Source organism: Bos mutus, chromosome X (assembly GCF_027580195.1).
Source record: "Bos mutus isolate GX-2022 chromosome X, NWIPB_WYAK_1.1, whole genome shotgun sequence".
In the NCBI taxonomy this organism is placed as follows: Eukaryota; Metazoa; Chordata; class Mammalia; order Artiodactyla; family Bovidae; genus Bos; species Bos mutus.
Window position 1 is genome coordinate 93,890,617 of NC_091646.1, and position 60,948 is coordinate 93,951,564.

At 40.4% G+C, this 60,948-nt stretch overlaps 1 protein-coding gene across 1 annotated transcript; it reads right to left on the bottom strand.

Moving 5' to 3' along the window:
• Window positions 1-25,490: 25,490 nt before the first annotated feature.
• On the bottom strand, window positions 25,491-59,505 carry CYBB (cytochrome b-245 beta chain). Its single transcript, XM_005889418.3, has 13 exons — window positions 59,348-59,505; window positions 57,091-57,186; window positions 55,609-55,719; window positions 48,560-48,644; window positions 47,622-47,767; window positions 44,999-45,189; window positions 40,968-41,097; window positions 38,476-38,568; window positions 35,552-35,805; window positions 34,112-34,274; window positions 32,030-32,176; window positions 29,416-29,540; window positions 25,491-27,993 (listed from the first exon to the last, which is right to left on the bottom strand). The coding sequence occupies exons 1-13, from the start codon at window positions 59,390-59,392 to the stop codon at window positions 27,867-27,869; spliced, it is 1,713 nt and encodes a 570-aa protein (XP_005889480.1). The 5' UTR covers window positions 59,393-59,505; the 3' UTR covers window positions 25,491-27,866.
• Window positions 59,506-60,948: the final 1,443 nt, after the last annotated feature.

The window sequence follows — 60,948 nt, forward strand, 5'->3', positions numbered from 1 at the left end:
AAGAGTAGTAGTTAAGTTTGGTGGGAGACAAACCAATCAGATTGAAATCCTAACTGCCTTGTTTCTTAGGAAAGCAATTTTACTGGGAAAATTGCTTGATATCTTTATGTCTCAATTTCCTCCTCTGAAAAGCAGGAATAATTGTGAGGATTCAATGAAATGAAGCACATAGCACCTGTAGCACATAGAAGCAAGAAGATGGAGCCTGCCCCAGCCTGGGTCCACATAGGATAATGTTAACAGAGTCGCCAGTCATCCCCAGCCAACATGCAATGGTCATGTAGTATAGCAAGAGGTAAACTTTCATTGCTTTAAGCTGTTGAGATATGGGTGTTGTTTGTTACTGCAGCAGAGTCTAATACTAACTACTGACATAGAAATTGAGATAGAAAGTAGGGCATAGCATAAGCAAGCCTAAAATAAATGAGTTTGACATAGCAATCTGTTGGTGGGTAGTGAAGCAGCAGATACTGAAGACTGAAAAAAGTGAAGATCTCTGTGAGGCAACAGACAAAGTGTTAACATGTTGTTCGCAGTCCCTTGGGAAGAAAATCCTGTATCTATTAAACCTGTACATCTAGGAGGGAAAGTTGGAAAACAATGCTGGCAATGAGATCCTGGCTGCTACCTGAGAATTGACTGGCTTGCAGGTAGAAATGACAGTAACTCCTGGGTATCAACCAACATACCTGGACTTTGAGCTTAATACTGTGACAGGAAGGAAGAACCCTGGGGTTGTCAGCCTTAGGCAAAGGTTGAGTGTATTTTGTACACAAAAAGGACCATGAAATAGTTGTGTTCTTCACAAGTGCCCAGTATGACTTGTAGGCATATGGCAGGATGGCACTTTCCAGCCCACCCAATATTAGGTATAATGTTGTTTGTTGTATTGTTTAGTCACTCAGTGGTGTCTGGCTCTTTGTGACACTGTGTACTATAGCCCCCCAGTCTCCTCTGTCCATGGGATTCTCCAGGTAAGAATACTGGAGTGGGTTGCCATTCCCTTCTCCAGGGGGTCTTCCTGGCCCGGGGATCAAACTTGGGTCTCCTGCACTGGCAGTGGATTCTTTACCATCTGAGCCACAAGGGAAGCCCTCATAATATCAATATTATTAGGTACAAAATCAAGAAGTAAAGAAGTGAAGCCAAAGAAGTAAACACAGTCCCTTTTAAGTCATGTTACAAAGTCAGGGCTCTAAAGCCTTGAAAAGTTTTCAAAAGAGGAAAGATGTAAGATGGGCTGACCATTTCCCACCAAAACTTAGAATAGGCTGTTTTATAAACAAAATCTAAGCATGAATCTGATCATGTGAAATCTGATCAAAATATCCAAAAAATAACACAACACAGCATAACACAACATGGAATAAAAGTGAGAACAGCCTTTCACCAACCCCACGCCCCTCTTACTTCCTCAGATTAACATAGCAAGATTTTGGTGCACATAATTTCAAACCTGTTTATACATGCCTAACTCTTTTGTGATTTGTCTACGAGCATACCTCAGAGACCTTTCAGTTCTAGACCACCTCAATAAAGTGAATATCTCAATAAAGGTAGTCACACACATTTTGGGTTTCCCAGTGCATATAGGCAGAGAAGGCAATGGCACCCCAGTGCAGTACTCTTGCCTGGAAAATCCCATGGATGGAGGAGCCTGGTGGGCTGCAGTCCCTGGTGTCGCTAAGAGTCAGACATGACTGAGCTACTTCACTTTCACTTTTCACTTTCATGCACTGGAGAAGGAAATGGCAACCCACTCCAGTGTTCTTGCCTGGAGAATCCCAGGGACAGCAGAGGCTGGTAGGCTGCTGTCTATGGGGTTGCACAGAGTCGGACACGACTGAACTGACTTAGCGGCAGCAGCAGTGCATATAGGAGTTTTCTTTACATTATGTGATAGTCTAATACATGTACAAATAGCATTATCTCTAAGAAAACAACGTACATACCTTCATTAAAAATAATGCTGTTGGAAAAATGGTGCCGATAGACTTGCTCCACACAGGGTTGCCACAAACCTTCAATATGTAAAAAAATACAGTATCTGTAAAGCACAATAGAAGAAAATACAATAAAATGATGTATGCTTATAATAATTCTGAAATCAGAAAACCAATAAACATTTACATTATTATGACATTATGATATTGTGATAATAGAGATCATTCAGTTAAGTTCAGTCATTCAGTCATGTCCGACTTTTTGTGACCCCATGGACTGCAGCACGCCAGGCTTCCCTGTCCATCATCAACTCCCAGAGCTTACTCAAACTCATGTCCATTGAGTTGGTGACACCATCTAACCATCTTATCCTGTCGTCCCCTTATCCTCCTGCCTTCAATCTTTCCCAGCAACAGGGTCTTTTCAAATGAGTCAATTCTTCATAGCAAGTGGCCAAAGTATTGGAGTTTCAACTTCAACATCAGTCCTTCCAATGAATATTCAGGACTAATTTCCTTTATCTCTAATATTCTTGAAGAGATCTCTAGTCTTTCCCATTCTGTTGTTTTTCTCTATTTCTTTGCGTTGATTGCTGAGGAAGGCGTTTTCTTCTTGCTATTCTTTGGAACTCTGCATTCATATGCTTATATCTTTCCTTTTCTCCTTTGCTTTTCACTTCTCTTCTTTTCAAAGCTATTTGTAAGGCCTCCTCAGACAGCCATTTTGCTTTTTTGCATATCTTTTCCATGGGATGGTCTTGATCACTGCCTCCTGTACAATGTCACGAAACTCCTTCCATAGTTCATCAGGGACTCTATCTATCAGATCTAGTCCCTTAAATCTATTTCTCACTTCCACTGTATAACAGAGCAGAAGATATTAAGAAGAGGCGGCAAGAATACACAGAACAACTGTACAAAAAAGATCTTCATGACCAAGATAATCATGATGGTGTGATCACTCACCTAGAGCCAGACATCCTGGAATGTGAAGTCAAGTGGGCCTTAGAAAGTATAACTACAAACAAAGCTAGTGGAGGTGATGGAATTCCAGTTGAGCTATTTCAAATCCTGAAAGATGATGTTGTGAAAGAGCTGCACTCAATATGCCAGCAAATTTGGAAAACTCAGCAGTGGCCACAGGACTGGAAAAGGTCAGTTTTCATTCCAATCCCAAAGAAAGGCAAGACCAAAGAATGCTCAAACTACCGCACAATTGCCCTCATCTCACACGCTAGTAAAGTAATGCTCAAAATTCTCCAAGCCAGGCTTGAGCAATATGTGAACCGTGAACTTCCAGATGTTCAAGCTGGTTTTAGAAAAGGCAGAGGAACCAGAGATCAAATTGCCAACATCCGCTGGATCATGAAAAAAGCAAGAGAGTTCCAGAAAAACATCTATTTCTGCTTTATTGACTATGCCAAAGCCTTTGACTGTGTGGATCAAAACAAACTGTGGAAAATTCTGAAAGAGATGGGAATACCAGACCATCTGACCTGCCTCTTGAGAAACCTCTATGCGGCTCAGGAAGCAACAGTTAGAACTGGACATGGAACAACAGACTGGTTCCAAATAGGAAAAGGAGTACGTCAAGGCTGTATATTGTCACCCTGCTTATTTAACTTATATGCAGAGTACATCATGAGAAACGCTGGGCTCGAAGAAGCACAAGCTGGAATCAAGATTGCCGGAAGAAATATCAATAACCTCAGATATGCAGATGACACCACCCTTATGGCAGAAAGTGAAGAGGAACTCAAAAGCCTCTTGATGAAAGTGAAAGAGGAGAGTGAAAAAGTTGGCTTAAAGCTCAACATTCAGAAAACGAAGATCAGGGCATCTGGTCCCATCGCTTCATGGGAAAAAAATGGGGAAACAGTGGAAACAGTGTCAGACTTTATTTTTCTGGGCTCCAAAATCACTGCAGATGGTGACTACAGACATGAAATTAAAAGACACTCACTCCTTGGAAGAAAAGGTATGACCAACCTAGATAGCATATTCAAAAGCAGAGACATTACTTTGCCAACAAAGGTTCGTCTAGTCAAAGCTATGGTTTTTCCAGTGGTCATGTATGGATGTGAGAGTTGGACTGTGAAGAAAGCTGAGCGCCGAAGAATTGATGCTTTTGAATTGTGGTGTTGGAGAAGACTCTTGAGAGTCCCTTGGACTGCAAGGAGATCCAACCAGTGCATTCTGAAGGAGATCAGCCCTGGGATTTCTTTGGAGGGAATGATGCTAAAGCTGAAACTCCAGTACTTTGGCCACCTCATGCGAAGAGTTGACTCATTGGAAAAGACTGATGCTGGGAAGGATTGGGGGCAGGAGGAGAAGGGGACGACAGAGGATGAGATGGCTGGATGGCATCACTGACTCGATAGATGTGAGTCTGAGTGAACTCTGGGAGTTGGTGATGGACAGGGAGGCCTGGTGTGCTGCGATTCATGGGGTCACAAAGAGTCAGACACGACTGAGTGACTGAACTGAACTGAACTGAATTTCCTTTAGGATGGACTGGTTGGATCTCCTTGCAGTCTAAGGTACTCTCAAGAGTCTCCTCCAACACCACAGTTCAAAAACACGAGTTCTGCACTCAGCTTTCTTTATAGTCTAACTCTCACATCCGTACATGACTACTGGAAAAACCAAACCTTTGACTAGATGGACCTTTGTTGGCAAAGTAATGTCTCTGCTTTTTTTAAAATTTTATTTATTTTAATTGGAGGCTAATTACTTTACAATATTGTATTGGTTTTGCCATACATCAACATGAAACTGCCACGGGTGTACACGTGTTCCCCATCCTGAACCCCCCTCCCACCTCCCTCCCCGTACCATCCCTCTGGGTCATCCCAGTGTACCAGCCCTTGCTGTCTAGGTTGGTCATAGCCTTTCTTCCAAGGAGCAAGCATCTTTTAATTTCATGGCTGCAGTCATCATCTGCAGTGATTTTGGAGCCCAAGAAAATAAACTCTCTCACTGTTTCCATTGTTTCCCCATCTATTTACCATGAAGTAATGTGACCAGATGTCATGATCTTAGTCTTCTGAATGTTGAGTTTTAAGCCAACTTTTTCACTCTCCTCTTTCACTTTCATCAAGAGGCTGTTTAGTTATTTTTATTTTTTTTATTTTTAAACTTTACATAATTGTATTAGTTTTGCCAAATATCAAAATGAATCCATCACAGGTATACATGTTTAGTTCTTCTTTGCATTCTGCCATAAGTGTGGTGTCATCTGCATCTCTGAGGTTATTGATATTTCTCCCAGCAATCTTGATTTCAGCTTGTGCTTCATCCAGTCCAGCATTTCTCATGATGTACTCTGCATATAAGTTAAATAAGCAGAGTGACAATATACAGCCTTGACGTACTCCTTTCCAAATTTGGAACCAGTCTCTTGTTCCATGTCCAGTTCTAAGAGTTGCTTCTTGATCTGCATACAGATTTCTAAAGAGGCAGGTCAGGTAGACTGGTATTCCCATCTCTTTAAGAATTTTCCATAGTTTGTTGTGATCCACACAGTCAAAAGCTTTGGTGTAGTCAATAAAGCAGAAATAGATGTTTTTCAGGATCTCTCTTGCTTTTTCGATGATCCAACAGATGTTGGCAATTTGATCTCTGGTTCCTCAGCCTTTTCTAAATCCAGCATGAACATCTGGAAATTCACGGTTCATGTACTATTGAAGCCTGGCTTGGAGAATTTTGAGCAGTACTTTGCTAGCGTGTGAGATGAGTGCAATTGTGCAGTAGTTTGAGCATTCTTTGGCATTGCCTTTCTTTGGGATTGGAATGAAAACTGACCTTTCCCAGTCCTGTGGCCACTGCTGAGTTTTCCAAATTTGCTGGCATATTGAGTGCAGCACTTTTATAGCATCATCTTTTAGGATTTGAAATGGCTCAACTGGAATTCCATCACTTCCACTAGCTTTGTTCATAGTGATGCTTCCTAAGGCCCACTTGACTTCGCATTCCATGATGTCTGGCTCTAGGTGAGTGATCACACCATCGTGGTTATCTGGGTCATGAAGATCTTTTTTGTACAGCTCTGTGTATTCTTGCCACCTCTTCTGTTAGGTCCATACCATTTCTGTCCTTTATTGAGCCCATCTTTGAATGAAATGTTCCCTTGGTATCTCTAATTTTCTTGAAGAGATCTCTAGTCTTTCCCATTCTGTTGTTTTCCTCTATTTCTTTGCATTGATTGCTGAAGAAGGCTTTCTTATCTCTCCTTGATATTCTTTGGAACCCTGCATTCAAATGGGTATATCTTTCCTTTTCTCCCTTGCCTTTTGCTTCTCTTCTTCTCACAGCTATTTGTAAGGTCTCCTCAGACAACCATTTTGCCTTTTTGCATTTCTTTTTCTTAAGGATGGTCTTGATCCCTGTCTCCTGTACAATGTCATGAACCTCCATCCTAGTTCTTCAGGCACTCTATCAGATCTAATTCCTTGAATCTATTTTTCACTTCTATTGTATAATCATAAGGAATTTAATTTAGGTCATACCTAAATGGTCTGGTGGTTTTCCCTACTTTCTTCAATTTAAGTCTGAATTTGGCAATAAGGAATTCATGGTCTGAGCCACAGTCGGCACCCAGTCTTGTTTTTGCTGACTGTATAGAGCTTCTCCATCTTTGGCTGCAAAGAATATAATCAATTTGATTTCGGTGTTGACCATCTGGTGATGGCCATGTGTAGAGTCTTCTCTTGTGTTGTTGGAAGAGGGTGTTTGTTATGACCAGTGCGTTCTCTTGGCAAAACTCTATTAGCCTTTGGCCTGCTTCAGTCTGTACTCCAAGGCCAAATTTGCCTGTTACTCCAGGTATTTCTTGACTTTCTACTTTTGCATTCCAGTCCCCTATAATGAAAAGGACGTCTTTTTGGGGTGTTCAGTCTTCATAGAACCATTCAACTTCATCTTCTTCAGTATTACTGATAGGGGCATAGACTTGTATTACCATGATATTGAATGGTTTGCCTTGGAAACAAACAGAGATCATTCTGTTGTTTTTGAGATTGCATCCAGGTACTGCATTTTGGACTCTCTTGTTGACTATGATGGCTGCTCCATTTCTTCTAAGGGATTCTTTCCCACAGTAGTAGATATAATGGTCATGTGAGTTAAATTCACCCATTCCAGTCCATTTTAGTTTGCTGATTCCTAAAATGTCAATGTTCACTCTTGCCATCTCCTGTTTGACCACTTCCAATTTGTCTTAATTAATGGACCTAACATTCCAGGTTCATTATTTATTATTATTAATTTTGAGCTGAGTTGTGCTAGTATATTTTTCCTTTTCTATGGCTCTAATGTCATGTCCTTGCTACTAAAAAGAAGATATTCCTAGAGTGATGTCTGAATTGATTCTTTTTTTATCCAAGCTCCCATCAAATGTTTTTCCCATATGCTCAAGAAACCCAACTGCCCATCACTTTATGTATTCCATCCCATTCATTTATTTCCTGTAGCTTTGATCGAAATACCTGCTCAGCCTGAAATAGTCCACAGTCATAATCCTGCAATATTCTTTCTCTGCTCTCTTGGGTTAGAACCACTGCTTTCTAGATCCTATTTCCTCGTTTGTTTTATACTACTTCCTCATTTTTCAAAAAATACAGCCTCAAGTGACTTCTCAAGAAAGAGTAATGGGAGGCTAATTTTAGTGTACCTAAAAAAATGAAAATGTCTTAAAGTCCTAATTGCCCCATGTCCCCCTTAACACCAAAAGTTCAAAATTTTAGCTGCGTTGGTCCATATGAGGTAGTATTGCCTTGTGATGTTAATTTGCATCTTCCTGATAACTAACGAAGTTGAGAATTTTTCATGGCTATTGGCTATGTAGATATATTTTGTTGAGAAGTGACTGTTGAAGTGTTTTGTCCATTTTGAATATCTTTGTCTCTATTATAGATCTGTACAAGTTCTTTATATACTTAAAAAATGAGTCCTTTATGGATATATGTATTTCAATTATCTTCTCCCCATCTGTGACTTTTCACTTTAATATTTTTCAATGAACAAAATTTTCTAATTTTATAAAGTCTGATTTTTAATTTTTTTCTTTTATGGTTAATGCTAATTATATGCTGTTTATAAAACCTTTGCCTACCCCTATATCATAAAGATAATCTACATTTTATTCTACATGTTTTGTTAGTAACATTTTGCATTTAGGTCACTTAAGTCTATACTAATCTCTAATTTTCTGGTAAGATAGAAGTCAAGGTTTATATTATTTCATATGGATATGTAATTGCTTTAGCATCATTTATCCTGGAGAAGGAAATGGCAACCCAGTCCAGTATTCTTGCCTGGAAAATCCCATGGATGGAGGAACCTGGTAGGCTACAGTCCGTGGGGTTGCAAAGAGTCGGACGTGACTGAGCGACTTCACTTCACTTCACTTAGCATCATTTATAGAAAAGACCAACCTCTCCCTTAAGTGAAATAGTACATTTGGTTTACATGAATATATATTAACTTGATTTATATATATTTATGATTTATATACATTTATGTTAACTTGACTATATAAACTTGAAAAATATATAGCCTATTTTATAAAATATACCACACTGTCTTAATTATTATACATTCATAGTATGCTAGTAGGACTATATATTTTCTATTTCTTGTTTTTTAGCCACACCTCATGGCATGTGAGCTCTTAGTTCCTTGACCAGGGATCGAATCTGTGTCCACTGCCATGGAAGCATGGAGTCTTAGCCAACTGGATTGCTAGGAAAGTCCAGGACTATAAATTATAAATTGGGACAACCACTTTGGAAAAGTCTGGAAGTGTCTATTAGTCTAAACATACACTACTCAGGGACTTCCCTGGCAGTCCAGTGGTTAAGAGTGCTCATTTCCAATGCAGGGGACTCAGGTTGGTTCCCTGGTCGAGGAACAAGATCCCACATGCCACGAGCCAGGGCCAAAAAAAAAATAAATAAATAAATAAAAATCTGTAAAAACAAAACAAAACACCATACACTACTCTATGATCTAGGAATCTGACTCCTACATATATGCATATGTCTACCAAAATATATACAAAAATATTTAGAGCAGCTTTACTCACGATAACTGAAAATTGGAAATAAACCTGAAACAAACCAGATATTAATGGAAGAATGGGTAAATGAATTTTAGTGGCATCACACAACTGAAGGTAACACCACCATAAAAAAGGACAAACTTCTGCTGCACACAACATGAATGATTCACAGGAAGACTTTGAACAGAAGGCACAAAACTGCATATACTACAGGATTCTATGAATATGAAATTCAGAGCTTGCAAAAAACAAGTATATATTAGCAGTCAGAACAGTGATTATCTCTAAGGGTCAGGGTATTGACTGTCGAGGGGCAAGAGGGAAATCAGGTTTCTAGAAATGTTCTGGATCTCAATCTGCGTGGTGTTACATGGTGCCTACTTATGTAAAAAAGTGGCTCAAGTTGTACACTTAAGATTAGTGTCCATTATACACTTAGCTTTACATACATTATATAATCAAAAAGTGATTTGAAAAAGAAAAAAAATGGAAGTCATAAAATGTCTTTATTCTGCCTTACAATTGAGTGTTTAGCTGGGTTATAGAGAGATCAAACCAGTCAATCTTTTTTTTTTTTTTTTTAATTTATCTATTTTAGAGGCTGATTACAATATTGTAGTGGTTTTTGTCATACATTGACATGAATCCACCATGGATTTACATGTGTTCCCCATCCTGAACCCCCCTCCCACCTCCCTCCCCATCCCATCCCTCTGGGTCATCCCAGTGCACCAGCCCTGAGCACCCTGTCTCATGCATTGAACCTGGACTGGCGATCTGTTTCACATATGATAATATACAAGTTTCAGTGCTATTCTCTCAGATCTTCCCACCCTCTCCTTCTCCCACAGAGTCCAGAAGACTGTTCTATACATCTGTGTCTCTTTTGCTGTCTTGCATACAGGGTTATCGTTACCATCTTTCTAAATTCCATATATATGTGTTAGTATACTGTATTGGCTTTTTTCTTTCTGGCTTACTTCACTCTGTATAAGAGGCTCCAGTTTCATCCACCTCATTAGAAATGATTCAGATGCATTCTTTTTAATGGCTGAGTAATATTCCATTGTGTATATGTACCACAGCTTTCTTATCCATTCATCTGCTGATGGACATCTAGGTTGCTTCCATGTCCTGGCTATTATAAACAGTGCTGTGATGAACATTGGGGTACACGTGTCTATTTCAATTCTTCAAACCAGTCAATCTTAAAGGAAATCAACCTTGAATACTCACTGGAAGGATTGATGCTGAAGCTGAAGCTCCAGTATTTTGGTCGTCTGATGCAAACAGTCGACTCATTGGAAAAGTCCCTGATGCTGGGAAAGATTGAGGGCAGAAGGAGAAGAGGACATCAGAGGATAAGATGGCTGGACAGCATCACCAATGCAATGGATAGGAACCTGGGCAAACTCTGGGAGACGGTGAGGGACAGGGAGGCCTGGCATCCTGCAGTCCATGGGGATGCAGAGTTGGACATGACTGGGCGCCTGAACACCAACTGGCTTATAGAACATGAACTGTGTGCTTCCTCCTTGATTCTCTCAAATGTCTCCTTTCTTTCCCTCATGTCAGAGCCCCATCTGTGTGGGGTGGCTCCTTTCTCCCCAGACTTCAATGAAATGTCCCAACACAAAGCATGACATCTTGTTTCTCTCGTGTCACTGAGGCTGGACCATACAGTGCAAAAGCATGGGTTAGAGGCTGGGGGGATGGAAGGAGGGTGATGAAAAGGAAAGTCTTTCTCCTCTCACTATTTCACTTCTGGTTGCCAAATGTATGGATGGATTTTGCCCCACACTGACCAATTCTCTAACACCAACTGGGTGTCCTACAACTCAATTCAGTTTTGGTACCCTCTATTAATATCTGGAGTTATCAACAGATTTCACAAATTAAAGGTTCAGTCCCATCTGAAATAAATGAAAAGCATACTTTGTTTAACTTGACCCAGCTTCCCTGGTGGCTCAGATGGCAGAGCACACCTCTTGCACTTTAATCTTTGCTTTAAACTCTGCTTTCAAGGGAACCTAGTCTGAGACCAAATAGAACTCAAAGTTGAATATAACTTGTAGCAAAACTATGAGGAGGTATGGAAGTTCAGGATCTTCAAGTCTGTAGTGTTGGTAGAAACTGATTCTTTCTACATTATGGGTTAGCTGTGTTTTGACTTGTTTGATTGTGCTTTGTGTAGGCTGTTTCCATCTTGCTTTAACCTGATATTTTGAAATTTTGTAACACTGTGTCTAGATGTGGGGATTGGCTTTCAATGTACTGGTTATTCAGTGGGATCCTATCAGCATGATAACTTGTGTTATTTAGCTCAGAAAAATGATCTTCTCTCTTTGATGCTTTTCTCCCACCTGCTATCTCTGCACTCTTTCTGGAATTCTCATTAGTTGGATGATGTTCTACTCTTTTTAGTCACAGTTGTCACTATTCTCTTCCTTTATACCTGGTATTTCCATGTCCCTAAACCCTCTGGCAGTCCTGAATATTCATTGGAAGGACTGATGCTGAAGCTGCAATACTTTGGCCACCTGATGTGAAGAACTGACTCATTGAAAAGACCCTGATGCTGGGAAAGATTGAAGGCAGGAGGAGAAGGGGATGACAGAGGATGAGGTGGTTGGATGGCATCACCGACTCAATGGACATGAGTTTGAGCAAGCTCTGGGAATTGGTGATGGACAGGGAGGCCTGGCATGCTGCAGTACATGGGGTTGCAAAGAGTTGGACACAACTGAGTGACTGAACAGAATTGAAACCCTCTGGCATCCTTCAGGACAGGTAGGCATCTTCCTGAGCTTTGGCCTCCTATTCACAGAATTCTGGTTTTGGTTTTCTTCATCCCAGTTCATGAATTACCACTTCCTTGCCAATTACCCAGCTTCTAGGAATATACTGAAATCTTTTATCCCTTGATGGCCCTCTTTTATTCTTTTTGCACCGGTTATACTATTATTATTTTTAAATGTGCTTTATAAGTCTTGGGAGAAAGAGGAAGAAAATTGCTTAGGATCAGTTCATCTCGAACTGGAAGTGTCTAAATTTTTATTATGTAGTTGAATCTGTCTTTTCCATGTGACTTGTGAGTTTCGTGTTTTTTTTCCCCTAAGTGCTAGGCATGCTTTGGGTTCATTTTCCCAGTTTAATCTTCACTTAGAGAAGAGCTTACCCACTCCAGTGTTCTTGCCTGGAGAATCCCAGGGATGGGGGAGCCTGGTGGGCTGCCATCTCTAGGGTCCCACAGAGTCGGACACGACTGAAGCGACTTAGCAGTAGCAGCAGCAGCAGCAGCAGCAGAGAAGAGCTTACCATTCTCTGCCATCTGAAAGCAATCAACACCACCTGCAGCAGAACTTTATCCAGCAGGTCAAAACTTCCTCATTTCTGAAAATAACTAATTTTGTTTTTAAATACCAGTAAAAGAAAATGAAAAGTAAAAAAAAAAATTGTTAGTGTATTCTGTATTTTTTCATTTTCAGCAGAAGATTTAAGGCATTATTTTCAGAAGAATAAAACTATTTTTCTTCTTTTAATGTTTTACATATCATGTAACTTTGTTTTCCCGTCCCCACTTTGAAAGCAATCTGATTCTGTATTTTTATCTTTAATTATAAACAAAGTTTACTTTTTAAAGGAAAATCTATACAAGTTTTCCTTGTCTTTCTCCAAGAAATGTGGACATTCCTATAATGGACAGGGATACACTAACTATACAAAACCCACATTAGACATAACTTGGATATAGCAATAATGCAAAACTTAAGCCATCTAGGAACACCCTCAATGAATCATTTTCAACGTCTGAACTTTCCAGATAAGTGAAAATCTACCCTTTAATCAGAGACAAAAATCTTAACCATTGTGCATGTGCTGGCTATCATGACTTAACTCTTTTTTTTTTTTTTTTTCTTGTTTTGAATGGAGTAGAGCTTCCTTGGTGGCTCAGATAGTAAAGAATCTGCCTGCAACACAGGAGACCTGGGTTCAATCCTTGGTTTAGGAAGATCCCCTGACAAAGGGAATGGCAGCCCACTCCAGTATTCTTGCCTGCAGAATCCCATGGATAGAGGAGCCTGGTGGGCTACAGTCCATGGGGTCGCAAAGAGTCAGACATGACTGAGCAACTAACACTTTTCAGTAAAAACATCACTGCCATCACACAGGATATTGTGTCAAATTGTAGGTTCTAATTAATATTCTCCACCCTTTAGGTTCTGGCCAGTACAATGACCAGAGGAAAACGCTCGGTGTATATATCATGTGTTGAATATGAATGAATGAATGAAGAAATACAGTACAAAAAAAGGAAATACAATACAATGATGTCTTTATGTTTTGTTGCAGTATATGGACCTCTTTTCCCCTACGTTACATGACTCCAGATTGCTATGCTTCTGAGTTTTTGACTCTGCTGTAGCATGTCTTTCTTTGCCCTTTCTTTAGGTTCTCCGATGTCACTTGATACCATTCTCTCCTGTAGTTTTTTTGTCATTAAGTCGTGTTCGACTATTTGCAACCCCATGAACTGCAGCACGCCAGGCTCCTCTATCCTTCACTATCTCCCAGAGTTTACTCAAATTCTTGTCCACTCAGTCAGTGATGATATCTAACCATCTCATCCTCTGCCGCCCTCTTCTTCTAACTTGCCACTTCTCATCAACTATGGATTTGGGACCAAGATCACTAAGCTTGTTATGGCAAGTATGAAAACGCTCTGAGTGAATTTCAGATTGGCTTGGGCAGAGTTAAACGTACTGTTTGTGGATTTTAGTTCTATTTTGGCGGCTCATACACTTCCTCCTGCCCTCATCCCCAGTTTTTACTTCTGTTTCAGATAGACTGTCTGATAGCTTATTGCTGCATAGACAGGACAAGATGCTATCTATTGGGTTAGAAATGTCTAAAATAAACTACTTGTATTTTCTACATGGCAACACCTTCGGGATCCATAATCCCAGGGATTTTCCAAGCAAGTATAACTCCACATCAGTCATGATAATTCAGAGGATATTGTGTTTTTATTCAGTAAAGCCAACATGTTCTTTATGGTAATCCCCAGAAAAAATTTCTCATGCAGTGTCAACAAGTATATTATCACCTTCAACTCTCATCCTAGACCTGTCTAGTCAGCAGCTTTGTCATGTAACAAATTATTCTAAAGTTAGAGGCTTAAAACAAGAACTTTTTACTACTTTCTATGCATTTAGAGGTCATTTGGGTGGTTCTGTTGATTTAAGCTGGGCTCACTTATACATTCACAGTCAGTAGTGGGTTGCCTAAGAAGTTTTGTTAGTCTTGGGCTCTTGTATGTCTGGTATCTTGGCTGGCATTACTAGGCTGGATCTGCTCTGTTCTCCACACTTGACCTTTGAGCAAGCTAGCCTGGGCATACTGCCATGGAAAAGGCAGAGGGCAAAAGAGAACAGAGAAGCAGGCCAGGTTTCTTGAGGCCTAGACTCTGGAACTCCCACATCAATTTCACTGCATTCCACTGGTCAGTGCCAAGTCATAAGGATAGCCGAGGTTTAAGGGGTGAGTGAATAGATTCCTGCTCTTGCTGGAAAATACCGTGAAGCCACATTGCAGAGGACATGGATACAGAGAGTAGTGGAAACTCAGGGCCAAATGGCGATCATTGAAAACATTTACTTTTTTTTTTTTTAAAAGCAAGGAAAAAAATCACTCCATTTTATTGTAATATTCCCTATTTTATTTCACTCCTTCTAATTAATGCCGGTATCATCTAGTGATGTTTTGTTTTTTCCCCTCTTTCCATCTCCACATTCTTTGATATACGATATCTTAAAGAGGAAGACTTCTTAAAATGCATTTTTCTACCGAGCACATGGAAAGTAAAATTTGCTGAATGGTTTCTACAAAGGAAAAAGGTGCAAAAACTCATATTCTTAAAAGGAGGTTGACAGTATAATTACATTGTGAGTTGGATGTGGTCAAACCCGCTGTTGCCTTTGGTTTGTCAAGTAACAGGCACAGTGGCCCTAGAAGAACGGAACACCAAGTAATAAGTGCACCAGGAAGCTGACAACAGAGATACTTGGCTTTACTATTTTAACCATGGGTGGGTGCTGCTGAGCCCCCAGCCGAAAAACAGGATCATCAGAGAGGTCAGCTAAACTTCATTAGCTACATATGGAAGAATTACTATGTGAATTGTATGCTCCGGTGATTTTCAGCCAATACAGGCACATTAACTATTCCTGGGAGATGTTTAGAAGCATGATTCTTTTTTCTTATCAATAAATGCAAGGAGATCTGAAATTTCCTCTGGAATCTCAGGAAAGATAAAGGTGGTTCATTCCTTCTGCCCTGAATTTCCCTCCATCTGATGTGAAAGAGGGATGTTTCACTTTTTCTATGTGAGTGGGAGAGCCAGTGATTTTTATTGTTACTTAATTGGGAATTGCATGACTGGAAAGAGGAAGCAGTGTTTAGCAAGCAAGTGATCTAATATAATGGTAAACTTGGTGATTACTTAATATTCTCATGTAATTCTAAAACTTAAGATTTTTGAGCCTCATTTTTTAAAATATAAATCAGATTTTAGTAGTATTCTCTGAAAGATGAAGTTTCAGAATGTAATATTTTGGACCATTTCCCAAAGTCAGACAGTTAATAGTTCTCAGAGTAAGATCAAGAAAATAAACTCAGAGAGGCCACTATTCATGTATTATAATCTTTATTGGTACCTCCTTTTGTCCACAAACTAGTATATATCAGGACTGAATTTCCTCTTCTACTTTATAAAGTATCCCAATTCCTTGAAGATTGCAAATCTGTTGGTATTAATTATTATTAACTGGAATATCCAATTCCTGAGGCTATTTTATTTCCCAACAATCACCACAGGATAATAAAGACTACAGTTTTTAAAGAATCTCAGGCTACCTGGTTGATCTTTTGCCTAGTATTTAGAAAACTCTACAAGTCATATTTTTGCCAAGAGAATGCACTGGTCATAGCAAACAGCCTCTTCCAACAACACAAGAGAAGACTCTACACATGGACATCACCAGATGGTCAATACTGAAATCAGATTGATTATATTCTTTGCAGCCGAAGATGGAGAAGTCAGCAAAAACAGACCGGGAGCTGACTGTGGCTCAGCTCATGAACTCCTTATTGCCAAATTCAGACTTAAATTGAAAAAAGTAGGGAAAACCACTAGACCATTCAGGTATGACCTAAATCAAATCCTTTATGATTATACAGTAGAATTGACAAATAGATTCAAGGGATTAGTGATAAAGTGCCTGAAGAACTATGGATGGAGGTTCGTAACACTGTACAGGAGGCAGTGATCAAAACATTTCTCAAGAAAAAGAAATGCAAAAAGGCAAAAAGGTTGTCTGAGGAGGCCTTTACAAAGAGCTGTGAAAAGAAGAGAAGTGAAAAGCAAAGTAGAAAAGGAAAGATATACTCATTTGAATGCAGAGTTCTAAAGAATAGCAAGGAGAGATAAGGAAGCCTTCCTCAGTGACCAATGCAAAGAAATAGAGGAAAACAATAGAATGGCAAAGACTAGAGATCTCTTCAAGAAAATTAGAGATACCAAGGGAACATTTCATGCAAAGATGAGCACAATAAAGGACAGAAATAGTATGGACCTAACAGAAGGAGAAGATATTAGGAAGAGGTGGAAACATTATGCCAAGTGAAAGAAGTTAATCACCAATGACTACATATTGAATTATTCCATTTATAAGAAAAGCCCAGAATAAGCAAATTCAATCCATAGAGACAGAAAGTAAATTGATGGTTGTCTAAGACTGGGGAGATTAGGGGGAAATGGGGAGTGACTGTTAATGGTACATGGCTTCTTTAAAGGGTGATGAAGTGTTTTAAAATTGATTATGGTGACAGTTCCACAACTCAGTGAATAGACTAAAAACCACTACAGTCTACACTTTAAATGGGTTAATTGTATGGTCTGTGAGTTATAGCTCAATAGACCTGTTATTAAGATAAACAGACCAGGAGAAACTGTAACATACTGATCTTGTCCTTTAGAGTTTTGATATTCAGGATTCTTTTGCATGATTATTATTTTAAAAAAATATTGCACTGATACTAAAAAAATATATATATAAAAAGAAGAGGTGGCAAGAATATACAGAAGAACCATACAAAAAAGAGCTTAATGACCTGGATAAACATGATGGTGTGATCACTCACCTAGAGCCAGACATCCTGGAGTGTGAAGTCAAGTGGGCCTTAGGAAGAATCACTACGAACAAAGCTAGTGGATGTGATGGAATTTCAGCTGAGCTATTTCAAATCCTGAAAGATGATGCTGTGAAAGTGCTGCACTCAATATGCCAGCAAATTTGGAAAACTCAGCAGTGGCCACGGGACTGGAAAAGGTCAGTTTTCATTCCAATTCCAAAGACAGGCAATGCCAAAGGATGTTCAAACTACTTCACAATTGCACTCATTTCACATGCTAGCAAGGTCATACTCAAAATTCTTCAAGCTAGGCTTCAATAGTATGTGAACCGAGAACTTCCAGACGTACAAGCTGGATTTAGAAAAGGCCAAGGAGCCAGAGATCGAACTGCCAACATCTGTTGGATTATAGAAAAAGCAAGAGCATTCCAGAGAAACATCTACTTCTGCTTCATTGACTATGCTAAACCCTTTGACTGTGTAGATCACAACAAACTGGAAAATTCTTAAATAGATGGGAATACCAGACCACCCGACCTGCCTCCTGAGAAACCTGTATGCAGGTCAAGAAGCAACAGTTAGAACCTGGCATGTAACAACGGACTGTTTCCAAATTGGGAAAGGAGAATGTCAAGGCTCTCACCCTGCTTATTCAACTTATATTCAGAATATGTAATGCAAAAGGCCAGGCTGGATGAAGCACAAGCTGGAATCAAGATTGCCAGGAGAAATATCAATAACCCCAGATATCACCCTTATGGCAGAAAGCAAAGAGGAACTAAAGAGCCTCTTGATGGTGAAAGAGGAAAGTGGAAAAGCTGGATTAAAACTCAAAACTGGCTTCTTCCTCATGCAATTTTATTTCATAACACACACACAACAATATTGACAATAACTGGCCTTTTCTGTCAGAAATCCTTTATGAATAAAATAAATATTAAAAACATGGATTTCATAAATATTATTGAATCACTTTGAAGCCTTTTCTCCAAGCAAAATAATTCCATTTCTTAATAGGTCCATTCTAAAGTGAAAATTAGGTTATGGGATAAATAGTGACGTAGGAGGCTTCCCTGGTATTGTTTGCTTGTTGTTTCAGTCGCTAAATCACGTACCAATCTTTGCGATCCTGTGGATTGTAGTCCACTGGGCTCCTTTGTCCATGGGATTTCCCAGGCCAGAATACTGGAGTAAGTTGCCATTTCCTTCTCCTCGAGATCTTCCCGATCCAAGGATCAAACCCGCCTCTCTTGTGTCTCCTTGGTGGTAAAGAATCTGCTTATCCATGCAGGAGATGTGGGTTTGATCCCTGATCAGGGAAGATCCCACATACTGCAGAGCAACTAAGCCCGTTTGCTACAACTACCGAAGCCCTAGCACCCTAGGGCCCTGCTCCACAACGAGAGAAGCCACCACAATAAGAAGCCCTCGAACTGGAAAGAAAAGCAACCCCTGCTTGCTGCAACTAGAGAAGGTCCACACAATGCAAGGAAAACCCAACCAAAAATTAGTGTATAGTGACATAGGAGAACCCAGCTTTCTAATCTCCCTACAAAGATTAATGACTGGACACTCTTCCTGAACAAAAACAGCTCTGGGAGACATCTGGAGTCCACTTAGGAACTGTTAGCAACACTGTGGAACAACAACAACAAAAACACCTGGGAGTCATCACACAAAAAGAGAAGAAAAAACAAATTCATTTTGCCCACATCATTCCCTGCCACCGCCCCCTTCCCAAGCAGGCATTGTTCAGGGCCAAGAAAGAACCTCCCAGTTAGAAAGAGTTGCCCTCACCAGGAACTCACCCCTTCCCTAAGAGTGGGGTGAATGACAGCTTCCTTGGGTTCTTGCGATACTGCAGGAAGGTTCTGCTTCAGTTTCATCCCCACCCCACTGGCCAAATTGAGAGGTTAATACAGTCGGCTATGAACCAGAAAGAAAGGCAGAGGCTAGCTGCTAACTATTAGCAGACATGCAGTGGGAGAGAGTGTGGTTCATGGAGACCCACTCTGCAGAAAAACTCTGCACGTTTCTCCACTGATGAAGGCAATGCCAGCATACCTGCGTGGACGCCCTGCTAATGTCTCCAGTCTTTGCCCCATAGGTAGTCTGTTCAGTGATGCTTAACACCTGAGTCTTGCCCCGCCCCCTACCCTAGCACTGCCACCCCACCCCCACCAGAAGCTGGTCACACCTGCAGGCACTGAGGTCTCAGTGGCTGGGCAAGTGTAAGATACCAGCTGCCCGAGTCCCTCCCCACCCTCACCAGTGCCCTGGAGTCAGGCTCACAGCCAGGCTAGCGCCCACCCCTCAGTGACCCCACTGCCGGGCCTGCCCTGGAAGTGAGCCCCTGCAGCTGTGCACCTGCATACCACTGGCCTGACGCCAGTCATTGGCCTCTGACTGCAGCCTGCAAGCTGGAGTGTGCTCAGCCATGGGTGAGTGCACCAACAACCAAGGCTCCCACAGCAGTTTGTGAACTGGGGCCCGGCCATGTTCTGTCACTGGCCAGCACAACCCTGCCCACCTGTACCTAGCACCTCCAGCTTTGCTCCATGCTCCTAGCCTGAACCCATCACCAGTCTACACCGCAGTGTATACCCTGCAGGGAAGTGTCTGCAGCTGCAAGAGAACGTGTCAACAGCCAGATCCCCAGCAGCTACTAAAGGGCACATGATTAGCCTGGCCCTCGCTACCAGCCCTGGTTCCTATCACTACGAGTGTGTCTGCAAGGAGCCTCTGCCACTGCATGGGAACTGCAGCTGGCTGCCACAACCAAGTGTGTGTATGCCACCAGCTCTGGTCATCCCCACTGCCTACACTAGCTAGCAGAGCTGGAGGTACTGTTTAGCAGCCACTACGGAACCCCTCTCCCCCATGCAGTACTCACCAAGGTCCACACAGTTTTCTGTACTGTGGAGTCCAGTGGCCTGAGCTGAAGAGACATCGTGTTTCCCCAGACTGGGCGCTGCAACATACCCCCATGCTCGGGACCCTGGACCAGGTGACACAGAGTAACCATATGATCCAGTATGTCCCTCTTTCAGGTAAAAGGCTTCCTTCCCTAAACTCAGTTCATGAAGTCTGGAAGAAGCGACTGCTTTTTCAAATATGCTGACACCTATTTGAGGCTGCAGGAATGATGAAGAATCAGGAAACATGCTTCCACCAAAGGGATATAGTAAAATTTCTGTAGTTGGCCTCAAAGAAATGGAGATCTAGGAATTGCCCGATAAAGAGTTCAAAATAATTACAGATGCTCAGAGGGCTACAAGAGAACACAGATAAACAACTTAATGATATCAGGAAAAAATACAAGAACAACATGAGAAGTTCAACAAAAAGATAGAAAAAAATGAAAAAAACAAACAAACAGAATTTGGGGGGCTGAAGAATACAATAATTGAAGAAGTCAGTATAGAACAGCAGAATTTAGCAAACAGAAGAGAGAATTTTTGAGCAAGAAGAGAGACCAAGTAAAATTATCCAATCAAGGAGTAAGAAGAAAAAAAAGAATGGCAAAGGATGAAGAAAGCCTGGGGGATTATGGGACACGATAAAAAATAATGTATACTCCATTAGAGTTTTAGAAGAAGAGAGTCGGAAAGGAGTAGAAAGCTTATTTAAAGAATAATGACTGAGAACTTCCCAAACATGGGAAGAGATTTAGACATCCAAGTTCATGAAGCTAATGTCACCTAAAAATTTCAATCCAAAACAATCTTCTCCAAGACATGTAATAACAAAACTGTCCAAAACCGAGGACAAAGATTTTAAAACCAGCAAAAGAAAAAAAAAAAAAAATCTCTCATGCAAGGGAACTTCCCAGTGGATTTCTCAGCAGAGACCTTGCAGGCCAGGAGAGAATGGGATGCTAAAGGATGCTGAAAACTCAAGATGCTGAAAGAAACTACCAGCCAAGAAAACTTTAGCCAGCAAAGTTGTATTTCAGAATTGAAAGCAAGGGCTTCCCTGGTGGTCCATTGGTTAAGAATCTGTATGCTAATGTAGGGGACATGGGTTTGATCCCTGGTCCAGGAAGATCCCACATGCCGCAGAGCAACTAAGCCCGTGTGCCACAACTATTGAGCTTGCACTCTAGAGCCTGGAGCCACAACTACTGAGCTTACGAACCACAACTCCTGAAGCCCTTGGGTCTAGAGCCTGTAGTCTGCAACAAAAGAAGCCACTGCAATGAGAAGAAGCCTGCACACTGGAGCAAAGAGTAGCCTCTGCTCACTGTAACCAGAGAAAGCCCATGCCCAGCAACGAAGACCCAGCACAGCCATAAATAAAATAAGTAAATCTTAAAAAAAAACAATTGAAGGCAAAATAAAAACTTTCCCTAGCAAACAAAAACGGAATTTCTCACCAGTAAATCTGCCCTAAGAGAAATGCTGAAAAGAGCTCCTCAAGCTTGAAATGAATGGATGCTAATTATTTGTGAAAATAAGACAACACATTGATTGGTAAAGTAAGCATAAGGTTAGATTCAGAATACCTTAACACTGTAATATGGTGATGTGTTGACTACTTAACTCTAGTATAATGGTTAAAGGACAAAAGTATTACAATTTGTTTAGTTATACAATATAAAAAGATGTAAATGGTGACATAAAGAATATAAAAGGGGGTAGTAAAAAGAGGTTTTGTATGTAATTAAACTGAAATTATCACTGTAAGGTAGACTGTTTTATAATGTTATATGGGATTCCCTGGTGGCTCAGACGGTAGAGTCTGCCTGAAATGTGGGAGACCTGGGTTTGATCCCTGGGTCGGGAAGATCCCCTGGAGAAGGAAATGACAACCCACTTCAGTATTCTTGCCTGGAAAATCCTATGGACAGAGAGAGGAGCCTGGTGGGCTACAGTCCATAGGGTCACAAAAAGTCTATGTTACCCACAAGAGACTCACTTCAGCTTTAAGGACACACATAGACTCAAAGTGAAGGGATGGCAAAAGATATTCCATGCAAGTGGAAACCAAAAGAGAGCAAGAGTAGCTATACTTAGATCAGACAAAATAGACTCTAAGGCAAAAATGGTAAGGAGACAAAGACAGTCATTATATATTGATAAGGGGGGGGCAATTAGTCAAGAAGCTATAATAATCATAAATATATATACACCCAACATCAGAGCACCTAAATGCATTAAGCAAATACTAACAGATCTGAAGGGAGAAATAGACAACTATCCAATAATCGTAGAGGACTTCAATACTCCACTTTCAACAATGGATAGGTTATTCAGACAGGAAATCAACAAGGAAATGAATCTGAAACATACTTCAGACCAATAGAACTAACAGACATATATAGAACATTTCATCAAACAACAAAGAATACACATTCTTCTCAAGCACACACAAAACATACTCTAGGATACAGTAAATGATAGGTCTCACACAAGTTTTAGTAAATTTAAGAAGACTGAAATCATGAGTATCTTTTCTGACCACAATGGTATGAAGCCAGAAACCAGTAACAGGAGGAAACTGGAAAATTCACAAATACGTGGAAATTAAACATGTTCCTGAACAACCAATGGGTCAAAGAAGAAATCAAAGTAAATCAAGAAATATCTCAAAACAAATGAAAATGGAAGTGCAATATGTCAAAATGTCTGGGATACTGCAAAGAATATATCTTAATTATTCTTACCACAATAAAGCAATTGTAATTATGTGACAGGATGGAAGTGTTAGCTAAGGCTAACACTTTAATTAATAAGGTAATCATTTTGCAATATATAAATGTATAGAATCAACACGTTGTACATCTTAAACTTACACAATGTTCCATGTCAATTATATCTCAATAAATCTGAGGAGGGGAAAGAAATTGGTAGGTTATTGAGGTTTAAGATATTTATAAAATATCTAGTTTTATTAAGAATCTAGATATTCAGTAACCATCATTATAAAAATCAATTCAATGTGATTTCATCAATGTATCTTAAAATGCCTGGGTGAAAGACTATCGGAGAAAATGATATTGGTATCATTGGAAGTATTCCCTAAATGTTAATTACTGATTACAAAAGTAAAATAATACCTTTAGATTTATAACAGAAAAATCTGGTGGTCAAACTTAATACCACTAATAACAGGACAAACTGATAATACCTACCTCCCAATGCAATGCACTAAGGATACAACGTCACCTATACATAGACTATATAGTAAATGATAGTTTTGTATTGGTGTTAAATTTCTTGGATTGATTCATTGCACTGTGGTTATATAACTGAAAGTTGTTCTTTGGAAAAACGTTCAGTGAATCATCATGTTGTTCGCTTTAAATATCTTACAATTTTATTTGTCAACTATACCTAAACAAAGCCGAGAACATTAAAATAAAAATTAGCATGAATCTGGTTAACCAATATTTCTAAATTAAGTTACCAAGATGCTTAGATAGTATAAACCAAGGGTTTATACACCACTGTTACTCAGCTCTTCTTAGTGCATTATCTGTACCTAGCACAATAGCACAGAGATGGGGGAGCCTGGTGAGCTGCCGTCTATGGGGTTGCACAGAGTTGGACATGACTGAAGTGACTCAGCAGCAGCAGCACAATAGCTTTAAAAAAAATCCTTGGTTACCTATACCTTGTCTAATCTGCTAGCGTGGCATAAAGAACATGAAATTTTTAGCTAGAAATATACGGACTTATACGTATTGATGAAGGTGAAAGTGGAGAGTGGAAAAGTTGGCTTAAAGCTCAACTTTCAGAAAACGAAGATCATGGCATCCGGTCCCATCACTTCATGGCAAATAGATGGGGAAACAGTGGAAACAGTGTCAGACTTTATTTTTCTGGGCTCCAAAATCACTACAGATGGTGACTGCAGCCATGAAATTAGAAGACGCTTACTCCTTGGAAGGAAAGTTATGACCAACCTAGATAGCAATTTCAAAAGCAGAGACATTACTTTGCCAACAAAGGTTCATCTAGTCAAGGCTATGGTTTTTCCTGTGGTCATGTATGGATGTGAGAGTTGGACTGTGAAGAAGGCTGAGCGCTGAAGAATTGATGCTTTTGAACTGTGGTGTTGGAGAAGACTCTTGAGAGTCCCTTGGACTCCAAGGAGATCCAACCAGTCCACTCTGAAGGAGATCAGCCCTGGGATTTCTTTGGAAGGAATGATGCTAAAGCTGAAACTCCAGTACTTTGGCCACCTCATGAGAAGAGTTGACTTATTGGAAAAGACTCTGATGCTGGGAGGGATTGGGGGCAAGAGGAGAAGGGGACGACAGAGGATGAGATGGCTGGATGGCATCACTGACTCGATGGACATGAGTCTGAGTGAACTCCGGGAGTTGGTGATGGACAGGGAGGCCTGGCGTGCTGCGATTCATGGGGTCGCAAAGAGTCGGACACGACTGAGCGACTGATCTGATCTGATACAGACTTAATTTTGATACAGTTGCCCAGTAGTTGTGGGATAGTTTGAGCCTATCAGTTATTCTCTCTCAGCTTCAGTTTTTTTAATCAACAAAACTGAGCTAAAATAGCTACCTTGCTAAGAGATGGGGGTTCAACTCCTGGGTTGGGAAGATCCGCTGGAGGAGGGCATGGCAACCCACTCCAGCATTTTTGCCTGGAGAATCCCATGGACAGAGAAGCCTGGCAGGCTACAGTCCATAGGGTTGCAAAGAGTCGGACAGGACTGAAGTGACTTAGCACGCACGCACACAACTACCTTGCAAAATCCTGAGGGATTAAAACATTTGACATAGTAGAAGGTGTTTATTAAAGATTAGCTGTTTATGTTGCTGATGTTTGTTTGAGTTAATGACCTTTCCCCCCATGGCAGCATTTGCTGACCCCCACAGGAACATATGCCCACATCTCTATACATTTCCTAGATGTGGGGATCATAATTGGATGACTCATTTAGAACAATTACCAACACAGAACCATAACTGTATATCTATTCATAACCTGATTTGATGGCATCTAACTGCAAAGTTAGAACCTAAAAGATGAGTGGAAATGAAAAAAAAAAAAAAAGAAGTTGCTATACTAGGGCTTCTTTGCATTTGAAATTCTATCTACAATATCAGGTGATACTCTCTTGTCCATTTCCTTGTACCAGTGTTGTGAGTGTCACCCGGATATCAGTACAGAACTCAGTACTTAGTTTTCCCTACTCAATCCAGAAATTGTGCCATGTTTGACATGTCATCTACGAAAATACAGAGAATTTCAATCCCACTGGGGCAGAGAAAATCTATGCCCTCTGAGTCCATCCTTGAATACGAAGATCAATAACACAGACACAGAGAGAGCTCATTCATTTTAATAATTGAGTGCAATTTTGATAGTTCTTCCCAAGAATTATCTCCCAGGGCCCCCCTCTCCCAAACTATTCACACACAACATCTACAAGTATTCAAATTAATAAACACAATGTTGCAAAAGCAAAAGAAGAAACGCCTTCATAGCCTTGAGATTAAAAATAATGCTTAATTGTTCTCTCAGTAACTGTTGCTAAATACTAAATCTAAAAAGGCTGCAGGGGCAGCTGGTGGCTGGGGAACAGGAAGGAAGCTCTTATAATGACAAGCGTGTTTATACTCATTTTTCATCTTATAACCAGGATAACACAGGGCGTAACTCTCTGGGTGTCAAAAATAGAAAACCCTGGAGAAATATTTTCAGAGCAACAAATGAAGCTGGTTTTACTTATGCCACATAGGGAGCAAGGGCCCAGATTCTCAGACTCCCTGTAACCCTGGTCCCCCTTCTGGCTCGCACTTTGGCATAAAGAAATGAAACCACAAACATGGAGCCTGAGTCATAGCAATAGCACAATACAAATTTGTTGAATGAATGAACTGATACCTCAGGTGCAGTTTGAATGGGGTGGACCTAAGTTTCTCTTTGAAGAAACAGTCCTGGACATCGTGGGGAAATGACCTTCCCAAAGCAAGCCTGACTTGATGCCCTCACTGCCCTGGGCATCCTGGGGACCCAATGGAACAACTGAGTTCTTTCTAGTTCAGCTTGGTCCCCTGAATAGGTCCACTCAGCATCAAATTTGTGGCTAGAATTTCAGATTCAATACCTTATGTGACCAAAATAAAATGAATATGTGTATGGCTCCTGCAATTACATTCAATACATACAAGACTTTAAGAAATCTGGGGTAGAAAATGACCCCCTTCCCCTACCCTTCCCTTTTGCCTTTTTTTTTTTTTTTTGGCTTTCTCTCACTTTCCTTCTATTGTCTTCCTCCTTCCCTCCCCTTTCCTCCTAACCTGGCCTTCTGCCCTTCCCCTCTGCTCCTTTCTCCTTCTTTCTAATTATTAAAGTTGATTACTTCTAAATATCTGTGGCTGCAGAGAATATAACAAATAAAGCTGTTTTTCATTCCCAGAAGTAGGGGCAGTTACATTAACAGTGATTTAGAGATTCTTGAACTCATGAATATCCAGAATATTCTATTGGAGCTAGGGATTTAGTTTCTGGGATGTAAATTTTATTATGATCATGACGATAGAAGGATAAATCATTAGTTACACTAGTAAGATCAATTTTCCATGTGTATTTAAGTAAAATAAAGGGTGGATGCTATTTAAAGCAGCTGTCAGATACATCTTGTCACAATTCTTAATTTCAAATTCACAAGTGCTGGCTGGAGAGGACCGTTTTGGGCAATAAATTAGTTTGCATTTCTTTCATAGCATCAGGAGCAGGACTAAAGGAGCCAGCCAGAGTTATGAGAGGAGTTCATTTCTCTGCCTCCATCTCCCTTTGGTGCAATGCTTCAAATAAGAGTGTTTGGACAGGACAACCCATTGGTTACTAACCTTAGCCTGTTCTGTACCCTTAAGAGAATGAGGCTCGTTTGGTCAACTAGAGTATCAGAAGTGATTTCCTCAGATAATACTGTTTAAGGCTTTCCGTTGATTCTACCTTGGCACTGTATGGTTCTAAATGTCTTTTCACTCATTCATTCAGCTAACTTTCAATGAGTATCCACTCTCTGCCAAGCACCAGTGTAAATGGTGGGTCATACATACATCCAGTCAGTCTAATATTCTTTTTTAGGAGAAATCTCTGACCCAGTTAGGCTGCTGTATTGGTAAACTGGAGGATGTCATCACTATTAAGTGATGAATCATTCTCAACATAAATTATCTCCTACTTGGAAAGTTTCCTTCAATAGAACAATAATGATAACAAAGATGACACAAAAGGGAATATGAATAATTATCCCCTGGTTTGCTTCTTCTTTGGGGGAGCATGCAAACCAATTTCCAGGCAACCTGCTATTGCTGAAAGATCACCAAACCTAGAGTCAGATGGCCTAGAGCCAGTCTCATCTTAGGGAGGTTACTTCACCATTTTGAACCTTTTTTTTTTTTCATCCTGAAAAGTGAGTCTGAGAATCTTTGCCCTACCTTTCTCTGGCATTACTGTGAAGGGGAAAAAAAAAGGAAAAAAAAGTTTATATAATTGCTCTGAAAACCATAAAGCTCCATACAAATGCAAATTTATCACCATTAAAAATCTTTGACATTCCTCTCAGGGAAAATCATCACATCATAGTTCCTTTTTCTTTTTTTTTTAAAGGGAGGAACTTATATTATCCACTAGCATTACTTGGTTATTCAGTGGTACAACCCACATTTATTTCCTCAAGGAAGAGACCAGTTAGAAGTTTTCCTTGTTGAAAATGAAATGCACTCCCCTGGGGCCAGAGTCGGAGTTGGAGATGCACTGCTTATTAAGGGTGTCAGCCAAGGCTTCTGGTCCGCAGAGGAAGACTCCTATTCTGGTACTTTCGGGGACAAAAAGAGAAAGAAAAAGACAGTTTTAGGCTCTGGGATGGGATCAATTACAAAGCACATGAGGAGATTCCCTACTGATTTTAGGCCTCAGAGCAGAGTCTCCTCAGCTCCTGTCCTTCCACAAATGACACAGTTCAGGTGGCCCTTGGTCCTATTTATGGGGGCAGCTGGCTACTGCAAAAGGCAGCTGACTTTATTGAAAAAAAAATGACATTCAAGCAAGGTTTATGGAAACTTCTACCACAGAGAAAATGGTGGTGAATTTGTGAGCCTGTGGTCTACTTCCTTTCAGGGCTCTGTGTTCTCAGACACTCCAGCATCTTTTTAAAAAAAAATTAATTTTTGACCACACCATGGGACATGTAAGAGCTTAGTTCCCTGACCCAGGATCGAACCACACCCTCCTGTATTTGAAGCACAGACTTTTAACCATTGGACCATCAGGGAAGTCCCTCCAGTGCCTTAAAATTAGGAACAAACCCGCCTTAGGAACGGCAACTCTGCTAACAACTTGGTGTGGCTTTGTCCTTCAACTTTTTAGACTCTAAAGCCTTGTTCCTCTAGCCGTGGTTTCAGACCAGAGCCCTGGTGTCAGCTTTTCAAGAATTCATATTATTGAAGTAGGTCAGCTGTGTTTTTAAATTGTTATGACTTCACAATTTTTTCAAATCTGCCCTAAAATATCTGTTTGGCTTAAATGTCAAAGCTGTGATAATTTGTTCTTTGATGTGACTGTATTTCCAATTCCTTGTTCATGTTAAGATTTCAAGAAAACTCAAAAAGCCATTCAAAGCCAAGAATGGAGATTCTTGGGCCCCACCCCACATATACTAAATCAGCATTTTAAAAAGCTCCTCCAAGTGATTTACATGTTCATTAAAGTGTAAGAAGCAATGACATAAAGAGTGTATTTATGGTGATTTCTTGAGTTTATCATGTGTTCTAACAAGAGAAAAGATCTCCTCAAAGCTTCATAATGACTAAAGCTTTAGTGAGGGCAGGAAGGACCTGGGGTATCTGTCAACTTATGATCTAGGACCCAAAAGCTATACATGAAAATGGGGCCAGTGTCTCCTTAGTAAACAATATAAATCTTGTTGAATTAATAGAAGCAGATACATGAGTGAAATTTAGGAGATAAAAGCAAAGAATTGAGTTACGGGCCTACTTGGGGGCAGCAGGGTTCAGAAAGCCTGAGGTGGGGCCTAGGAATCTGTTTGGAACTCACCAGTCAATATTGGGTGTGATTTAAAGACTTCTTAAAGTGAGAGATATTTAGAACCTTTTATGAGTGTGAATATAGTTATCTAGATATTTTAGTTTCCAGAATATATAAATTTAGCTGTGTTTGGGAGCTGCTGCTTTACACAGACCGTAAGCCTCAAGAATACTCTGTTGGGGGAACTCCTTACTTGGGATGTTGACTTCCAATGGTCTTGAACTCGTTATCCCAGTTGGGTCGTCCATACAAGGTCTTTTGTTTCAGGCCTGTGATTACATCTTTCTCCTCGTCATGATGCATAGCAAAGTGACTGGCCTGCAAGAAAGGACATGAATTCAGAAAAAAGAGTCATGCTCTATAAACACACACAGATAGACTAACATATCCCACAAACCAAGCTCTACCCATTCTAAATGTACATATATGAAGCAAGGCATTATGCCAGAAGCTAGACGGTCAACAACACTGAACACACTGATTTCAAGCCATTTATAGTCTAGAAAGGGAGACCTTGAAGTAAAAAGGTGGGCAATCCTGTTTGCAGACTAAGGTACCATGAATGCCATAGAGGAGGCACAAACATCTCCATGAGAACAAAGAAGGGAGGACAAGTGGAGGATATGTCTCAGGGTGGCAGCATTTGAGCCAGACTTTAAAGTGTGGGTACGATTTAAATTATGTTTCACTGTTTTTCTCTCTGCAGTACATCTAGCAGTCTGTCCTGAATATACTCCCACTGTTTTGAGAGAATCACTAAGAATTAAGACAATCATAGATTCAAATACACTCATATTTTGCTAATGTAATGAGACATCAAACCAAGCCTAAAGCTATTAATTGTGTGTGTTGGGGGGGGGGGTTGCTTTCTGTTACCATTCTAGGGAGCCTCAGTTTGAACCACAGGTATTTTTTGGTAAAAATGGTTAATTAAATTTAACAATTAAATCAGATTTTAAATTTACTGGACAGGGGATGGATAATGGGGATGGAAGAGGTTAAGAAGGGTGGTTTCCCTGGTTTAATAATCCTGTACACACAAAGTTTTGCAAAGCAAGATAACTATTTTTCAATGCAAAAAATTTCCCACTGGGGGGGAAAAAAAAAAACAAAAAACTGGCTTTTGAAAAAAACAGAACTGCAGAGCAATTTATATATTATACATTTTTCCCCCTGGGTTTCATTTTTATCAAAGTCTGTTGTTGCTTTGTCTTTAAATTGGAGAAGTGACATCCTAAAACCACTTTTTCTAGAGCAGCAATTTTCATGGTCATGTGGCCCGGGACCTATGTTTGTGGGACCTACGGGACCTACAAAACTTTCTGAAGACTTGGAGAATTTATGATAGGCAATATGCCAAAACCTGAATGAGAAGAAGTCAGTTTTCACAGGTACAAGGCACATGTGAAAAATGTCTCTGATGAGGAGCCAGTGTATGGGTGTGGCCAGTTGAGCCAGTGACCAGAAACTCTTGCCTTAGCTCCTCACTCAGGACGACAGTTAGGCTGCTTCTGGGCCAAGTCATTAATGTTTGCTTATTTAGAAACACGTTATCCGCTAGGAATCATTAACTTGTTTCTAAGTTTCTCAGTCTCACCACTTTAGACATTTGAGGCCAGATAGTTCTTTGTTGTGGGGGATTGTCTCGTGAATTGTTATCTTATCAATACTTGTAGCTGTAATTGTTTTATCCATTGAAAATTCACAATTTCATTGCTAAATGTCTCAGGAGGGAGTATATATACATATGTGTACTACACCCATGTATACATATATACATACATATATCACCTTCACTAGATATATACTGATTTATTTGCAAATGATTATCATGAACTACTGGAAGTGGCTAAGAGTGCAGGTCCTGGAGCATTTATTACTTGGATGCTCTTGGACAAATGACCTAAGCTGTTCTGGGCCTTGGCTTCCCTATCTGTAAAATATGGATAAGCCTAATAGCTACTTATAAGGTGGTTGTGAGGATTTAATTAGACAATCTATGTAAACACTAAGAAGAATACTTGGCACAAGCATATGCTTAAGAATTATTACCAGTTATTATGACTCCTTATTAAATATATTATGTATATTATAAAACATACATAATACAAATTAAAGGAATATATACCCATATACATACCCATATATATGCATGTGTATTTATGGGCTTCCCAGGGGGCTTGGCGGTAAAGAATCTGCCTGCCAATGCAGGAGACCCCTGGGTCTGAAAGATCCCCTGGAGTAGGAAATAGCAACCCCACTCCAGTATTCTTGCCTGGGAAATCCAAGGGACAGAGGAACCTGGAGGGTTACAGTCCACGGGGTCACAAAAGAGTCGGACATGACTTAGTGACTAAACAACAGCAACATACATATGCATGTGTATATATATATGTATATATATATATATATATACACACACACACACACATACATACACACTCACACACACACACAGAAAGAGAGTGAGAGAAAGCTAATATTTTCTTTTCTCCCATAACCCAGTGGATCATCTTATCCAACTGGTTCAATACCCCTGGGTGGGGCATTGCTCTAACAAGGTCACAGTCATGGCTCTGACTTCTTTGTAGGCTCCCTAGCTTTGACCTGTCCCACAGATACCAGCTTTGAATTTAGTCTCAACAGTCTGAACATATGGGCATACTGAGTCAGAGTGAATGCGGTGGATCACCTGAACCCACTGACTATTCTTAAAACCAGTACACAAGACACTCCAGTAGCCAAAGGGAAGTCGGTAAGCCCTGGGTGCTATGGGACAGACCTGAGATTGGGGATCTTGTCCTTACCTGAGACTCATCCCAGCCAGTGAGGCAGATGTTGTAGCTGAGGAAGTCCGTGTTGTTCTTCTCCTGCATCTGTGTTTCCAGCAGCTGCAGCAGGTCCGCAAACCACTCAAAGGCATGTGTGTCCCGGCACAGCCAGTAGAAGTAGATCTGAGAGGGGAACAGACCGTGAAGCAGATTATTTGCTGTTCAGTCATTCAGTCATGTCCAACTCTTTGCAACCCCATGGACTGTAGCATGCCAGGCTTCACAGTCCTTTACCATCTTCTGGATTTTGCTCAAACTCATGTGTATTGAGTTGATGATGCCATCCAACCATTATATATATATATTTTATTTTTAAATTGAAGTATAGTTGATGTATAGTATTATACAAATCACAAGTGTATAGTAGAGTGATCAACAATTCCAAATGTTATACCCCATTTATAATTATTATAAATCATTGGCTATATTCCCCATGCTGTATATCCTTGTAGCTTATTTTATTTCTAATAGTTTGTATCTTTTGATCCTCTCCCCCTATGTTGCCCTTCCCTGTCCCTTCTCCCCACTGGTAACCACCAGTTAGTTCTCTATATCTGTGACTTAAGTAGATTATATTTAAATAGACACCTATCAGCATTGACATATGGATTTCTACCCTCCCACCTTCCACTTTTCCCTGTTGCTCAGAATGCCTAGAAACATAGGTTTTTAGAAAACTCTAGATATTTGACAAACTAGCTTGCATGAACCTGTTCTGGCCTTTACACAGCAGGATAGTAAATAAACAGCTTGTTCTTAGAAATCTGTAGCTTAAGAAGAAAACATGAACCCACCACTTGCCCCCTGGGGCTGCTCTTGCCCTCTCAGAATTCCTCACTTCCTTGGACTCTCCTTTCAGAAAGATCAGTAGGATGTAGATGAGCCATGGTTGCCACCATGCAACTTCCCTGCCTGCTACACCAGACACCTCTGAGTTCTAGGGGAAAAAGTAGTTCTACCCACACCTCCTCAATATTGAAAAGAGGGGAAGGGAGAATGAAAGTCAAAGTCAGCTCCATGTGCCTATTAGAGGTTATCTCTCAGGAAGATCCCCTGGATAAAGAAATGGCAACCCACTCCAGTATTCTTGCCTGGGAAATCCCATGGACAGAGGAGCCTGCTGGGCTACAGTCTATGGGGTCACAAAGACTTGGACACAACTTAGTGACTAAACAACAACAGTCATTAGAGTGACTCAAGCTTTATTAAAGATGTTGTTTCTCAGGCAATGAAACCCAACTTACATGGGACCAAAAATTCCCCTGGGACTTTACTCTGAGGAGACAGTCATATAAAGTAAAAGTGTCATGAAAGGACATGTCTCCTGCCCTCCCCCTGCAAATAAATGTGGGGGAGGGGTGACTGGAAATGGAATCTACCTCAATATCTAACATAAGATGATAGAAAAATTATTCTATATCCTCTCAATGGAACATGAAGGACTCATCAAAAATGATTATTAGCAAGCTTGTGACAACACTGAAAAACACTATATGTTTCCAAAAGGGTGGGACATGAAATTGTACATACTCAATATATGCAGCTTTCTAAAAATATATAAACAAGTGGAAAAGTGTTGGAAGAGAATTTACCAAAAGGAGAATTACTGGATTGGGATTGTGAACACTTTAGCTCTCTCTCTTCTGAATTTCTAGTAATACCATGCAAATATGGTATATTACTTTCCATAATAGGCCTGCTTCTATGGTATATTACTTTCAATAATAGGCCTGCTTCTATAGAAACACACTTATTTGTTTGTTTGTTTGGTGGTGCTGTGAGGCTTGCGGGATCTTAGTTCCCTGACCAGGCATCGAACTTGAAGCCCTTGGCAGTGAAAGTACTGAGTCCTAACCACTGGAACACCAGGTAAGTCCCAGAGACACCTTTAATTTATCAAATAGCCCTTTTGTGAGAAGCCTGCCTCTCTGAAACCACCCAGAACTTGTCTTCACTTCGTCTGATCTCTGCCAGCCACTGCCCTGACGGCTCTTTGAGGCTTCACTTGGCAGAGTGTGATGACTAGTCCAAGCTCTCTGAAAAAAAGAAAGAACCTACCTTTTTGAGCCTCAGATTTGGGGCTTTATTGCAATATTTGTACCAGACCGACTTGAGGATGGATGCAAAGGGCGTAACCCCGATCCCTGCTCCCACTAACATCACCACCTCGTAACTGAACACGTCCTCACTGGCAGTGCCAAAGGGCCCGTCAACAGCTATCCTGGAGGGAAGTATGGGGGGAGATGGTTACACAGATGTCTTGCTCTTCACAGGCAGAGGGGGCACACATTATCACTGGGGGTGTGCAATACGTCACTGCAAACCGGGAAGATGTATTGATGATGTGGCACTTTCTTCTGTGAGACGGCTTTCAAGTAACCAACTCGGTGTGAACATTGGGGTTGGAAGTAAGAAGAGGAATTTTTAGCTAACTAAATATTTAGCTAAAATATGCGGTAACTCTCGGGGGTATTTTTTCCTGTACCTCCCTTCACACATCAAACACACACACACACACTCACATACACACTCACACACACATGTCTGTGTTTTGCCAGGGCAGCCCACACTTGAAATTCTTGCACATTAAAGTGAGAAGTTTTCCATGCTATAATATCTTATGAATTTATTATCTCCACTTTTCATTTGTCTAGTCATTGAGTTATTTGACCAACTTTTCTTCAGCATCTACTAACGCCTGACGCCATGTTAGGCATGTGCGAAGAAGGAGGCCAACTGAGTAATATCTGGCATGCATGCATGCTTAGTCACTTCAGTCACGTCTGACTCTTTGCAGCTCTATGGACTGTGGCCCGCCAGGCTCATCTGTCCATGGGATTCTCCAGGCAAGAATACTGGAGAGGGTTGGTATGCCCTCCTCCAGGGAATCTTCCCGACCCAGGGATGGAACCAGAGTGTCTTATGTCTCCTGTATTGGAGACATATCTCCCTTCAAATAATGTACAGCAATTAAATTTTAAGTATAGCTTTGATTGAAAGTTAATATACCTTGACCTTGACCCTTACAAATGTAAAGGCATTGGGGAATATTCATGATTAACATATGATTCAAATATTTTATATTTTACATAAGATTTATACAGATATGCATAAACAGCTTCCCTGGTGGCTCAGATGGTAAAGAATCCACCTGCAATGCAGAAGACACAGGAGACCAGGGTTCAATCCCTGGGTCGGGAAGATCCCCTAGAGAACTGAATGCCAACCCACTCCAGTATTCTTGCCTGGAGAATTCCATGGACAGAGGAGCCTGGTGGGCTACAGTGCCTGGGGTCTCAAAGACTCGGACATGACTGAGAGACTAACGCTTCACTACATGTAAGATGGGGAACACAGAGATCGTTACCTCTGTTTGCAGAATCTGTGTGTTTTGTTAAGACTCAGGGGCTACTGGAGTAAGAGATGGGAGAAGCAAAACTATTTAGTGACATATTTTCCTGAACTCATGCACCTTTGTAACAGGCACTCTGTACTCACTTTGGTAGTTTCCAGGCATCTTGAAACTCCTGCTTATCACAGCCACAAGCTTTGAAGAGTCCCTCTGTCCAGTCCCCCACGATGCGGATATGGATGCTAAAGAAGTCTTCCTCAGGGGCAGAGGTCAGGGTGAAAGGGTGCCACTCCAGCTTGGACACCATGGGACACTTGACGAAAATGTATTGGCCCACCTCCATCTTGAATCCCTTCTTCTTCATCTGGAGCTCGATGGTTTTGAAAGGGTGAGTGACCACCTATGGAAATAAAACATGTCTCTGGAAATGCCCCTTTCTCCCAGTACTTGTCTTGTCAGTGTCTGTATGGATAAGAGGCTGAGCTAAGAGGCCCCACCCAGGTTCCTTCTTCAGGGCCAACAGAGTAGTTCTTTCAGCAAATGAATCTCTAACTGGGAATAGCCCTTGACTGTAGCCAGTGGCCCACAATGAGCTCTGATGCAGGGACCCAAAGGCCTGGCCCTTCTCCTCACTTTGGGACAACTCCCAGGGGCCATCCCAGCTCTAGCACTTCCTGTAGGATCAGCTGAGGCTGCGGTTGCAACCACTTTGACAGCCACCCATTTTCTTCCCCCAGCCCTGCCTTTTTTTCCTTTTACAAGTTCATCTCCTGAGAGCACGCCCCGGATAAGCCTTCTGCATGCAGTTCTCTGTCTCTGAGTCTTGGCTAGGGAATTCAACCTAAGACTCCGACTTACTGTGATTTTTTTTTCCTTTAAGAAATCAAGGCAGTGGCTAGAAACAGGAAGAAGAGATGGTTTCCTATTCAGCTTTCCTGTTTCCCCAGGGGGATTGATCAAGAGCCTTAGCAGCCAGACAGAGGCAGAAGGTGACCCCATTCACAGTTCTATAGCAACGTCCCCCAAACCAAGCCTAAGGTGCTGGTCTGTCTTTGTCCCACGTCCCACCTTGAGCCTGCCTGATTTCATGCATTGTTTCTGTTTCTTCCTACTTGGGGAGTGCACTGTCCATCTCTCCCAAAGCCAGGCCCCATCCACCCATTGTTCGTTCTCCATGTACCTGAATGTTCATAATAGCTTTGTTTACAATAGCAAAATAATTTGGAAACAGTCTAAATGCCCATCAACTGGTGAGTTGGTAAATAAAAATAAAAATAGAACACAACAAAATGCTTTCATTGTAATATGCTGTTCCCGTGATGATTCCTGAGATCTCAGGAGGACTTTATATGTACAACAGAAAACAAACCAAGGGACATCAAAGGAAAGGAAAATCAATAGAAACAAAATAGCAGTCTCCTAATGTTGACTGAGGGGCTTCTCTGGTAGCTCGGTGGTAAGGAATCCACCTGTGACGCAAGAGACACAGGAGACACTGGTTCAATCCCTGGGTTGGAAAGATCCCCTGGAGGAAGGCATGGCAACCTACTCCAGTATTCTTGCCTGGAAAATCCCATGGACAGAGGAGCCTGACAGGCTACAGTCCATGGGGCTGCAAAGAGTCGGACACGACTGAAGGGACTGAGCACAATGTTGACTGATACTGCTGAGCTTTTCTTTTCATGAGTGAGGAGTAGGAGAATACGAAATTCTTTTAAGAAAAATTGTCAAATGTTTCCAAAATTTGTGATTCAAATATAACTTAAATGACAAGGCTGCAACCCATGTCCCTTCATCACTGAATTAAGGAGGTATAAAGCTTCATTTTGAAAACAGAAAATAAAGATTGATGAAAATGACTTCGAAAATTATGCTGCTCACACTGCAATTTTGTGTGGTGAACATGATTTTTACCATAACGCAATGTTGCCACCACAGGCGACGCTGGGATAGGAGGGAGTAAAATGTCCTAGTGGACAACACAGTCACAAAATACTTTTGGAGAGTACTTCGTTTCTTACATGTGTTGACATGAGAAGAAAATGGATATTCATTTTATTCACAGGAAAACAAGTTTGCCTTAGAAATAGGCCTAGCAGAAATACTTGTCTGGTTAGTTCATTTTAGTCTAGTAAGGGAAATTTTGTGGTTGATCTTTTTGCTGATCTGTGGGCTTTTCCTCATACAATATAAATATCATAAAAGGAGAACTGTTGTGGCTTCCTATATTTCAAGATCTCCATTGCCAGCTGGACTACGTTCCTATGACCTGCCATAGAGGTCCAGAAAGAAGAGGTAGGTGGACAGGAAGGTTTTGTGTGTTTTGCAAAAGCAACCCATTGTAAACTTTGGTAAATACTTTTTGAACTGAATTGAATTCAATTTTATTTGATAAAAATAGTCTTGTCTGATGTTTCCTGAAACTATAATAAGGTGATTCTATTTCTATTTATTTAGTTAGATATTTATTTATTTAGTGATAAGAAGTAGCATTGACATGAGGGGAATAAACCGATATATATTTGAAGTTACCAGACTCAACTTTCAATGAAGTTTAGTTAGCTTACTGAAGACTTTGAGGACATTAACTCTGACATTCTGTTACTACATACAAAGCAGAGAAGGAGGCAAAGAGGACCTGGGGAATGATCTCTGTTTCAGTAAGACCTGCCCTGGTTCCCTGATTTTTTCGGCATCTGAATATTTTAAGGCTCAATAAATGACCTTTGTGACCTTTTGAACTCATCTCTTTTGCTCCTTTACTCTTAACTAATCACATCATCCCTCATGCCTCTCCCCTTAACACACACACACACACAACGCAAATTCATTTACATAAAACATTTTCATTCATTTTTCAACAGAAAATGTTAAATTCTAGTTTCCCCAGTGAAAAGGTCCAATCATTTGACTATCAGGCTAGGGGCATTGAAACAAACCATAGGTCATCGCTCTGCCCTAAGTTTAATCAAAAGAAACCAAGTAAAAGACAGTTCTGACAGTGTTGTAGAGAACTTGGGTAGACTTGTCCATGATATAGTTAGATAGTCATTCCTAAGCCAGTGCCTACCTTGGTGATGACCACCTTCTGTTGAGATCTCCAAAACCGTACCAACCTCTCACAGAGATACAGGAACATGGGACCCACTATCCATTTCCAAGTCTGTAATCAGAACAAACAATGAAAAAAAGCATGTGTTAAGGGGTGGTAGTTAATAAAAGATTCACGAGGACAAAACATTTTAGAAATGCAACTAACATTTGTGGGCTTGTTTAAATATTTGATATTATATTAGTAAATTTCTTCCATAAAAGAATGCATGAAAATACCTGAAGTTAAAATAAATTTCTGAGCCAGTAAAAATGAACATTCTCTTTGGTCACATTGGGGAACTATATCTACAGTATGAAACTCTCCCAAGAGGAACTGCCCCAAGAATGGGATTTCCTCCTACTGTTGCAATAGGAGTTGCAATAATCCTACAGCAGAGTAAAGTTGGTTTCGGAATTAACGTTTCTCTAAAGGATAGCATTTCAACAACATCATATTTTTAATGTAACATTGCAATTACTTTCTCTTAGTCACGTAGTCAAAGCTTAACTCATCACAAGATGAGAAATTTCATGTAAGAATTTAGCTGTTTCTCCAATATTCTTGCAAGTTCTCAGAGCAATGTACTTGCTGAATAGGGACAGATCCAGAGAGTTTTAGCTTTTTCTAGAGTCCCCTCTTGTCAGAATCTGCAATGTTTCAGACCACTGGAATTACTCTGTGGCATTGTTGGCTGTCCAAAATTATTTAGACCAAACAGATCCATCCTGGGATTCAGTCAGTTAGGTTCCTAGTTGAATATCTGAAGTAGCAAAGAATTTTAGAAGGTGATATCATCTAAAATATGACATTCCAGAAGGGATTCCAAGAGGGGAAGAAATCCCAGAGGACTTTCCATACTCTCACTTATGATCTTCCTATGAAAATTTTTAAGAAACTTATTGTTGGAAGTTGAGAGCACCCAAATAGCCCTATCTCCAATCAAAGTTGAAAAATATCTGCCTGGAGGTCATAAATTCTCTGCTACTGGCCTTCAATTTCATGGGTCAGGTTTTTCAAACCATCTAGCATTATCCATCTATTTCCTGGGGGCGACCTGGGGCCACATTGAATGGAGCCAGGTGTTGGACATCGCCTCTAATCTTCCCAGAACCCCAGGAGCATTTCTGAGGTACGTGTCTGTTAAGGTAGTAGCATTCTGACTCCAGCTGTCTTCAAGGAAATGTGCCTTCCCCAACTCAGAAGAGGACCTGCAATACAGTTCCCTTTTAATCCTTTCTATTGATGACTCTGGGCTTTCCTGTTGGCTCAGCGGTAAAGAATCCACCTGCCATGCAGGAGATGTGGGTTCAGTCCCTGGGTTGGGAAGGTCCCTGGGTTGGGAAGATCCCCGGGAGATGGAAATGGCAACCCACTCCAGTATTCTTGCCTGGAGAATCCCATGGACAGAGGAGCCTGGCGGGCTATAGTCCATAGGGGTCGCAAAGAGTCAGATGAGACTGAGTGACTAAAACAACGACAACAACAACAATTGATGTCTCTATGTAGTGGGGGTAGTTCAGTGATGTGTCTGGTTACTTTCATTAATAAGTAAGGATGCTGAAAGATGTTAAGTCCTCAGACAGCATGCTGTTTCTAGAGGAAGAGTACTCATATTAGGACAGTAGGGAAAAAGGAAGGAGAAATGGGATGGGAAATTTGCCTTTATATTATACTGTGTTTAAGGACACAATTACTGATCCTTTTCAGAAGACCTATACAAACATTGATTTTTGCTTAGTTTTATACCAATAGCTAACATAATAACCAACTATGTGTATTGCTTGCCAATGGGGGGAAAAGGTATGAAAATCATAGGGTTCACTTCTCACTCTATGGAACAGAGAAATGGAGTTCTTGAGAGTTCCCAACAAAAGAGAAATATTTTAGCATCCTTTCCCTTGGTCACCCTTGCCACACTCCTGCTCTACCATGAAGTGCCATTGGGTGTTGGCATGAACCTAGCTCTCCAGTCTCCTTTATTCACAGACAGGACCTCCTGATGCCTAATGGCAGCCCTATGTACCATCTAACAAATTTCCACCCAGCTCTGAAAGAGGGATAGAAAATCTTATTTCCTGGTATCTGAGGAGGCTCCTGGCTCCTTATATTATAAATCATTATCTGAGCTTTCCAATTCAGCTCAGGATGGAATCCTTCTGAAAATCATTAACTGATATTATCATCACCATCATATCCAGAAGAAATAGAAGTTCTTGAATCCAAATGCACTTTAAAAAAACAATACTTTTCCAAGTTTTATATCAGGATGCTCATAACAGACTAATGTAAAGGTTACTTTTCAAGAACTAATTCTAGACAATTAGCATAGCAGAAAAACACTGGATACTTATCCTAGCAGTTCCATGACATTCATAATGGACAACTCTATGACATTTGTATTATTTCTTAGATGCAGTTTGAAGATTATTGGTAATGAAACTATAATAGCAACAATGGGTTGTACGTACCATAGGAGGGTTCCCAGAGAACTCTGGGATTGGGCAGTTCTTTATTTTTCCCCACTGTGAGATGTTTTGATAACAGTTTCTTGGTTGGTGTTTCATCAAACTCTCTGCAGTCTGCCCACGTACAATCCGCCTGAGGAGGAAATGTAAGACCTGACCATTTAGAAATGAGACATTAAGTTCTTAATTTTTTGAGATTCTGGACATGTTTTTAGTATTCTAATATGGGTCTTATACTTTTCATTTACAAGCAATATCTTATTGTCCCCTCCAAATAGATTAGAGGAAGGGAAAAATGCATGATCTTTAGCAATAGAAAAAAAAAAATTATATGGGGACTTCCCTGCCAGTCCAGTGGCTGAGATTCCAAGCTTCCACTGCAGGGGATGTGGGTTTGATCCCTGGTCTGGGAACTAAGATCCCACATCCCACATGCTCCACAGCATAGCCCAAAAAAAGAGAAAAAGAATAAAAAGGAAAAACATGTATGGTGGCACAAAGGATATTTATATGTAACATTACATCTACAGGGTAAGTTTTGGATCATCCATACATGTTTTCTGAAGTGCAACATTTGTGCTTCTGTTTCAAATATTATTCTCATTTAGAAACAAAAACAGAAAAAGTGCAAATCTAAAAGAGCAACTGCTGACAGGTACAGGGTCTTTCTGAAAATTAGAACAAGATGTCCCACCTCTTTGAGGACAGTCCTAGAGGCAAAGAGTTTGGCCAGCAGAGCATGGACTAATTTCATTCCCATTGGCCAGGTACGCTTGTGTAGTTGACAACCTATACAACCATCTACAGTAGCCCTGAGGCTACTTTATTTGTTTTTTCAAAATTGTCTAAATTAAATCAAAAGGCTGAAATTCACTTGAGATGACTTTGTGGAGATTATGCCATTCTCACAGACATCAACACTGATAGTATGCTCCCTGAAATGCTCAGAGCCCATTCACTTCAATAAGTATTAATTGAGCAACTGCTATAACATAAGACAATGCAGGTTGAGTAGGAACAGGTGGAGGGACGCACAAAGTTGAAAGAGTCAGGTCTCTGGTCTCTAGAAACATGAATGGCAAGGTCTTCAGAATCCTTGCCTGGAAAATCCTATAGACAGAGGAGCCCAGCGGGCTGCAGTTCATGGGGTCACAAAGAGTCGGGCATGACTGAGTGACTAACACTAACAATTCAAAATATATAAGATGACACATAGAAGGCCCTTTGTAAAAGTTTGGGCCACTTGGTATATTCAGAGGATGTTGTACTTCAAGGTCATTAACCATCGCTTTCTATCCCTAGGTCCTAGGGAAGAGAATTACCAGGTGTTGAACATCTGTCATGTGCCAGGTATGGGAAAGGCACTGTACACAAATTATTTCAGTTGGTTCTCATAACAGGCCTGAAATGTAAGCACCCTCATTTTACATATGAGGACCCTGAGGCTTAGAGAGACCAGGTAACTAGGAGCAGAATGATTTGGTGAAAGCAATTCTGGACACAAGCCAGACAGCCTTGGTTTCACATCCCACATCCACCCTTGCTAATTTAGTGGCAAATTGGGCAAGTTATTTTACTTGTTTTGAGCCTCAGTTTCTTCAGCTGTAAGATAGGCATGTGCGTGCGTGCTAAGTCTCTTCAGTCATGCCCGACTCTTTGTGAGCCTATGGACTGTAGCAGGCTCCTTTGTCCATGGGATTCTCCATGCAAGAATACTGGAGTGGGTTCCATGCCCACCTCCAGGGGATCTTCCCAACCAGGGATCGAACCTGCATCTCTTATGTCGCCTGCATTGGAAGGTGGGTTCTTCACCCCTAATGCCACCTGGGAAGCCCATAAGATTAGGCATAAGTACCTCATTAAAAGTTTATTTTAGGAATCAATTGGCATGATGCATATAAGACGCCATACACAAAGTATTGATCCAACAAATGATAGCTATTAGAGTTCTTAATGCTCAAGATCACATGGGGAGTGATAGAAAAAAAAATCTGACTTTCTTCTCTTCTCAGTGCCAAGACTGGAAGTCAGAAAACCTGCATTTTAATCCCAGTTCAGCTGCTACCTAGCTATGAAAATAAGTAATCAGTCAACCAGTGTAAGTGGCAGATTTTCCTCAGGTGGAGAACAGGGAACATATCTGTCCTCGGCCTGCTCCACAGTAAGATACATATCTGTGAGGGACTTCCTTGGCAGTCCAGTGATTAAGTCTCTGCACTTCAAATGTAGGGGGCACAGTTTCAATCCCTGGTTGGGAACTAAGACACCACATGATCCGTGGCCACAAAAAAAAAAAAAAAAAGATACACATCTATGAATCTATACAAATGTAAAGTGGCGGAATTACTCAGCTAGAGAGGGGAAGAGATTAATTTTTTTTTTCTCTAGGATTCTCTGAAACAACTGGATGATGACCGAGTCCCATTTAAAGATACTCATTGGTTTAAGAGGATTTTCCAGTAGTCATGGATGGATGTGAGACTTGCACTATAAAGAAAGGCGGGAGGAGAAGGGGACAACAGAGGATGAGATGGTTGGATGGCATCATCAACTCTATGGACATGAGTGTGAGTAAGCTCCGGGAGTTGGTGATGGATAGAGAAGCCTGGCATGCTGCAGTCCATGGGGTCACAAAGAGTAGGACATGACTGAGTGATTGAACTGAACTGAAAGAGTCTTTGTCTATACAGATTTTTCAGTGCTTAGAAAGGGATGACCAGGGGTCAGGGTCTGCAAGTTGATCAAGAATGCACACGAGGAGAGGGAAATATATTCAATATTTGATAATAAACCATAATGGAAAAGAAGATGAAAAAGAATGTATAAGTGATTATTTTGCCATACACCTGAAACTAACATGACATGGTACCTCAACTATATTTCAATAAAACATTTTTTAAAAAAGAATGCACATGAGGGGTTGCCACAGGCTGCTTCTCCCCACTCTTCCCCTTTTCATACTCAAGTCTCAGCCACTTTTAGGCTGACTTGACTCAGAGCAGAGTCACTGAGCCTTGAGCACCTACTTCCTCTACTCTTAGTTATCTGCAGCCCCGTACCCACTGGGGAACTTCCCGGGCCTGCTTTTGCGTGCAGGTGGGAGAATAGGCTAGTGTGAAACAGTAGAAAAAGGAAGCCTGGTATGAAACAGGGGTCCCAATAAGGCAAACTCTCTCAACCGCACATCCAGGCACTGAGTGTCTCTAGGACAGATTCATCGCTGCCTGCCTTAGCCCCTCTGAGCTCCAATCCCATCTAAACCACTGATAAACTGGTGATGGCTTGGCTACATACTGGGTTGGTCAAAAAGTTCATTTGGGTTTGTCCATAGTATGGTACAGAAAAAGCCAAATTAACTTTCTGGCCAACCCTGTACTTACCCTTTTTTAGTCTGTTTCCTTGTCTATCATTTCCCCAGGAAATGAGGACAGTAAGAGCATGTCTCCCTTTTACAGGTTAAAAGAAACATGGCTGTCACAGATGCTCAATAGAAGCTAGGTCTTCCCTTTATTATGTTAGGATGCTTGAAGGCAATAACCATGTGTTTCTCGTTCTAGTATTCCCCACTGTGTCTGAGATGGGTCCTCATATATGGTAGGTAATCAGTGAATGATTGGTTTGAATCAAAACTCATTGAACTACAGCAGACCCTTTCACCTGATGAATCATTACCCTCCCTGGTTTGGGAGTTTGTCTAATTTATGAGGGATTAAGCCATGGGAAACATCATTGCGGACATCCAAGACTCTACCAGCACTCTCAGCATGCTTTATATATGCTTGCAAAGATATTCAAAACTTTGGTGTATTTTTCAAGCTTGCTATAAATAACTGCACTATGAATAGTTATGAGTTGCATACCAGAAACTAAAGTGGTACTCAGTGGTTTTTATCAAAGTGACTTCTGTTTTCACCTCTTATTCTCTCAACAGACAGGCTGATCACACCAAGACAAGGTCATTGTGCCTCTAACAGAGCACCACATCTGGGAACTGAGGGGCATAAAGTACTTGGCCTTGGAGTTTAAATACTCACTGAGCTCCATGGATGGCGAGACCAATGAAGAAGATCACAAAGAGATGGTGTGTGTACCAAAACACTTCAAAATAAGACCTCCGGATGGTTTTGGTGGAGGATGTGATAATTAATATCAGGCACAGTGTAATGACGACTCCAGTGATGCCTGCCAACCGAGTCACAGCCACATACAGGCCTCCTTCAGGATTCTGTAAAATACACAGACACAGACACAAACACACACACATTATTTGTATGCTCTCAGATGCAGGACTCCCTATCTATACAGTGTCCAATGAATAGGGCAATAGGTATGTTCTTTCCCTCTTTAGATAATCCTAACCATCCCTCAACAGGGTGGTATAGACTTTGAATTGTTGTTGTTTAATCTCTCAGCTGTGGCTGACTCTCTTGTGACTCCATTGACTGTAGCCCACTAAGCTCCTCTGTCCATGGAATTCTCCAGACAAGAATACTGGAGTGGGTTGCCATTTCCTTCTCCAGGGGATCTTCCTGACCCAGGGATCGAACCCACGTCTCCTGCACTGTCAGGAGGATTCTTTACCGCTGAGCCATCAGGGAAGCCCATATAGAATTAGAATGGATAGTTCCAAATTAAAAGTCTTACATGGTTGAAGTGTCATAGGAAATATCAACTGATATACAGAAGTAGTTCTCAGTATCAGAAAAAAAGGACATTTGTCAACTCTATGTCTTAAAAGGGTCAGAAGCTCTTTTCCCACTTTGATTTGGAAAGTGTCATAATGCTTAGCTTGTAAAAATATTCTGGGCATATGCCACATCTTAAGCTATGTTCCTCCAAAGCAGATCCTGAGATGCGGATTCATGGGTAAGTGATTTTGAAAGAATGTGCTCCTGAAGAAACTGGTAAGAGAATGGTTAACAGGACAGGAAAGAGGAACATGTCAAATCAAATAAGAGGGTGGTGGTGTTCAGTGGCTTAGTCATGTCCCATGGACTGCAGACCACCAGGCTCCTCTGTCTTCCACTATCTCCCGGAGTTTGCTCAAATTCATGTCCATTGAGTCGGTGATGCTATATAACCATCTCATCCTCTGCTGCCTCCTTTTCCTTTGCCTTGAATCTTTCCCTGCATCAGGGTCCTTTCCGAGAGGGTGATCTTGGGCCAAATCTTAAGCCTGATGCTGCAGGGAAACTGCAGAGGGTCAAACACACCTCAGTGTTTAGCCTGACTAGAGGCAAAGAAGCTGGGTTTTTGTGGCCCGAACCCATCAGTTATTGGTTAAGATCAGCTCAGCAAGATAGCTATCTAGGCCCTTTCAGATCTTGGAGCTGGTGGGCAAAGGGCCTCAGTAGCCCCAGTAGCCCCTTCCTCTGAGGAAGAAACACAAATACAGACAATTGAAAATGAAAGCACACAGAAGGGCGGGGGAGCACAGACATCAGAAGAGTGATCTGGGCCCAGCACTGCAGTGCCAGCTCGCTGGATATGTTCGCAGTGCCACCTCTATGTATCATTGTATACATAAAAGAAAAGTCATCCAAGACATCAGAGAAAAGAATTCCTATTTTATTTGATGCTGTTTAATTCTGTCCCTAAATAGATCATGTTTTTTAATATCAGCCTGAGGATAATGATTTCTGCAAAATTAAAGGACTTTTTTGGTAATCTAACAGACAAGAAAATGTGTTTAGAATTCAGTGTACAGTGAGTGATTTGATTCAGCTATCCTACCCAACCACTGGGCACATGAAGATGATTTTGACCTTCTCCCCTCTGAGTGTAGAAGGCTCTAGCAACTACTGGAAAGGAAGAAATCCTTGCCTATGGATTGCCCATATGGCTGCTGCTGGAGCAATTAGCAGACAGAGGCCACCTCTCAGATGTTGTAAGCAAGGAAGAGGAAAAGCATTGCTGATGGGTGTCAGCTGGTGGCTGACCTGGTATTAACACCTCAGCCAGAAGCTTCCCTATTTCACATAAACAGTTTCATAGAACACCAACATCAAACAAGGTCATTCTGTGACCTTGTCATTCAAGACCAGTCAAGACAAACACATGCAAGACTGCTGCTTCTTAGCCTATTACAGACTTAGCCCCATTCTTCTGCCTCCTAAAAAAAAAAATTATTAAGATACCTAATGCTGGAACTATCCCCAATTCTGGACTGAATCTGACCCAGAGCAAATGCTTGTTTTCTGAAACCCCTCCCAAATCATCTGACACAAATCCCACAACAAGCCTTTCTCAACATCCTCCTGAGAAACCCCAGATTTCCTCAGAGTGTGAGGTTTCTTTGCTGCAGTAAGTAATAAACCCAAGTTTGTTTGACTAGACGATGTTCCTGGCTTTCTTTGACTGCTGGGCCTTGTCAAGGATAAGCCTGAGTTGCTCCAGGCTTCGTGTATACTTGTTCTTACAGGTGAGTTTAAGAAACTGGAAAACATCTCGTGACCTTCCACATTTAGCATCAGGAGTATGGGAGGCATTTTTTTCTGTGCCCACATTCTTAGAACCTACAGACCCGGCCCTCTGATATAGTTAGTCTACTTTTGTCATTGTTGCTGTTCTGATCAAGTAAAACTGTTCACTCACTGAAATCGAATCCTCAGTTTTAATAGTCTAGAGAACATCTGAATTAGGAAATTAGAGGCTTACCTTGATTCTCTGTCGAACAAAATTGAGGTAAGTTTCATTAGGCTTATCTCCAATGTCAGAGAGTGCTATTGAATAAGGATCAGAATTGTTGACTCGGGCATTCACACACCACTCCACATTAAATAGATGTGCAATGGTATGAATTGCTAAAGAGAGCAGAGAAGAGAAACAAAGAGGGTGAGTGGTGTACATAATTTTATTTGGAGCTGAGTTTCTGGCTACAGTCCCTGTGTGTGTGTGTGTGTGTGTCTGTGTGGTGCTCAGTCCCTCAATCATGTCTGACTCATTGTGATCCCATGGACTGTAGCCTGCCAGGCTTCTCTGTCCAAGGAATTTTCCAGGAAGAATACTGGAGTGGGTTGCCATTTCCTGACTCTATAATAAAGTAGTGGAGATTTGATAAGGATCCCTTCTTACACTAACACCACTTTCTTAATAATTATAATAATAAAACAAAATATTTAACACATATAAATACATGAATACTATGATATATACATATATAAAAATAATAAAAATAAAACGTTTAGCTTATAATGTCTATCTTAGATTCTCAATTTATGGGCTATGGTCCTTGTAGGGTTACTGCAAGAAATCCATGAATCTATATGTTCAACCAAGTATTTTTTTTTAAAAATGAATGAACAAAACTCTTATATGTGAACTAACAAACAATTTTCACATTAAAAAGTGTGGAAAAGGGAGAGTGCACTGGGATTTTATCAGAAGAGCCTTAGGGAATAACGTTTTAAGACTTGAAGGAATAAATCCTAATGTTGGGATGGCAGAAAGAGTGTTGAATATTTTTCTAACAGAACTCGTTCAAAAAAATACCTCAACCTACCTGCAAAGGCTGATCTCTTATTTTAAAAGTATCTTAGAGGGAAAACTCTGGTTCCAAGTTTTCTTTGCAATCTCAAATATCTGAATGAACTTACCAGTGTGAAGTGCAATCATCCATGCCACCATTTTATGAAAGGTGAGGTTCCTGTCCAGTTGTCTCCGAATTCTTGTTGAGCAGCACTTTGGATTAAAGGGAAAAACAGTAATTGTTAACAAGAAAATTTTCTCTGTGCCAGATATTAGACACATATTTTCTCATATAATTATTACAACCAATTCTCTAAAAAACAAACAAACAAACAAAAAAAACCAAACCTATATCATCCTACCCATTTGACAGATAAGAAAACTGAGGCTCAGATAGGTCAAACAGCCAATGAGTAGCATGGTTGGCTTAAGCAATGTTTTAGGTTCTCATACTATTAACATAAAAAGCCTCGCATGGAATTCATTGCTTAATTGTATAAAATATGAATTTGGACAGAAAGCATCTAACTACATAGCTTCTAGTTCAGATTAATTTATTCAATAAAGAGAGGATATAGAAATTCTATAAGGACAGGGATGCCCTCAAAAGATCTGAAGGTCCAGTGGGGACACAGACAAATGAACAGTTCTACAAGTGAATAGTTTTAGAATAGCACCCTTCCAGGAAATACACACTATGAGAGGTAGAAAAGTGTCCACCTGCACATGTTGATAGAGACAACAAAACAAGGGAAATCATTAAAGCAATCACAGCAAAAATAATAATAGCCAAGGGTATTTACAAAGAGCTTGTGCGGAAGTGTTTTACATGCATTGACTCATTTCATTCTTACATTAATTCTATGTGGGAGGTACCATTATTATCACCATATGATAGGCATAGAGAGGTTACCTTCCCCTAGGTTTCATAGTTAATAAGTGACAGAGTTGGCTGGTGTCTAAACCCCAGTTCCCTGATGCTAGAGATATCAACAATCTGATATTTCATACCTTTTATGATTACCTTGGCATTACAATGGAATTATGGCCAATTGGTTAGTGTAGTTTTCTTATGAACATATGTTAGAGGCTGTGGGTTTCAATGCTTCAATCTGGATTCAGGTCATCGCCCAAAATAGAGAAAAATTCTGCTTTTTGGTTGAATCAGAACCTTGTTTTCCTGAAAAGGGGTCAAGTGCTCGCTCTGGCTGCTTTGTTTCCAAGGGTAGATGTACTGGCATATAGATTCAGAAAACTTTTAAGGAGACCAAAGCAAAAAAACCCCAAAACAAAACAAAAAACTTAGGTATTATAAATAACTGGTTCTAAACATGTTTACGGAGAAGGCAATGGCATCCCACTCCAGTACTCTTGCCTGGAAAATCCCATGGATGGAGGAGCCTGGTGGGCTGCAGTCCATGGGGTCGCAAAGAGTCGGACACGACTGAGCGACTTCACTTTCACTTTTCACTTTCATGCATTGGAGAAGGAAATGGCAACCCACTCCAGTATTCTTGCCTGGAGAATCCCAGGGCCAGAGGAACCTGTTGGGCTGCCGTCTATGGGGTCGCACAGAGTCGGACACAACTGATGCGACTTAGCAGCAGCAGCAGCAGCAGCAGCAGCAAACATGTTTAATTTCAATACAGGGGTATTAAATATTTGACTTACTTATTTTTAATAAAATATTCTGGTTTTACAGAAAAAATAGAATTATATGGAAAATTGTGCTTACTCCACTATCTTGGAGTTAGTTACATTTAGGGAGGTCAGGCTGTTTGGATCATGAAAGCAGATTCCTGAAACTGCAGAAATACTAGTAAGGAAGACGCATGATTCCAGAAAAAGGGAAAAAAACAATTAGGCTTTGTTGAGTGCCTTCTATGAGACAGGTAGCTTATCCATAATCACTACACCATTTAATATAACCAGATAAATATTACTATTTCAGAAAAAGGGAAAAAAACAATTAGGCTTTGTTGAGTGCCTTCTATGAGATAGGCAGCTTATCCATAATCACTACACCATTTAATATAACCAGATAAATATTACTATTTTCATTTTACAGATAACAAAACTGAAGCTTCCCAGATGGCTCAGTGGTAAAAAAAAAAAAAAAAAAAAAAAACTTCCTGCCAAGCAGGAGACCTGGCTTTGATCCCAGGGTAGGGAAGATCCCCTGGAGAAGGGAATGGGAACCCACTCCAGTATTCTTGCCTGGAGAATCCCCATGGACAGAGGAGCCTGGTGGGCTATAGTCCATGGGGTTGTAAGAGTCAGACACGACTTAGTGACTAAACCACCACCATATACATTTTATTAAAAGGAAAACCAGAGACTTGTAGTCACTAATGGGTTAGTAAAATGGGGTCCTACTAGGGCACCAATCCCTCATTTTTTTCCTAGCCACCCTCTATAATGTGGTCAGGAATGGCAAACACATCCAAAGAGAAGCCATATATCATGATTATACCAGGCTTCCAGATACAATTTCCTCATTGTTTCCTGACAAGGAGGGGTGGTGGTGAGATGGTTGGTTGGGAAGGGAGGGCTTTGATGCCTGTGACTGCCCAGGGCTTTATTCTTCCTCGCTACCATGCAGATACCATTTTTATGCTTTTGAGTCACTTGTGAATTACCACCAGCCACCTACTAATGACCCAAGCTTCCATCATGCACCATAGCTTCTTCACTGAATGACCAGTGACTTCTTTTTTTTAGAAAAATATTTATCTATTTGGCTGTGCTGGGTCTTAGTTGTGGCATGAGGGATCCTCAGTAGAGGCATGCAGGATCTACTTGCCTAACTAGGGATTGAATCCTGGGCCCCTGTTTTGGGAGCATGGAGCCTTAGCTACAGGACCATCAGGGAACTTCCACTCCATTGACTTATAACGGGGAGGCCCTCTGTTACTGTCAGCTAGAGCCTTGCTCAATCTCAATAAGCTAACATTCAAGTGCTAGGGAGATTACTGAGTCACCTTGGCAGATTTCTACACTTGATTCAAACTGCAAGCGTAAAAAAATTTTAAAAAGTTAAGAAACAGAACTACAAAGAAGTGCATATGTAATGGAGCGTAACATAAGCTTCTGTAACATGAGTGTTACGGAAACTTTAAAGTTCTATTTTATGTTCACCTGGTCTCACCACAAATGCCATAAATGAATCTGAATTAGATATCTATATGCAATTTGAGAGAAATTGCAAAGCCAGCCTTGACTCTACAGAACTCAGGCAAAGAAGCTGACAGAAACCTGGAAGCATTAGAATGTGCGATAAATATGAAGATCACCACTGGATTCATATAGCACTGTCTATAATTTTAAAATCCATGTTTATCTTCTATCCCTTCCATAAAACTCTAAGCTCTCTGAGCTCATGGCTCATCCATGTCTTATCCTCTACTCACTGTGTGTCCCCGTGCCTAGCACATAGTTAGCACTCAACAAATATTTGTTCAGTGACAACTCACTAGTTGACAGACTTAGTCAATTAATACAATTTTAGAATATCATTCATATCTGTTCTTACATTCACATTATTTCATTTGCTTTTTAGCTAAAAACAACAAAGAGAAAAAAACAACAATGACTATGAGACAGGAAGTCTAAGAGCCTTGCCCTGGATCACATGTTGGATAGAGGGCTACGTTGAGAGCTTCTGACTCTCAGGCTATATAAGGTTATAGAAAAGAGCTCACTCTCTCACGTTTCTGTTTCTTTCTGATCTTCAGACTAGAACTTCCATCCAAGCTGAGGTTGTTAAGGTTTCTTTAGGGACGTCTGTCTGCTGAATCCCACTGTTCCCCATTTCCCTCAACAGAGCAGGCTCAGAGTGTTTATCCCTATCTTCCCTGGGAAAGGCCAACCCTGGGGTTTTCTTTCTCCAGCTAACCAGAAGGATTATAAAACCAGCTCTAAAGGAGTAAGACCATTGGACACTGAAGTTCTGTGACTGTTTAGTTTTCATAAAGACCAACTAATAAATCCTTGAATCTATGACATCCTTGCCACTTCTAGGTTAGGTTATTAAGCCTGCCCAAACATTCATATATTTGATGGACTTCCTAAGGCTATAACAGCACCACAAGAGTTTTGAGTTTAGGTGGCAAGTGGGAAAATGAACAGGCTCTGGGGGCACAAACACCTGGGTTGGAACCTCAACACTCTCACTGAATTTCATCCCCACCTCACTGGCCTGACATGCAGATTTCATGGAGGTAATTTTATGAAGACTCAGTAAGTGGCAGCTGTTACCATTTCCAGTGAGTCACAGTATGTCCATTCATTTTAATCCTAATCAAAAAAGAAGGTTCTTTGCCAAGTTCACATTTCAGGTTGGGAAATCTGGAAGGAAGACACACCCCATCTATAAAAGAATGTGACTTGCTCCTCATTTTTGAAAAATGCATTCTTTGATGTACAGGTCTCTCTCGTTAGAGAGCTGAACTTCTTTGCAATTTGAAGAACAGCCTCATTTCACCCTTGTCTTTAGAGACCCTCATTAGAATCTTCACTCCCTTAAGGTCACAGGAACCCTAAAAGTGGCCATTACAACATGTGCTGATCATAGTCACGAAATGGCAGTGCAATCTGAGCCTGTGGAGTAACAAGGATTTCTTAACAGGCTGTCCTGGTGAAAACACTGCCTGTTTCTCAGGGTTTACTTCCTCTAAATAGAAACTATTTGAACAGGAGGTATTGGGAGAGAATAAAACAGCTACAGTCCCTGAACTTCATTTAGAAAATGTCCAGATGTTGTACTTTACAGGTCGCCCTTCAAGAAAACTTTTCAATTGCCATATGATCCAGCAAATCCACTCCTTGGCATATATCCAGACAAAACTATAATTCAAAAAGATATGTACCCCTATGTTCACAGCAGCATTTGTTTACAGTAGCTGAGACATGGAAACAACCTAAATAAATGTTCATCAGCAGATGAATGCATAAAGAAGATGTGGTACACATATACAATGAAATATTATTCAGCCATAAAAAGAACGAAATGCAGCACCTAGATGCACCTAGATGCACCTAGAGATCATCATCCTAAGTGAAAGAAGTCAGAAAGAGAAAGAAAAACCCCATATATGTGGAATCTAAAATATGACACAAATGAAGCTATCTACAAACAGAAATGGAATTGCAGAAACAGAGAACAGACATGCAGTTGCCAAAAGGGAGGAGTGTTGGGGAGGGATGGAGTTCGGTACTAGCAGACGTAAATCATTACATTTAGAATGGATGAACAACAAGGTCCTACTGTAGAGAGCAGGGAACTATAGTCAGTGTCCTGTGATAAACTAGAATGGAAGAGAATATAAAGGAGAATGTATATATATGTATAACTTGGTCACTTTGGTATACAGTGTAGATTAACACAACACTGTAAATCAATTATAGTTCAATAAAAAAGAAAACTTTTCCATCAAATGGAGTTCTACCTCTGTGGTTTCTTAGGTTGAGAAGATTATTTTAGAAATCCTTGTGATCAATGTGTTAGTTATGGCTTGTTAACCCTATATTTGTAAATCAAGTGTTGTATTGTTCTTAAAAAAAAAAATCTCCTTAGGATCAATGTGAATTTAGTAAGACTAAGGAAAAGCGAGGTAGAGTTCAAGGCAAGTTCTAATTGTTATTGACAGTTTAGATCACTTTCCTTCCCCCACAGAGTCACTGATTATCAATTAAGATTAACACCTAAGCTATACATTTCAGATCCAAGTTTACTAGCAAAGCTCCAACTTGACCTCAGGTATCTACCATTTAAAATCCTTCACTCTCATCAAAGTAGATTGCTTGCTTCTCTCCACTATAAATGACTTCTATTTAATAGGTAATTTTTTAAAAAGCTATTTAATATAAAAGGAACATTTTATTAAAAGGAAAAACAGAGGCTGCATGCGTGCTAAGTCATGTCCAACTCTTTGCAACCCCATGAACTGTAGCTCACCAGGCTCCTCTGTCCGTGGGATTTTCCAGGCAAGAATACTGGAGTGGGTTGCCATTTCCTAATCCAGAGAATCTTCCTGACTCAGGGATTGAACCTGGGTCTCCTGCATTGCAGGCAGGTTCTTTACCACTGAGCCAGCAGGGAAGCCCCCAAACAGAGGCAACTAGTCACTAATGAGCAGTGGAATGGGTCCTCCCAGGCATCAGTCCCTAAGTTTGGAAGAGCTACCCTCTGTGGTGTGGTCAGGAATGGCCAACACTGCCAAAGAGAAGCCATAAGTCATGATCACACAGGACTTTCAATATGATTTCTTCACCATTTCCTGTGCTTTATATCTTCTACAGGCTTATTTTTATCCTTTATGCCCATATCTGATGCCACCTTCTCTAAGAATTCTTTTTTCATCCCCTGCACCACCTGATACAATTTCCTTTGCCTTTGCTTGATTCCCTGTAGCTCCTTCTTTGTAACATTTTGTGGGACCCATCACATTTTGCTTTGTATAATATTTGATTATGTGTGTAGATTCCAAGTTCCTTGCTTCTCATCTTTGTATAACAATAAGAAATTTGTATACCATTTTACAGATTACAAAAGTCCTTCCTACATAATCTTTTTCTTCCAGCATAGTATATTAGGGGTTCAGTAGACTGTTGAAGCGAGGGTGAAGGAGCCTGGGGCATTTAGAAAGCTCTGAACTCCTCAATTCCATGGACCAAACACCTGTCACATTCATTGCATAGTGACTCATGGCTCATTGTTCCCATCTTCTTGGGATATTATCCACCAAAGAGATTTTCTCTGACTTAAACATTTTTAAAAACATGACACTATGAGATTAATCCCCAAATTTCACATCAGTCTCATTAATTTCTATATGTATACATATATATATATATGTCATATTATGTATATCTGTGTGTGTGTACATGTACTTTTTTGCTATTGTGGAGGTATAGGTAGATTGGTTGTTTTGTTTTTTGGGGGGGTTTGTTTTGTTTTCAATGTCTGTTCCAGGTTAAAAGGTTGTCTCAGGGAGCTCCATCGACAGATAATATAAAAATAAACTAGAGAATCAAGCATGGCTTTCTTGTATAATGAATATTATACAGTGGTTGGAATTCTCATAAACCCTTGGTTTGCTTTTCCTATAAAAGGGCGTTGAGCTTGATGGCCTTCGAAATTTTGAGGAACTCAAACTTTGTAAACGTTGGTTCTTACCGCACTGGAACCCCTGAGGAAGGAGAGCAGATTTCGACAGACAGGCAGCAGAATCAGCATGCAGTTGAAATTCAGGCAGGCTGCAGGGGCTCTGGCCAGGGCCAGCGCTGACTGGAAAGGGCAGGATGAAAAGCAGGTGACTCCTGTGAGCCCAGAACACCCCCCCATCTCACTCCGGCCCCCCAACCCCCAGGCTTCCCAGCAAACATGAGGACCACACTCCAGAGACATCAAGTTATCTGGGAACGAAGGTTCTTCAGAGCCAAGGATTTATTTTTAAGGTCTCGCTCCCCACCCCAACATTTTTATTATGAACATTTTCAAACACAAAGAGAATCTGAAATAATTTCACAATGAATACCTGTTTATTCATTTCCCAGATTCTACCTTTTACATTTTATGAAGCTTGCTTTAGCACATGTCCATTAATCTATCCATTCATCTGCCTACCTCTGTATCCATCAGTGCATCTTATTTTTGATGCATTTCCAAGTTGCAGACATCAGTTCACTTCCTCCTAAATACTTTGGTATGCATATCATTAATTAGAGTTCAGTATAGAAACTGGGGCTTTGTAAAGAAGATTTTCTTAGCACTTAGACTAACCTCAACAGTAACTAAGTAGGTATGGTGTAATGCTTTGGCATTAAAACTGTTCCTTGTAATGCCTAAAGAAACTGCATATATGCAATTAAATAGGGGGGAGGAAAATGCAAAAGGAAATCATCCTTTTAAGCATCAACCTGAATAAATTAACAACAATTATAATAACATAGTATAATTATATGCTATAATATTTATGCATATGATGCATAATACATATTATAATTAGTATCATTAAGTAATCAATTTGTGGTTTCAGCATGATGTAACAAATGACATCCTCTGAGGCAGCCCTAATTGTAATTATTTTGTTTATGAAGAAGAACTCTGGCAGTTCAAGGAAACTGAGAATGCTAATGGACCCAAGGAAACACAGGGGCCTTTGCTCCGCCAGTCTAGTCAACGGATGTGACCTTTGGGCAAGTTCCTCAAAGGCTCCATATGTAGGGAGAGGCTTATTTCCTGAAGATTATTTCATAACATGTCACTAGGGCTTTTCATGAAAAAGGTAGTAGGAATCAGATGATTTAGAGAATACAGGAAGTCCCACTTGTGCTACCTGTGTCACCCTGGATGGATCTCTTCAACCTGGCCATCTATTCCAGAGTGAGTATTAGATTTCTCCTTTAAGCTAAACAGGTGCACAGTAGTTCTTGGGAGGGGAAGGTTGCTGCTGGGACCTTCTGCCACCCTTTTGTTTGTCCCACACTGGAAGACCTAAAGACTCTTGCTCAGGGGGTTGCAATGGAGGGACTGAGGCCAATGGTGCTGTTGGGTTGGTCAGAATATTTCTTTAAAATGTTAAGAGGAATAGGAACAAGAATCTCTGATTAGACATGGGAGCCAGTCAATACCATGGGAAATGGAACTTATACTTACCCCAAGAAGTTTTCGAGTGTAAAAGAACTTATCTGGGATATCATAAACCCGGTAGTACCAGACAAAGAGGAAGACGTTCATTCCCAGCCATACCAGCTGCACAAATAGAAATGGTTGCGTAAAGTTTTCAAGTTTCAACAGGCAGATTTCACACCAGGTTGGAGTCAGACCAGGGTCAAGACCTCCCCATGGACAGCTCTCAATAAAGGTGGTTACAAAGCTGGGTGGAACCAGCTTCGAACCAGCTCTTTCCTGCAAAGGTGTCTCTGCACTTTGGTAGTAACCTTTCCACTCTGTCTTGTCCCCTGTGATTGTTCTATTACTTGGCCACTATGCCGTTATTATCTGTCTATCTCTTCTTGTTTCTCCTTCTCTTAGGTTGATAGATGATAGCAAGTGACTTGAAGGGAAAGGAATCTGTTACTATGCTGTCTCTCACATCAGGAAGACTCTGTGTTTGATTCTCAATTCTCACAGGTGGAAGATCTCCCTCCATCACACAGCATCTTGCCCCAGTTAGTGGCAAGTCTTTAATTCTACTTGATGAATTTTGCTTCAAGTGAGCATCAATGAGGGGATGACTGCATGCTAAGTTGCTTCAGTCGTATCTGACTTTTTGTGACCCTATGGACCGTAGCCTGCCAGGCTCTTCTGTCCATGTGATTCTCCAGGCAAGAGTACTGGAGTGGGTTGCTATGTCCTCGTCCAGGAGATCTTCCTAGCCCAGGGAATGAACCTGCATCTCTTGTGTCTCCTTCATTGGCAGGCAGGTTCTTTTCCAATAGAGCCACTTGGGAAGCCCAAGGGGATGAGAGGCATGGGATTTATTATTATTATTATTAAAAGGAGATTCTTCTAGACTGTGAGTGTTGATTTCATCTCAAGCACTGACTGCATCCAACAATGACTCTGCCCGGTGCTCCACCTTCAGGTCCCCAGTGGCTATCTTTTCTTAACTGAGCTTTCAGTTTATTTAATGTCCTTCAATGCTGGAAAATAGTCTCTCTTTACAAAGAAGAAGGTGCTAAAGCCACTTCTCCATTTCCTAACTTTGTCATGTTTACTCTTGATTTCCAAGCTGTGTCTTCACTTTCAAGTATATGAATGCATAATTTAGATGGAGGTCATTTCCCTGGGAAAACTGTGGTAAGGGCTAAAAGTATAATTTGAACTTAGTTTCTATAGGAGTCATCTGTTCTTAAAACAGAAATGAGAAATCAACTTAAGAGCTTTGAGTCCTCAGAACAATTCTGTATTTCGTTAGTGTTAATTTGGATTTTTTTAATGAAAAAAATATTGTGGCTTTTATTTTATTTGTGCCACTTGTTTCTACCTCTCCAGCTAAAAAAGTCATATTTACTTAATGACAATTCTTTCAAAAATTTCATTCATAGGTGTCCTTTTAAAAAATCTGGATAATACTTTCATTGGCTACTGGAAAAGCTACTTATAAATCATATTTCTATCTTCCCAACCATCTGTGATTGCTTTGCTGAGACCACCACCTTAAAATAATAGTTAATACGTGTTATGTTAAAAACTAAAGAAATCAACATGTCTATTAGAAAAATCGCCATATCTTTACTTAAAAGTTGTTTCTCATGATAGATTATATTAATTTATATATAACTATGTGTAATATATATCATACATACATTATACACATACATCTAGATAGTTTACTTCAATTCCTTTTCCTTGACTTAGAAAAAAAAAAAACTTCATAAATAACTAAAGTTTACCTCAGAAGAAAGAAGATACTTCTTAAAAAGAGAAAATTGAGAAATTCAATTATTTTTGGTGTAATTACTGAAAATACAGGCCAATTTCCCGTACATCAGCCAATCTTGTATTTGTTATTTGGAAAACTGTATAAAGTTTCAATTGCCCATTTTTAGGTGGTATAAGTACATAAAAAATAGAAAAACTTGCTTCTAAGTAAACATTGTAACCAATTCATATTCAGGGATCGTCATCATGAAATGTCTTCTACTCCCACTGTGAAATGCTGGCTAATTTAGTACTTCTAAAAAATCCCAGAAATAAACTAGGCAAAGTGAGCCCCTAGATACATTCCTTCCATGAGTAAATCTGGAAGAATGGACTCATTCTATATCCATCAGATGGATGCATGTTCACATAAATAAGTTTCAACACAATTTCTCAAAAGAATGAAATAAAGCTTTGCTCTATTTTCATTTTCAAGAGAACATAGACAAGTTAGAGAATTTGTAATTTCTTTCTTATTGGTACTTACAATGACAAAGATGGAGATGCCCTCATTCACAACCCAGTTCCCCATGGTAGCAGAGGTTCAATGCCTTGAGTTTGCCTTTCTTCTCTGCTATGCTTCTTCTTCCCATGAGGAAATGAAAACAGCAGCCTTGGGGCAATCTGTTTCCTTTTCTATTATCAGAAATTAGCTAATCATTGGTCAACTGAAAAGCTTGTTTCCATAACAAATTTAAATTTTTAAACCACAAAAAAAAAAAGACAGAAAAAAAGTCTACAATGATCCAATCACAATTAAACGTAGTGAGAAATGAAACTAATTTCTACAACTTAAAGACAAATAACAGTGTAATTCATAGTGAATTACACAGTGAATTAATTTTTGGACTGACTGGTTAGCAAATGGCAATTTTTAAAAAGTCACCCAACTAGCCATGACTTCGTGTTAGGTTAAAAAAAAAAAATTAGATAGATGTGATCTTTTTTGATAGGCTGGAGCAGCATTTATAATCTTACTGAGAAAAATAATAACAATAGTGATGGCTGATATTTATACCATGCTTACATTATGCCAATTTTCTAAGATACATATGTGTGTGTATGTGTATGTACATACACATACACACACACACATATATATATATATAAGTTGATACACATCTATGTGTGTGTCTACACACAAAGGCACCCATATACACACATATATAAATTCAGTATGTAAATAAATTAATTCTAATATTCAACCTTATAAAGTAGTTTCTATTATTATGATTACATTTACATATGAGGAAACTGAGACCCAGAGCAGTTAAGTTACTTGGCCAAGGTCATACAATTAAGAAACTGTGGAGTTGGGACTTGAAAGCCAAGTAATTTGGCCATATTTTGACCATGAAAGCCTGACAGTGGCACCCCATCCCAAATCACTTCCAATACAACCATGGGCAAAGAAAACAACAAACAGGCCAAAATGTTTGGATGGCTGTAGTAGTCCCAGGTTGACAGGTCATTTTTCTAGGCAGGGTAGGTAAACAGGGTCAGAAAGGTATGTTCGACGTGGTGGATGTCAAAAGTCAGATTTAGCATCCCCCCAACCCCCGCCTGACTCCCACCCAGTCTTCAGGACATGAAAGAGACAAGGGTAGGGTGGTAACGCCACTATGAGTTCAAAGTTGACTAATTGCACTAATTGTAGAACAGCTAGAGTAGAGAGGTAAAAGAAGAAACTGGAGGAGCAAAAGGGAAAAAGAAGAAAAAAGAGAGAGAGAGAGGCCTGAACTATTTGGGTTGGTGTCTACTGAAGCACTTGAGACAACCTGCAGAATTGTGACCATGAGTAAAGTAATTATTTTTCACCTTTTAATATTTAAGGAAAGGTACTCAACCATGACTTTCTGCATGGCTCTTGAATCATGCGTAACCCACATCAAGGACAATCAGCTTCATGGTTCAGTTACACACAGAGATGAATTCAAAGAAACACAGACAATCAAGTTATGTGTCAGTAATTTGCCTCTCTGCTCTGGGATCTATTCCTCACCCTTTCCTTGTTCTGTTCTGTTTTAGAGAGAGTTGTATTTGCCAGGCTCCTTGGCCCACTGGCTTCTGGGATGTTCAATTAAACTG

What these genes read in the sequence shown, in the direction of transcription:
- CYBB (XM_005889418.3), bottom strand. Translation starts at nt 59,392, where the DNA reads ATGGGGAACTGGGTTGTGAATGAGGGCATCTCCATCTTTGTCATT. An exon ending in GCATCTCCATCTTTGTCATT is followed by an intron (nt 57,187 to 59,347) that starts GTAAGTACCAAT and finishes CTATTTGTGCAG; the next exon opens with CTGGTATGGCTGGGAATGAA. An exon ending in AGAAGGTGGTCATCACCAAG is followed by an intron (nt 35,806 to 38,475) that starts GTAGGCACTGGC and finishes TTATTTCCATAG; the next exon opens with GTGGTCACTCACCCTTTCAA.